The sequence below is a fragment of the Mirounga angustirostris genome, unplaced genomic scaffold, assembly GCF_029215605.1.
Source record: "Mirounga angustirostris isolate CCGP_5_RB_7025 unplaced genomic scaffold, mMirAng1.0.hap1 SCAF_2, whole genome shotgun sequence".
Lineage (NCBI taxonomy): Eukaryota > Metazoa > Chordata > Mammalia > Carnivora > Phocidae > Mirounga > Mirounga angustirostris.
In genome coordinates this window covers 20,180,876-20,252,589 of record NW_026991710.1, presented here as the reverse complement: position 1 = coordinate 20,252,589, position 71,714 = coordinate 20,180,876, and the positions used below count along the sequence as shown (strand labels likewise).

The 71,714-nt window shown below is 46.2% G+C and overlaps 1 protein-coding gene across 2 annotated transcripts; it reads left to right on the top strand.

The window, feature by feature from the left end:
• The first annotated feature begins 37,495 nt into the window (after positions 1-37,495).
• LGI2 (leucine rich repeat LGI family member 2) lies at positions 37,496-67,576 on the top strand. 2 transcript variants are annotated; one of them, XM_045881383.3, is made up of 8 exons: positions 37,496-37,727; positions 39,673-39,744; positions 41,999-42,070; positions 44,059-44,130; positions 49,345-49,416; positions 50,104-50,273; positions 56,508-56,672; positions 65,470-67,576. In XM_045881383.3, the coding sequence occupies exons 1-8, from the start codon at positions 37,522-37,524 to the stop codon at positions 66,285-66,287; spliced, it is 1,647 nt and encodes a 548-aa protein (XP_045737339.1). In that variant the 5' UTR covers positions 37,496-37,521; the 3' UTR covers positions 66,288-67,576. The 2 variants fall into 2 exon arrangements, with proteins under 2 accessions (XP_045737339.1, XP_045737340.1); XM_045881384.3 differs by lacking the exon at positions 37,496-37,727 and adding an exon at positions 38,047-38,134.
• The last annotated feature ends 4,138 nt before the right edge of the window (positions 67,577-71,714 follow it).

Genomic DNA, 71,714 nt, shown 5'->3' with positions numbered 1-71,714 from the left:
TCTGGAGATGTTTTGGATTACTTACGAACTCCTGTTCTCCCTCCACCTAACCCCCTGAAGGGTCTTTTCAAAGAAAAGCACTTTATGTGTAATTATGTAAATAATATGCTTTATGTAAATAAAGCAAGAATAAAACTCATACCTGGGACAATGTCTGGGAGTGGTTCTCGCCTCTTGTGTTGACCAAGTTCAGGGTCACTCCATCCGTAGGCTACTTCCGGAAGCATGTTCCTAGCCTCCATCCCTCTGTTCCCCAGCTGCCTTGACTTTCCCACCAGTCCCAGTGGCCTGGCCCTGGCCTGCCTCAGGCCTAAGCCTATCTGAATTGGGTTTGTTTAGAAGATTAAGGACCAAACCTAGTTTAACGCAGACTGGCACCAACTCGTTAACTGCTCTGCACTCCTAAGCTTCAAACCAGCCTGAACAAATTCCTGTAAGCCATGGTTAAAGGGCCACCCCCCCCCAAAAATATTTCTGTCACACTTCTTGGCAGGTGCACTAGGAAAAAATCTGGATTTGATTATTTATATTCATGTTCGGTTTTGCTTAATAGGATTTAGAATGTTCTAGGGGAAAGGAATGCTTTAAGAGAGTAGCAGGTGACTGGCCAAGGGAGGGGCCATGTTAAGGGACAAAGAGAGACAGCTCCGTCGTTGCCTTTGCCAGAATCTGAGGGATCTCAATGGAGCAGGCAACAAACCGCAAGTTAAAAAATTGCTACACCAAATAAAAAGCTTCTGCACAGCAAAGGAAACCATCCACAAAATGAAAAGTAACCTACTGAATGGCAGAAAATATTTGCAAATCATATCTGATAAGAAGCTATTATCCAACATCTATAAAGAACTCATACAACTCAGTAGCAAAATACCAAACAATACGATTCAAAAAATGGGCAGAAGATTGAATATTTTTTATTTTTTAAAAAGATTTTATTTATTTATTTGAGAGAGAGAGAGAAAGTGAGGAGGAGCAGAGGGAGAGGGACAAGTAGACTCTGTGCTGACCGCAGAGCCTGATGCGGGGCTCCATCTCATGACCCTGAGATCATGATATCTGAGCCGAAATCAAGAGTTGGACACTTAACCAACTGAGCCAGCCAGGCATCTCCTGAATAGTTATTTTTTTAAAGAAAACATACAGATGGCCAAGAGGCACAGGAAAAGATGCCTGACAATGCTCATCATCAGGGAAATGCAAATCAAACCATAATGAGATATCCCCTCAGACCTTTTAGAACGACTCTTATCAAAAAACCCAGATATAGCAAGTGTTGGCAAGGATGTGGAGAATAGGGAACCTCGTACACTGTTGGTGGGAATGTAAATTGGTGCAGCCACTCTGGAAGAAGGTATGCAGGGTCCTCAAAAAAATACCCTATAACCCAGTAATTCCACTTCTGGGTATTTATCCAAAGAAAATGAAAACACTAACTTAAAAAGATATATATATATATACCTCCATGTTCATTGAAGCATTATTTACAATAGCCAAGATATGGAAACAACCTACATGTCCATCGATGGATGAATGGATCAAGAAATTGTGGTATATATATATATACCAAGAATGACATCTTGCCATTTGTGACAATATGGACGGACCTTGAGTGCATTATGCTAAGTGCAATGAGTCATACAGAAAGGCAAATATTGTGTGATCTCTCTTATGTGTGGAATTAAAAAACAAAAAGCCAAGCTCAGAGATATAGAGAACGGATTGGTGGTTACCAGAGGTGGGGAGTGAGGGTAGGAGAAATGGGTGAACTGTTATCTTTTTTAGTTTAAAAAATTTGAATAATTTCTAGAAAATAAATTCTCTAACAAGGACTGTGGATACACAAGAAAAAAAAAAAGGAAGTTTTGTGGGAAATTGGCAGTCTATCCTCACACCAGGAAGTAACCGTAATCAGAAGTGTTGAGAATAATATGTATCATCATGTCATAAGCACTGAAACCTTGTGTCAGGTGCCGCACTGTTTCCCAGGCACCCTCTCTCATCACCCCAGTGTATAGCTGAGAAGACTAAGGACCAGAGAGGTTATGCAAGGTGCCTAAGACCACACAGGAGGGGCTGAGATGGGACGTAAGCTGAGTCTGTCCTCAGCACCCTGCTTGTAACAGCTCTCCAGAAAAGCGGCTGGGAAGAAGCCAAAACAGTCAGCGGTTCTCAGCCTGGATGCACATGAAAATCAGCTAGGGAGCTTTTAAAACAGCACTGGTGCCCAGGCTCCACCCTGGACAGGCTGACTTAACTGAATTGAGCTTCAGCCTGGGTATCAGTATGTTTTACAGCTCCCCAGGTGACTCTGATGTGCACCAGGGCTGGAAACACTGGCTGGATGGTGTGGACCTGGGGTTAAGTCCTGAGGTGACCTATACCGAGGTAAGACCCAGAGACAGGACAGCCAGCGAGCATGGTGGGAGGTATTTAGGGGTGTGGAGGGGGTGCTGGGAAAAGTGACTGGGATCATTACTACTCTATTCCCCATTCTTTGTATTGCTAAGTGACTCTGCATTCAAGATAGACTTTGAGAGCTTTAAACACCATGTTTCCTAGAGAAAGCACCAAAAGAGAGAATCAGACCAAACTTCATGTCCTCAGAAGTTTAGGGCCAGAATCAACCTGACTGCCATCCGACCCAAACTCCACTACCCAGCCCTCACTCTGTCCAGGAGCCAGGGTAACCCAGACCTTGGAGTTAATCCAGACCTGATTTTTAAACAAATTATTTTTTAAAAAAATTATGCTAAAATCTACATAACATAAAATTTACCATTTTAACTATTAGTAAGCATACAGGTCGGTAGCATTAAGTATATCAACATGGCTGTGAAGCCACCACGACCCTCTATTTATAGAGATTTTTTCACCTTGCAAACTGAAACTCTGTACCTGTTACACAATAACTGCCCATTCCTCCCTGCCCCCAGCCCCTGATGACCACCATTCTAGGTTTTCTATGACACTGACTACAACCCAAACCTAGTTTTATGATACATTAATTATAGCTATATCAGCTCAGATTCAAAAACTGTCACTCTGTTTGCATGAGCAATGAATTGCATGGCAGCCATGTCAGTAACTTCTATAACATCCCTTATTATATAGGTATTCACGGTGTGGCAGGAATTGTTCTAGATCCTTATACTGACAGACCACCTTGTCGAGCCTCTGTGGCAGTTAGATGGGGCCATATGACTGGGTCTGGCCAATAGAAAAGGGGCAGAAGTGATGCATATCATTTCCAGGCCCAATGCTGAAACCTGCTGCACATCTACAACACTCTCTTTCCCTCCCACAGCAGCCTCACATTTAAGGTGGCCATGTCAAAAGATGGGGGGAGCCTGAATCCTTGAATCCCTGCTTGGAGCAGAGCTACCAAGAATTGGTGCTTAACCTCCATCAGACTGGCCTAGGAGCAAGAAATCAAATGGAGCTCTTGGGCATATTTTGTTACTGCAGCAGAGCCTAGCTTAGCCTGACTAATACACAGTGGTTAAGTCACTTACAAAGAGATCTTCTAGCTAGCAGTCACCGCAGTCAGGGTTCAGCTCTAGCTCTTTCTGATACCAAATTTTGTGCTCTTCAGCATTATACTCTACTGCTGTCACGTTATCCTATATTGCTCCCAAACTATTTATTTGAGGTTAAAGGCATGATCTTAAAAAAAAAAAAAAAAGATAATGCTTACCACAAAAGAAGCTAGGCATTTTAATGTTTCTCCACACCCAACCAGCTTTTTCTACACCATGCCGCCCCTCAAAAGAAAAATAAAACAAACTTCTGCTGAGCTCCATCTATCCAGTTGATAAAAATCCTAGCAGCCTCTGGTACTCACATAAGGCAGACATTTAAACCTATTCTTCTTTAAGAGATTTCTCTAGCAATTTATTTTCTGTCACTGCCTGCGTTTCTGCCTATGAAGGATGATATTTTGTTCACCTTTGGTGCCTTTACCCCATTGTACTCTGTAGTAAATGTCCCCAAACAATGCTTTTGCACTATCCATTAGGTAGGGCTGTCTTGACTGGCTATCACCCAGCAAGTCTGCCTTTTCCTGTCTTTGGTTGAAACATGATGTCATTTCTTCTTAACATATCACCCACCACTAGCTCCTGTTGAGTGCAAGTGTGTATATTAAAAAAAAAAAAAGTTTCAACAGAGTGTTTCTTCTCTATCTCATATCCATACAACACACATCACCACACACACACAGCTAGTCCAGTGCTTGATAACCCTTTTAAAATTTTGAAGAGGAAGGTATAGAAAAATCAGCAAGAGATAGCACATAAATCTGGGAACTTAGAAAAGCAAAGTTGGATATAGAGCAGCAAAGTGTGAAGAAGAGAAATGCCAGGAAGCTTTTCACATTATGGACTTAGGACAGCAAGGGGAGTACTTTTTATCCACTGTTGAAATAGAGTAGAGTGGCCAGATTTAGCAAATAAAATACATACATTTACTGTAGGCTTTTTAGATGTTTAGTGCTGTGGTGTGTACATTCCACAACTTACTCACTGTGTGGCTTTGGGCAAGGTGTTCATCTCTCTGGGCCTCATTTTCCCCATCTGTAAAATGGAGCTAGTAACATCTACCTTTCTTTTTCTTTTTTTTTAAAAAATATTTTATTTATTTATTTGAGAAAGAGAAATGAGAGAGAGCACATGAGAGGGGGGAGGGTCAGAGGGAGAAGCAGACTCCCTGCCAAGCAGCGAGCCCAATGCGGGACTCGATCCCGGGACTCCAGGATCATGACCTGAGCCAAAGGCAGTCACTTAACCAACTGAGCCACCCAGGAGCCCCAACATCTACCTTTCTGGATTGTCAGAGGCATTAGCCAATTGTATGTAGAGTATGTGCCCTTCCTTCATTCAAATCACTATTCCTGTGAGTGAAGTACTGCTCCTCAGCAAATTCTGTCCTCATGAAAGCATGGAACAGCCCAAGGCACCAGGAGCCTTCCTCAGGAAATGAAGCAGGAGGTCGGGAAGGGCCAGGGAAAAATGGAACCAAGGGAGATGCAGAGGATCCAGAAGAAACCTTCCCTTTCCTTGAACTTTGCCTTGAGTGGGAGAAGCTGGGCTTCTGTTTTAGTGGTAGGTCCCTACCGAGAAGGTACCTTCTGGTTCCCTCCACACCACCCTCTCCTCTCTGATTTGTTGATGTCTGCATTTTTTCCCCTAGAGGTCCCAACCTCTCAAATCCATTAGTTTCTTCATATGTTAGTTGGGCACCTACCACATATATTCCAGTAGCAGGTGGCAGGAGGTGGTGAGTGATATGCAGGATTTCAATAAGACCAGAGTCTTAGCTCTAGCTAAGAAAAGGAAAAGCTCTGATGGTAAAATTTTAGGAACTGAGAGAGGCACTTCTGAAAGGAGCAGGAGTTTTCCAGGGACTCTTGAAATTACGTTATATAATTCTTTTATTCAACTGGCATTTTTTGACCACCTATAATGTCCTGGTCCATGTACTAGGGATTGAAGAGAAAGACTGAAAAGACCCAGTTCTAGGCTTAGAGTTTCTTGTGGCCCGCTAAGCAAAGTGTTAAAAACAATACAATGTGGGAAATTATATAAGTGTAAGAACAGGGTGCCATGGGAACACAGAGAAGGGTCAGCCAATTCAGACTTGTTGGGATCAGGGAAGAAAGACTTCCTGGAGGAGGTGACATTTGACTTGGGTCTTGAAGGAGGGGTGGGTATTCAGGAGGGGGAAGAGACCAAAGAGAAAGACATTTCAGGCAGAAAATACAGCACATGCAAAAGTATGGATCCACTCTGTAAGACCCACTTGAAAATAATAAAACAACACCAAAACTAGTGGTAGCCAACATTTCCAGAATGTTTACTATAAGGTAAAGCACTTTGCATGTATGATCTCATTTAATCCTCAGAATAGCCGCCTTTGGAGATAGGTGTTACTCATTTTCCCATTTTGCAAATGAGGAAACTGAGTCATAGGGAGTTTAAGTAATTTGTCCAAATTTACATAGCCAGTTAGGACCTGAGCTTAAAACTGAACCTAGCATTTCCAATTCCCAAAGCAAAACTCTTAAAGCCTCTTCCACGCTTCCTCTGAATCTTAATTTGGAGTGTTGAAGCCAAGAGCCCAGCATTCCTTAGTCATCTGGTGACATATTTGTTGCTTTCTCTTCTCTTTCATGTGGGAATCTGGCCCAGTTTGAGATCCAGCAGCTTGGTGTGTATCAGGGTGCCTAAACTTCCTTCCTGCCCTCCCCTTGCCCAGAATTCCAGCCATCTATCTCCACAAGCACTGAATCAGAGGAAGTTTCTAGGAAAAATGAAATTAACGGCCATAGTCACCCCTGGGTCTTGAATGAGATTGCAGCCATATTTGACTTGTCATGGTCTCCCCCTGCACTTAGCACTTAGCCGGGCTCCCCAAGCACTTAGCCATCCCAACTGATTCTTCAGCTGCTGGAGATGAGAGCCCGTTAGGAGTCAACTGCAGTCTGTTAATTTGCCTTCCACTGTGGGTTGATTTTTTCACTTGTTAACTTTCCTTATCTCATTTCTGTAACTCCTCCATTTAGAAATAAATAATATTGTCAAGCTAAGAAAAAGAAAAAGAAAAAATGTGTTGGTCCTGTTGCTTTTGAATTCATTCCCTCTCCTCTGCTCTGTATCTGAGGGAGCTGCCCTTGCAGGCTGTTCTCCTCAGGTTCCAATGCAATTGACTTCAGCTCTCTTTGGCCAGTGGGAGGCAGTGGTGGGAGCTGGGAGGGAGGAAAGAAGGCAGAAGCCAGGATATTTCTTACTCTATGCCCCCAGTGATCCTAGCAGTAGCTATCTCTTCTTCATGACCTCGTTCTCCAGGGATCTACCAAGGTCCTATAGGGGAACCCTGGCTTTGGTAACACCACTTTTTCCCTTTGTTTCTCCCACCTAGGGGTGCCTCATCATCCCCTGTTTTGCTTCTCAGTTTTCTCATCAACTGGGCAAACAATTCCCTGTATTAAATTCCTTCTGTTTCAAATACTTAGAGTGGTTTCTGTTTACCTGGCTGGAGCTGACTGACACAGAAAGGGAAGCCAATTTGCTAAGCAATGACATCTGGGACCCAGGTCAATCTGTACACTATTAGCAATCCAATCCAGTATGATTTGGTTCCATTCAACTCAACTCAATTTAAGTCAATTCAAATCAACAAATGTTTATTGAGCACCTACTTTGAGAAAGGCATTGTACTTACTAGGTAATTGGGATACAAAATAAAGAAATAATAATCATTAAAAAAACCCTGCCCTCAAGGAGTTGATGGTCTAATGTAATAAATAGGCAAGAGAACTAAGAGTTAAGGTATTCTATGTAATGAATTGCAATAAAGTGCTTTATTAGGTGACCCCTGGGGAGAGGAACTTCATTAGATGAGGGTTGAGAGAAGCTTCCCAAGGAAGCCCTACTCAGATAGAAAGATATGGAATAAAGGCTACCAGGCAAGGAGAACACCCCATAATATAGGTGAGTAGATGGTCAATGAGGAGGTTTGAGAAATCTAATTTCCAGAAAACAACATGACAGTAAAAATCCAGCCTCTAAAATCCATCTAGACAAATGGATGAATAGAGCAGAAGATTTATCCCAGAAATAAACCCTAGGATAAGATTTTTATTTGATAAACATAATAAGAGAGTAAATAAAAAATAGCTAAAAATAATGGTATTGGGACCATTATTTAATTATCAGAGAGAAAATGTAGATTTCACCTCATACTTTTGACCAGAAGTACTGATTGGAGAATTAACCTCTCCCTTCAAGAAGCCAGAAAATCTAGAAGACACTGTAAGTTAAAGGTAATAGGATTTTGGGATAGAAATGGACTTTCTAAAGCATGAAACATATGACGAAAAGAAAGACATCATTGCACAATTTAAATATCCTATGCAGTATTAAAATTAATCTGAAATGAACTAGAATTGAAAGTTTGCAAAAAGAAATATGACAAAGGATTTGTATTCTTAATATATAAAGACCTTTTACAAACAGATATGAGAAGGCAAACAGTCCAGTGGAGAATATGAGCTAATAATATAAATGTGCAACTCATATAAAATATATGGAAAAATTTCAATACATTAGTAATCAAAGATAACAAAATAAAACAGTAAGATTTTTTTCCCAATCACATTGGCAAACTGTGTTTTGTTTTCTAAATAAAAATGCTGCTGAATGTGGTGATAAGAGGGTGAATTATTACATTTCTGAAAAACAATTTTGTGGCATGTATCAAGGGTCTTAAAGATGCTTGTGATTTTTGTTCACATTTCAAAATCTCTCCAAAGAAAATAAGCAGAGATGCCACCATCTTGGAATTACTGACAGTGAAAAATTGAAAATAACCTCTCTTAGGCAGCTTTTTTGTGTAACACAATCACAACATCTCATGCCATGCACAATTATGATACCATGCAATAAAAGATCTTAATCACAACGTTAAGTGCAAAGAAAAGCAAGAAACCAGACAAGAAAGGGACCAATCTTCCTGGAGGTGTCAGGGAAGTCCTAAAGAGAAGGTGATATTTAAATTGGGTCCTGAAGGACAAATAGGAGTTTCCAGGTAGAGCAGAGAAAGGTCCAGGCAGAACAATGTGTAAATGTAGGGTAGCCTGAAGGAGTACATTTAAGGAACAGAAAGGAGTCTGATGGGGCAAGAGCTTAGATGTGCTCCTTGGGGTAGGAAGGAAGAGTGAAAGGGGAAAAGTCTGTTGGAGTCAGAAGGGTTTAGGTGCCATCCTGAGAATCACTGGACATCAGTTTGGATTTGCAAGCAGAATTGTGGAAGCATTCATTCTGTTTCAGGAAGTTCACAAGGAGAGAGATCAGCCAAGACTTGCTGAGGTTTGGCCTAAGGCAAAGGTGGGAGAAGGATTAGAGAGGATAAAGGAGTGGGGCCGCCAAGGCCAGGATAGCCAAAGATGTAATTCCTGGATTTGCAATTTTTTGAGACAAATGAGAACAAATAATTGGAATACCCTTGACACTTGCACTCAAGAATGTGAGAGGTACTGAAGAGGAAGGCAGTAAAAATAGATATTGGGGAAGTAATGGACTCAAACAATAGAAATTCCAGAAGAATACCTTCACACCTGGGGTCAGGCTTATCCAATGAAAACAAAACCTCTCGTTCTCCCTGGAATGCATCTGGGTAGCTCAGTCTGCTCCTGAGACCCTGAGTTTCCGTACCGACCTCATTCTAGGCCTTTCTCTCTCTGTATCCGCCATAGTGACAGTGGGGAAAATGAAAGTTCATGCAATACCACTTTTGAATCTGCTGCAGATGAGAGAGTGCAGTTGGTGGCCAAACTCAAAATATGGATTTTCTGTGAAGGTCTACAGTAGTCCCTCCCTGAAACAGATGGATAATTTTGGACACCGGAAATTGGTTGTGCAAGGCACATACATGCCCCACTCTACCCTAAGCACCCTGCCTCCATTTTTGCCTTCCTGTAATGAGCGACCATTTGCAAAGCGGATCTGAATGCCCATGAAAACAGTTCCATATATTACCGTGACATTCTTTATATAATCAGAAAAAAGGAGAGGGTTGAGGGTTGGCTTGTAGGGCGACGAGCTGTGTCCGGTAATAAGGCCTTTGGTTTATGGGTTAATTTTTCCATCAGCTGAAGAGGCTGCCTTCTCGGGCATGTTGGAGAGAGGAGAATTTATTACCCAAGGCACTGCTGTCATTGGGAATGCAGGTAAATAACCGCATTGCAAATGTGGTGTGAAGGGGACACGCTTCTGCTCCAAGTTGGCAGGCAGAGGTGTGTTAAGGAGAGCTCAAGGCCTAGGAGACAGAGGGGGGAAAAGACCACTCAGCCTATGTATTTGGACTTTTGCCACTTGGGGACCCTGTCACAGTCCCCTGGGGAGTCCAGATACACAGCCCTGGTTAAGTCCAGGACAGAGAGCTGATTGCACATTTTGGAGACTGTTTCCAAACAGCACTGTCATTATTACTGAGGGCTTTAAATAAGCGGTAGCCTGGTGACAAAGGGATTTAAAATGCCAGGAGTGTGATTGTTTAGTAAAAGCTGGCAATTAACCTTCATGACCCCTATTATCCACTGGTTTTCTCAGAATTAGGTGCCAAGCCCAGATGAAGTTTCGAACCCTACATTATAGGCTTACAGTCTATAGTGACAATTAACATTCTGGGCCCAAGTCCCCCAGGGGGCAAAGCTTGAAAAATGTCTTTTTCTAACTTCTGTTCCACTGTCCTCCCCTAAATACCCAACTTTGGGGGACCTCTCATTATAACTTCATCTTGTGGGCACCCCATAATTTTTTAGGGTAAAGCCAAACTCTTGCAAAGATACGGAGCCTCACACAAGGTTCAAATTTACTTCTCTCTCACATAACACTTCAGTTGAGGAAGATGGTCCAGCTGGGTGGACAGCTCTGGTCTGTTGAGACCTGGTGTTTGGGACCCACATTGCTTCTCTGTTGAGACCTAGTCTTCGGGACCTAATCATCCCTTTAGATCAGGAGTCAGTAAACATTTTCTGTAAAGGGCCAGACCATAAATATTTCCAGCTTGCGGTCCAAATATCCTCTGTTGTGACTTGTCAACAGGCTATATGCACACAAAGGACCTGGTTGAGTGCCAACAAAACTTTGTTTACAGAAACAGGGGGTAGGTGGGATTTGGCCTGTAGGCCATATATAGTTTTGCTCACTCTGAGCTAGACCAGTGGTGTCCAGTGGGAATACAATGGGAGCCACATGCATAATTTTTAATTTAGTAGCAACATTTAAAAAAGTACAATGAAGCAGGTGAAATTAATTTTAATATTACATGGTATTTAACTCATGCCTGAAAGTTTATCATTTCAACATATGATCAAAATAAATAAGTATTGGGCGCCTGGGTGGCTCAGATGGTTAAGCGTCTGCCTTCGGCTCAGGTCATGATCCCAGGGTCCTGGGATCGAGCCCCGCATCGGGCTCCCTGCTCCTTGGGAGCCTACTTCTCCCTCTGCCTCTCTCTCTCTCTCTGTCTCTCATGAATAAATACATAAAATCTTTTAAAAAAAATAAATAAGTATTGACAAGATATTTTACATTCTTTTTTTGGTATCAAGTCTTCGATATCCAGTGTATCTTACATACTTACAGAGATCTCAGTTTGGAGGAACCACATTTCAAGTGCTTGGCAGCCCATGTGGCTAGTGGCTCTCATATTGGTGAAGCCCGAGAGGTTGCTCTCATCTGCCTGGTTAAAGCTGGCTCATTGGCACCACTTTTGCATTCCAGCTCATGGGAAGAGGCAAGGGGAGCACACACCCGGTTGTAGAATCAAACTCCAAATTGCATGTCACTTTCTTTGACCTGATATTGGTAAGAATCCAGTCACATGGACATGTTGTGCTCAAGAAGAGTGTGGGAAATGTAGTCTGTAGCTGGGTGACCATGTAGCCAGCTAACTCTTGGCAGGGGCCATTCTATCACTAAGAGGAAGAAGGGGGGAAAGATATTGGTAGATAGCAAGTTTTGCCATACTATCTAAGTTGTATTTAATTGTTCAACAGTCTTCTCTCTGATTCTGAAATCATACTCTGCTCTAGGTTGGTCCTGAAAGTCAATCTGTTGGGATGGGAGGGAGAGGGGGTTCCTGTTTGAGATCCCCACTCATCCCTCTGTTTTTCTTCTGAACACTTCTCCAACTCCTGCACCAACACTCCACCCATATTTTTCCACCTGCTGTCATAACAAACTACCACAAAGGGACGGTGGCTTAACCGAAGGTGATTCTCTCACAGCTTTTGAAGCCAGAAATCTAAAGTCAAGGTGCTGGCAGGGCCACCATCCCTCCAAAGTCCTAGTGGGGAGGGAAGAATCCTTCCTTGCCCCTTCTAGCTTCTGGCTGACCTCCTGGCCTTCCTTGGCTTATAGACCCGTCTCTCCGATCTCTGCCTCCATCTTGACATCACCTTCTCCTGTGTATCTCTCTGTCTCTCTCCTTTTCTTGTAACGATGCCAGTCATTGGATTTAGGGTCCACCCCAAATCCAGGATGCTTTTTAAAATATGCCTGCAAAGACCCTACTTCCAAATAAAGTTGCATTCTGACATTATAGGGGGACATGAATTTCGAGGACACTATTCAAGCCACTACACTACCTTGCTAGAACTCTGAATTATGCCAGAAGTTTTCCAAGCACTTTCCTCCACCATGGCCCGAAATTTCTGCTGCTCAAAGCCCCTTGCATGTACAAAGTTCAGTGCTGGAGAAAAGCCTGGGGAGCATTTTGAGGACCTCGCAAATGGCAGGAGGATCCAGCAAAGACTGAAGAGGATGTGCAGAGTAGAAGGCCTCTCAGCACTGGAGGTGGCAGAAGGAAGTGGGACAGGGAAGGCAGAAGCAAAACTACCTCTTTGCATGCCTCCACTAGGATAAGTGTACCCATCATGCCTCAGGGGTGGGAAAAACATAAAACCCAGCATCCTGAGATAAAATAACAACAACAAAACAAAACAAAAGAACAGGCTCACCCTGCCTAGTTCTAGTATTCAAAATAAATGAATCCTTGAGCATTTCCTGGCTGTTGCTGATTACCCACCAAAACACTCTCTCCCTGACTTATGCAATGCTGATTTCCACAGATGTGAAGATGGTAGTCCTGTCTGAAAACTGCTCTCATTCCGCCATGAATAGATGAATGCAAAGTTGGTAACCTTGGTAGTTTTGCAGGTTTTTTCTTTTAAATACCTGTTGTGTTTTTTTATTTTCCGGCTTTCTCACAAAATTCTTTCTTGCTGTTGCCTCGAGTCTTCCATCCTCAGGTTCTGAGCTGTCGAGTGGTGAAAATGGTGATGCTGACCAGGATGAGCCCTTCCTCTCGCTCTGCAAGTCCTGTTGATTTTGTCTCTTGTCTCTTCATTTTGTCTACTCTGCACCTCCACTCCACCATCCTTTTTCAAGTATCACCTGGACTATTGCAACAATTCTAACTGGCCAACCTGAAGCTTCTTGCCTCCCTATAATCCTATCTATCTATCTATCTATCTATCTATCTATCTATCTATACACATACATACCAATATATAATCCAATATATATACCAATATATATACATAGCAAATTTATGTACACCAAGACTGTTCTAAAAAGTTTTATATACACCAGTATTAATTAATGTAATCCTCTCATTAATGTCCTCATATTTCACACAAGCAAACAGAGAGATTAAGTAACACAGCTAATAAGTGGTGAAGTCAGGACTTGAACACAAGGAGTTGGGCTCCAGAGGCCACGCTCATACCTACTGCTCTGGACAATGGCCTAGTGGCCTTTGAAACCCTCCACAATGCACCTGCCACCCCACCAGCCTCCCCATTCCCTGCACTCCAGTTACACTGGCCTGCTTCCACTTCCTGTACCCCTTCTGCTCTCACCCCAGGGCCTTTGCACACACTCTGCCCTCTACTGAGCATGCTCTTCCTTCCCCTTTCAGCAGAGGTAACTCCTCCTCACTTCCTGGACCTCGGTTCAGGAATGCCATGCATGGTTTCCTCCAGTAGATCAAATCCCCGCAGAGAGGCTCCCAGAGCACTGAGAACCTCCTCTGCACAGCATATATCCCATTTGTGCCCCATCTTCCCACTCCTCCAACCCACACAGAAACTCCGTGAGGACAGAATTCTGTTCTCTGCTGTCCCTCCAGGGCCCGGCACAGGCTCTGGCTCACAATATTTGCAGAATAAGAAAATGGATGAGGAGGATGCTGATGAATCACTGATGCCTGATATTAGGTTTAAAAAAAGTCCTTGCTGCCACAGCTTACAAAAAAACGAACAAGAGACACAAAGGACTGAAAGTATGGTTTTGTTGTACAGTGTGGTGCTGATTATGGTTCTTGGCCATTGGCCCTGATGTGGACAGCAGAGAGCAAGCGGGTGGTCGTGGAGGGAGCCTGGGTCTTGGGTCCAGAGAGATCGTGATTTGAAACCCTTCCTCGGGGCTGATGTTCTGCCACATTTCTGTGGATTTCAAATGCTCTTTTTTTCCTTCAAATTTTAATGTGTTTGAAAGCGCAATTGATCTTACAACTGAGCTGTACACTCAATGAAGTGTATTTTTTGTTGGTCCCCGTGAAGCAGTTATGAAATCAATGGGGAGTCCCACAGTCAATGGCATTTTAGAATTGCGGTAATTCCATTTGTGGCCTTGGGTAAAGTCTTTGCTTTTCTGAGACCTAATTTCCTTATCTATAAAAGGGCAGAGTTGTCGTAAATATTGGAGTTGTATATAATGACCTCTGCACAGTGACTCGTGGCTTTAATTCATCAATAGAAAGTCTATTATGAGTTTCATAAAATATGTGTCAGATGAGTGTTTTGCAAGAATAATCCATATCCTGGTATGGTCGGTGACACATATCCTGGTCGGTGACACACTTGGCTACTCACAGTTTTAAAAAGGAAAGAAGATTTTAGGGGCTCTTTCTTCTTTACATTTTAATTAATGCTGCACAAAACCTTTTTCTAGTATCTTTATGTTGTGAGACGAGACTTCACCAGTAACTGCCATGGGGAGAGAGGCGCTTTTGGACTGGTCACTAGGGTGCACTTGTTCCTTTGCTTTCTGAAGACTCCACGAATAGTCTCCATAGGACTTTGCTTCACCCTTACATTAAAAATTATATGGAATTTGACTCATCTACAAAGCACATCTCTCTCTCTCTCTCTCTTAAACTCAGGGCAATTACTTGTTCTATTTCTACAACTAATGCTCTTTTCCAGTTTATTCTTAGTGGGCATTAGTCAGTGCCTCTATATTCTTGGAAAGGATTCTATTTGCTATGAACCAGGAACTGGAGTATCATCTCAGTTAGTCATCTGAAGCCTTCATTTCTGTCACTGTTTGTGGTTCATCGACTTGAACCAGGACACGGACAATGACATAAATGAAGCCTTCAGATGATCCCATGAAAAATTATGCCTTTATGAAGGACCTCCCTGTACCCTTAAAAATAATCACAAGACCAATAGCTGTCTTAACCATATTTAACTTGGCAGACAAATGAGTACTAAGAGTAAGTGAGAAAACATACATCGGATTAAAAACAGAAAAGCAACTGCTGAGTGAGGGCAGAGAAGGAGTATAAAGTGGACTGAGCACATTTTTCAAGAAGAGAGACTTAAATCCCTTTCCTGCCGATTGGCGGAGTCAGCCATGGCGAAAGACAGACTTCAAAGTGTACCTTTTCCATGGACCAGCTTTTGCGATGTTGGCAAATCATTTTTCGTCTCTATTTATGTTGCTATGATAAGGTTTTCCATTATTTGTCATTCCATTATTCCGCAACTCTTTTAAGAGTTGATTTAATTTTTGGAAACCGCAAAAAACATTGAGAGCTAAGTTGGGAGAATAAAGATGATGGTAAAGCAGAGCAATGAGTGTGTGTGTGCATGCATACACACGCACACATGTGTATATGTGTGTACGAGATCTTCCAAACTGACCATGAAGCAATGAAACGGGTCGTAGTGGGTTAAACGGTGCCCCCTCCCCCACAGAAAAGGTCCATGTCTACGTCCTACTCTGAGGACTCTGCGAGTGCGAGTTCATTTAGGGAAAGGGTCTTTGCAGAGGTAATCAAGGATCTCAAGATGAGATCATCTTTTATTATTTGGGTGGGCCTTCAATCTAATGACAAGTAGCTTCTAAGAAAGAGACAGGGGGGAGACAAGAGACAGCCCAGAGAACACCATGTGAAGACAGAGGCCAAGGAAGCAGCCATGAGTCCAGGAACACGGAGCCAACAGAGCTGAGCAGACAATGAAGGGTTCTCTGAGAGCCTTCGGAGAGAGTACAGGCCTGCCGACACCTTGACTGCAGGTTTCTGGTCTACAGAACTAAGAGAATAAATTTATTTTGTTTTCAGCCGCCATGTTTGTGGTAATTTGTTATAGCAGCTCCAGAAAGTTAATACGCTGGCTTATTTTTTGGCTTGAAAATGTGGTTTTGAGACAATTCTCAAAGAGAAAGGAATTTCAGAACTAATCTGAGTAGTGATATTATCATTAGAATAAGTGTCTATTTTCCTCTAAAGTCTACTTAAAATAATTTCTCCCCATCTGTATCCGTCGTGGTCCAACTAGGGAGATTGAAACCACTGTGGGTATTTATAGAGAGTGAATTTAATGCAGGAATTTGCTACTCCACTGATGAGAGAAGCCAAAAGGAGACAGAGAGGCAACCAAGAGATTCTCAGCAGCGGGAAGCCCCAGCTGCCCCTAGGGAGGAGGTGGTGGTCGGAGTTCAGGGTCACCAACAAGAAGCTGGAACCATGGTGGGCTTATGGAGTGGGAGATGCTACCTGAGGTGGAGAGGGAGGGGAGAAAGGCCTCGGCTTCTCCCTTCTTGTCCCCTTCCATCCTCCTCAGTCCCTGCCATTGCTGAGCTCAGCCAGCAGTTCCCTCACAAGGAAACCTAAGAAACCGCCTCCAGGGGACAGAAGAGGGGAAAGCACAAGGAATGGACTGAGAACGTGGCTGCCCAGGACCTGGAGCCTGTCATGGGGACACATTGCAGGAAAAATGCTCTAGAAGGTCAGACGGCCATTCTACTTATTTCCCAGAAGATTTGGAATCATTCCAAATCTTTTATTTTATTCCTTCCTCTGTGGCAGACAGTATAACGGTCGCCCAAAGATGCCCACATGCTAATTTCTGGAAACTGTGAATATATTACCTTATTTGACAAATGTGACTTTCTAGACATGGTTAAGTTATCCTGGATTATCCGGGGTACTTATAGGGGGCCTTCAAAGCGGGAGGGAGGAGGGTCAGAGATTCGGAAGGAGATGTGATGATGAAGGCAGAGGCTTTGCCAATGGAGGGAGTGGCCACGAGCCATGGAATGCAGGCAGCCTCCAGAAGCTGGAAAAGGCAGGGGAAGGATCCTCCCCTGGAGCTTCCAGCAGGGAATGGCGCCCCGCCAGCACCTCGACCTTAGCCCAGTGGGACTGATTTTACATTTCTGACCTCCAACTTTGTAACATACTCAATTTATGTTGTTGCAAGCCACTAAGTTTGTGGTCATTTCTTACCGAAGCAATAAAAAACTTAGTAGGTTTTTACCTTCTATTGCAAATAGCAAAATAAAACATCCAACATTATTATATCTCCAGCTGACACGATGTGCAAATAGCACAAATGGGAGACTGTGCTCTTTCCTTCCCACTCATTTCTCAATGTACCTCTCTGCCATGGAAGCTCTGGGAAAGTCGAAGGCCAAGCAAATAATGGCAATGGACTTCGTTCGATCTTGAGAGTTACAAGCCACACTGTTTGCAGTGAATGATGTTACAGCTATCTTGTGTTAAGAGTTTGATTTGCATCTACAAATGGTATGCAGTCGAATCCTTCTAGTCAACAGGCAATCCCATTGCATTCTGACAGATGCCCCTTTTCGACCCTTTGGCATAATCGCTTTACTTTGGTGGGTGGTTAACATTACTTTGGCGGTATTTATTAAAGCTATAAAATGTCTCATGCTATTACTGGAGTGTCTTCATTAAAGGAAATGGGCTTGATTCAGATAGATTAAGTAGGAAAGCATATTTAATAAAATAATAGCTCATGTGTTTGCAGGGGCTTTTAAATCTAATTAATGGCAGGGCTCATGGCATTGACATTCCTTTCTTGTTTCTCCATGCAAGGCGGGGGGGGGGGGGGGAAGAAGAGAAAGACAAAGGCCAAAAATAAGGAGACAGATTCTTTTGAAAATAAGGGATAATGCTACAACCCAGCAATTGCACTACTAGGTATTTACCCAAAAGAAGTGATCCGAAGGGACACCTGCACCTCAATGTTTATAGCAGCAATGTCCACAATAGCCAAACCATGGAAAGAGCCTAGATGTCCATCGACGGAGGAATGGATAAAGAAGATGTGGTTCAATATACAACAGAATATTACTCAGCCATCAAAAAATGAAATCTTACCATTTGCAATGACGTGGATGGAACTAGAGGGTGTTATGCTAAGCGAAATAAGTAAATCGGAGAAAGCCAATTATATGATTTCACTCCTATGTGGAACTTAAGAAACAAAAGAGAACATAGGGGAAGGGAGGGAAAAATAAAATAAGTCGAAATCAGAGAGGGAGACAAACTGTAAGAGACTCTTAACTATAGGAAACAAACTGAGGGTTGCTGGAGGGGAGGGGTGTGGGAGGATGGGGTAACTGGGTGACGGGCGTTAAGAGGGCATGGGATGTGATAAGCTGGGTGTTATATGCAACTGATGAATCACTGACCTCTACCTCTGAAACCAGTAATACACTATATGTTAATTAATTGAATTTAAATAAAATAAAATTAAATTTAAAAAAGAAAAGAAGGGATAACAGACTAATAATAACAGTAGCAACAGCAATAATAATATATGACTTAACTCTCTAGAATCTACGCTATGAGGAGGATTGTACATAACCTTTTTGTTTGGTTCTCATGACCTCATGAAAGAAGTATGATTAGCCACATTTTGCAGCTGAAGCAGCTGAGTCTCGGTAGATCAAGTTCATCCAGGTGGTAAGCATGTGAACTGGAACTCTGGAATCAAATTTTTTCAGCACTATATTCGGGTTTGGGGTTTTTTGTTTGTTTGTTTGTTTGTTTGTTTGTTTGTTTGTTTTGCTTTTCAGCTTGGCTTTCTCTCATTTGGAAAGGGGAGAACAACTTCACTCAACAAAAATTTATCCATGGCATGCATTTGTTAAATATTTATCACATTCATGTATGAATAAATGAATGAAAATTTCCACCCAGCTACTGCACACCTCCAGGCAAGTTACCTGCTAATTCTACGCCTGAGCAATGTGATGTAAAGAGGCAGAACTGCCTCTGGTTTGGAAAAGAGTGAATGACTTGAGTTCATTCATTTGTTCATTCATTCATTTCCTCATTGAACAGACATCGCGGAGGATTTACCATAAGCCAGGTACTGTGCGGGCCAACAGGAGTTAGGGGTTAGAAAGACACAGTTCCGGGGCACCTGGGTGGCTCAGTCAGTTGAGCATCCGACTCTTGATGTGGGCTCAGGTCGTGATCTCAGAGTCGTGACAGACAGCCCCACACCGGTCTCCGCGCTACGCAGAGAGTCCGCTTGAGAGTCTTTCCCCTTCCCTCTGCCCCACCCCTGCTCGGATGCGCACGCGCTCTTCATAGAGCCAGGAACCTCCGCCCACCCCGATGAGTGGGACAACGCCATGGACTCACAAAGCCTAGACCTGAATGGGGCCTCGGAGAGCATCTTCAAGTGAAAGAGCATTCAGCTGACCAGCTGGGCTGTAGTTAAGGGTCAGAGAGGCCTGGGTTCGATCCTGGATCTGCTGCTTACTAGTTAGACCTCACTAGCTGTCCTTGTTCACTTGGGGAGATTAGTACATACCCTAGAGGTTGAAATGAAGTTCAGAAATGACCTAAGATGCTTAGACATAAGATGACATAAAGTGCTGGCTTAGGATCTGTCCATAGGAAGCACTCAGTCAAGGTTGTAATGAATGTCACTCTCTCTACCGCGCTTTTGATTCACATGGACAGCCTCCTGCCTTTAGTGAATGTTTCTGTTTGTGCATCATTTCTACTCGTCTATATTGCAAGTGCTTTCAAGTTTGGTGAGACAAGGTGTGCATATAAAATGTTGGGACTGCATATTTTTCAAAACTCTTTAAAGTACAGGTTCTAATAAATAAATAAAGTGCAGCTTCCAGATCGCAAACCTCCTGGTACCATGACTTGCTGGAGCTCCCCGTCACATCTTCCAGAGACCCTTCTCCAGGCTTCTGTGCGCAGTCTATTCTCTACATGCCAGATCTTGTCCTTCCCCTGCTTTCCAGAGGCTTCCCATTGCACTTAAAATGAACATGAGCCTCCTACCATGGCCTGGGAGGCCCCTGCTGGCTTCTCTGCCCATTTCCACGTTGATCCACCTGAGCTAGCCAACTCAACCTTCTCCCTGCTCCTCGAATACAGGAAGACCTTTTGCCTTCTCTCCCTTCCACATACATAGTAGGATCTTCCCAAACTCCCTCAACCCGCCCTGCCTTATTAAATGCCACCTCCTCAAAGACAGTGCTCTGTTCCTACTTTTCAAGCCTTTGCCCACTTGCATTCCCTTCATGATACCGACCACCAGGCACTGACTTGTTTATCCTCTGTCTCCCACACTTGGAGAAGTTCTGAGAACACTGCTGCATTCACTTTTGCATTCCCACGGCCTAGAACAGAACCTGTCCCATAGCAGGTGTTCCATAAATGTCTACTAAATAAATGAGCAAATCCTTCACAACAGTGTGGGGTTTTTTTTTTCCCGATTCAAGGAAACCCACTTCCATACTTCAATAACAAATTATGAATATCTAATTTTTTATTGTGCATGCTTGAATTATAACTGTTTAACAACAACACCAAAAAAAGCATCAGATGCTTCCTGTTCTCCCGTCCCATAGACCTGTGGGCTGCACTGGACAGAGTAGCCAGAAGACAGGTGTTTATGCCCCACACCCCCAAAACACCAGCGAGGAAAACCTCCTTAAGCCCCGTGATTGCCTGTGAGAAGCCCAGACAGACCAAACGAAGAAGAATGCCAGTGCCGAGGAAATTAAATCTGCAACCAGAAAAGGCAGGCTCTATAACTCTGCAAAGAGAGGGCAGTACGTGTAACATACACCACACACAAGGATGTGGTTTAGAGGTCTTCAGATCTGCCCGTGTTTCTTGGGCACTTGGAGAAAGTGACTTGAAAGTAAAGTAGCCTGGGTAGCAAGTCTTAACACTGATGGTTTGTTTTGGAAACAGATGCATTGGAACTTCGATCCAGAGGCTGATATGGAAGGATGGCATGAGGCGATGCAGATCTCAGTGTACAAACTGGTTCTTGGGTGACGGAAACATCTTATTTTTATGTCTAAAGCACAGATACACAGACAGATTTCACAGGGAGGGGAGGCAGTTAGGAAGAAAAATGTCTAAACGTTACCCAGATGTAATTCACCTAACAACCCCTGTGAGGTTGGGACTGTTTGACCACTTTGTAGATGGGGAAACTGATTCTCACATAGAGTAAGGGGAGCACTCAAGCTCTCCCAACTGTGAGTGGGGAGCAGGGACTGCAAGTTCCAAAGCACCATATTGTTCCAGAAAAACGCATTTCTCATGAAACCCCTAGAAGGTGCTTAGGGTCACGCAGTCCTCTTGGAATACTCTGTTAACAGAGCAGTAAATAAAATTTGGGAGCTGGATATCCTTCCAACTTCCCACCAGGAAGCTTTCTGATATCTCAAGGGTTCCAGAGCTCCTGCTTTGGGGACCTGTTTGTCAACACATCTGAGACCTCCCAATTATGTTGTTAGTGTTCCGTGTCTCCTTATGAGAACACGAGGTGGTGGGGCCTGGAGGAATTACACAGACATAACAAAGCACGAGGGGAGATCTAAAGGAAAACAAGAAATGCAAAGTGTAAAACCATCAGGCTCTCTCAATGTAGATCTCTGGGCCTATAAAGAGAGTGAAACCAAGCTCTGTCCCCTGTGGGCTGCGTGACCTGGGCAAGTTACTTAACCTCTCTGAGCCTCGGTTTCCCCATCCGGGAGAAGGGTGTGAGGACTAATGAGATATTCTATGAGAATGGACCTCCCAGGCTCTGCTAGGGAAGAGGCTCGTGTCTCCATGCCTGGCTTGCTGTACTCTAAGATGAACAGTTTCCTTTTTCTGGGAGTCCTTCCATTTCATTCTGATGTTTGGTATGTCCAAAATGATTCATCAAGTGGGCAGGAGCTCACTGAGTCCTAGTGTAACTTTTCAAATGGATCCATTTTCTGTGAGCATCATAAGGAGCCATCAGCAACCACAGAACTACTAGTTGGGCAAAGAGCAAATCAGGTGAATGGAAAAATTATGTAAAACCTCACATTATTTTTCAATACTCTTGAATACTTTAAGAGCCCCTATTTATATGCAATTGATATAATAATTCCTAATTACTTTTCCTCACTCATTAGAGACATCTCTTGAGAGTCTTTACTCAGCCTCCCTATTTTAAGGCTAGTTCTTTTCATTCCATGTACATGAATGTAGTTAATTTCCATTTTTCTGATGCACAGGAAGTAACCCCCACCCCCCACGTTACACTTCCCACTTTGGTGTCATTATTCTGCAGCCGGATTTGCCATTTTGTTGCCTTTCTTTCTTTGGTTGGTATGGGTCCCGCACTTAGGAGGCAGTGGGGACCGTTAGAAATGCCACCTGCCTTGGAGTCAGAAAGAAATGGGTGAATCCTAGCGCTGTCGCTTCCTGGCTGGGTGAACTTGGGAATGCTGTTCAAGCTCTCAAAGTCTGTCTCCTTATCTGTGGTATGAACATGGTGACTCCTGACGTGTAAATTCATGAGATCTTGTTGGCCGTGATAGTTAACATTCTTCATAGCAGGTGGCAGAAAACTCAACTCAAATTGGCAAAAACAAAATAATATAATTTATTGGCTCATGGAGCAATGAAAAAAAAATCCAGAAGTATGCAATGGCAGTAAGGGGAAACCCTCAGGTCCGCAGTGGAATAGAAAGGAGGCGGTGACCACTGATCACATCTGCCTTCAAGACTGAAGACCCACTGTGTGCCTGCACTCTGCAAATACCCAAGGAAAATGATTCTCTTGGTACTTAATTCAGTTATTGCAAAACTTTTAAGTGTGCTTTGTAAAATTTGGATACGGAATCTGGAAATTTCCACTGGAAATTTTATGAACTCTAAATACAGATAAAATATTGCTGATGAAAATGTAGTGCTATGAGGATAAACTATTTGAAGTATAAAATACACCAGTATATATATATATATATATATATATATATATATAAGTGTAAAGTTCATCACTGAATTCCAAAGGCTGAGAATGGAGAAAAATGAAAATATCTCAATAATTTTTATTTTGATTACATGATGCAACGATAATATTTTAAACATCTTGATGTTATGGATTGAACTGTGTCCCCCAAAATTCTTACATCGAAGTCCTAGTCCTCAGTACTCAGAATGTAACTTTATTGGGAAATCGAGTCACTGCAAATGTAATTGTTACAACGAGGTCATACCGAAGTAGGGTGACCTTGTCGGGTGTCCTTACCAAAGGAACAGCATGTGAAGAGAAAGAGATACATACAAAGGGAAGACAATGTGAAGACCCAAGAAGAATATCATCTGCAGGTCAAGGAATGCCAAAGATTGACAGCGAACCACCAGAAGCTAGGAGAGTAGCATGGACCAGACCCTTCCTTCCTATCCCAGAAGGAACTAACCCTGTGGATGCCATGATTTCAGACTTCTCCCCTCCACAACTATGAGAAAAAACATTTCTGTTGTCTAAGCAACCCAGTTTGTGGTGCTTGGTTATAGCAGCCTTGAGGAACTAATACAGTCAAGTTGAATAAAATACATCATTAAGGTTAATTTCACCAGTTTTGTTCTTACTTTTTAAATATGTAGTTAATAAGAAGTTAAAATTACACACGTAGCTTGCATTATCTTTCTACTGAACAGCACTTCTCTGGGGGAAAAGCGCAGGTATTAAAAACACAAAGACAGGGCCACTGGACCTACTTAAGGGAGCTCAGGAAAAGCTTCCCTGAAGAAGTGGTGTTTATTAGACTGAGGTCTGGACAATCTTTGGGGCTTCATTAAGTGAGGGACTGGTGAGTGGGGTGCGGTAGGGCAAAGGGCTCCAAGGAGAGGGAATGGTTGGCGCAAACACTCAGGCAGATAAAAGCACGGCTCTGCCCTGAGCCCTCCCCAGTAACGACATGGCCCCAATTGCCAAAACACTCCTTTGGTGCATTCAGCTCCCATGGGGTAAATTCCTCCCTGCAATCCCACCCCGGGCTGCTGAGAGGTGCCAGAGTGCAACACCATGGACATGGAATAGTAAAGAAGAATCAAAAGAGAGTCAACAGTTGATGGGGAACATCGGTGCAAATGAAAGTATGAGTAAATAATTCTAATAAACACAGATGAAAATAAACAATTCAGGCACACGTGGAAGAAGAGATGAGCCTGTTATCAAGTTTAATGATTTCAAGTTACTAAAATATTTCCCATCATCACTCAAACACAACAACTCCAGCGTACCCCCATGAGTCAGTGGTGGCTGTGACTTCCAGGTGTCTTTTCCATGACAGCCAATGGGACCTGTTGTATTGGGTAATTGGAGATAACAATCCCAACCACCCCACAAGGATTTTACTGACTAGAAGCTAAGCAAGACCCACCAGATCTAATCTCCATGCCCAGAAGAGGAACCCATCCTCCACCCAAACAGAGGATGTGACCCCAACACTCCGAGCTGAGAATGTGGATGAGCTAGGAACTTTACTCGAGAAGGTAACAATGAAAGGAAGGGGAGAGAGAAGAAGAGTCATGTATTGATTTCCAAGGTCAGTCTTGTGCCTTTAAATATATCTGATTTCTTGTAGAAAGAATTTCCTCTATACTTTGAAAAATGAAAATGTAGATGGTTAGCACTAGAAGAACATCTTTGAGTCAATCTGATCCCCCTTTCATGCTCTGTTGAAAGGTTGAACTACTGAAAGTTCCTATAGCATCATTCATTCATTCAAATAACTATTTATGGAGCCCAGAGAGGTTCAGTGATTAAGGTCACAGAGCCAGATGGTGACACAGTCTATCCTTTTTGGCTGGAGCATCACTCCCCATGATGATAGCACAACAACTTTCACACTGTGTGACAGGAGCCTCCTCATCTTAGACCAGAGATCCAAGAAACTCCAGGAGTCTAGAGCATTTTTCGTCCCCCCTGACTTCTCTTTGAGGTTTTTCCTCTTCATTAGGGCCCATTCCAGGTGCTCCAATCCTAAAGCTGTGCAGGACACTTCCTCAGTCACACAACGGGGATGCTGGCATGGACATTGGTCCTTCCTTCCTTCTTTCATGTATTCATCCAACAAATATTTGAGAATCTATGATGTGTCAGAGACCATATGAGGCACTGGGACCAAGACAGTAAACCAAACACAGTCGTCTCTGCCCTTGGGCCCCAGAAACATACCGTCTCAATGCCATCAGTGCATCGCTCAATCTTCAGTACTTACTATTTAGTGCCCGGAGCTTTTCTAGGCCTTCTGGAGACAGCAGAGAACAAGACAGGCAAGGTCTCTGCCCGCGTGGAGGTGACATTCTAATGAGAAAAACATTAAACAAATAAACCAGCCAATGAATCTGTACTATGGTGAGTAGTGGGAAGTGCTTATGAAGGAAAAGCTGCATGAACTGATGGAGGGTCATGGAGATGCCATTTTAGATGCGTGGAGGTGGGGGAGGCTTGGCGAAGACAGGATATGGGAGAGAAGATGAGAATGAAGTGTGGGGTGAGCCTCTGTTGAATGAAGATGAGTGATGGGCTATTATTCCTCCCACGGGCAGACGTGACAATGAAGGAGTCCTGTGTTGTCTCAGTCCCTGGCCTGCCTGAGTGGGGGAGGGTCTTCTTAGAGAGGAGGAGGTCTTCCCAGCGTCCCTCCGCCTGCCCCCCCGCTGATGAAGTTGTGTGTGATGTTGCCCAGTGTCCTCTTTGGCTGGAGACAGAGCAGCCTGGGAACTGCGGAGAGCCAGCCGGAAGAGTCAAAGTCAGAGTAACAGAAGGGAGACTGACCGCCACTCGAGATCACATTCCTCCTGCCTCTTGGAAGCCCTTCATCCGTTTAGGAGAGGGGAGCATCATTTCCCAGAGCTGCTTGATCAGAACCTAATTATCCCTGGAGCCATGAGTTTGAGCAGTGGGGTTCCTGTCACCTGGCATTGGGAAATGGGTCAGTAGCCAGGACAGAATGTGCTGCCTGCCATGTGGGCAGCCTCACCAAGCACGCACCTCAGGGCCACAACCCCAGTACACAGACACTTTCCCAACTGGACACACCTTATTAAAAAGGGAATCATGGACACTTGATCTCCTAGGCTGGAGAATGGCCATCTGGACCTACTACTTACTCTCCCCTCCACCAAACCCAGGGGGCAGCTCTTAGCCTGTGACCTTCTCAGTCTCAGCCCTGGACGCTGCCTCCTCTAACTTGCTTTTGTCTGTCCAGTGCTGGACAGTTTACACTGCTCCTACCTTCCTGCTCGATCTTCCCAAAAGCCCACAGCTTCATAAAGTCAACAGTTCTGGGGGCTGGGGGGCTGGAGCTTCCATACAGAGACATGAGACCCAGAGGCCTTCTGCTGATTTCCAATGCCCAGCAATTGGTTCAGGGCAGAGCCAAGCCCCAGACTATACCTTCTGCTCAAAGTCACCTCCATCCTCTCTTTAGTTTGCCTTTTGCTGTCTCCTTCACTGGATTTGGTCTCTGTTACAGCTCCTTAAGAGGTGACTACAGTTCTATCCTCAGCCAGTTCTTGCTCAAGCAAGGCCTCCCTGTTCCATGGAGACTTTGGTACATTTGACTTGAACCTCTAGCCTGTGAAAGGCCAGGCTCTGCCCATGATTGCCGCAAGTTCCCAGGGCTTGGGTTGCCAAGGTCCCTCTGCCTTGGGTCTCTGCTCTGAGCACAGAGTCTTTGTGTCACCCAGTGTGGGTGACATGAAAGCTTCTTCTGTTGGCTTTCACCAAAAAAAAAAAAAAAAAAATCACTCCTCCTGAAGCTTGTGTGTTTTGGGTTGTTACTCCAAAGATCAGGGAGTTGTGAGGAAGGGCTCCTAGCTAGCAGGAATTTCCTCATCTCTCAGTCTCCATCTTTCCTTCTCTCCCCTTATTTCTCTGGCCCACTTTAACTCCCAGCAAAACATATTCTGCTCCTCTCCTCCCACAAGGCATTTAACCAACTTTTGGAGTCTCATGCTCATACTATTTTTCCAAGCAGACCCATTGTTCTCCATAGCAAACCCCCAGGTGTCCACCTCCTTACACAGCAGTGATCTCTTCCCCATCTCTTCCAGACCCCTCCCTGACCCCACTGTCTTCTCTGCATTTCGAAGCAAATTTCCACCTGGCCCCTGGGCATGTCCACCCGGATGTTCCAGTGCTAGACCCTCTGTTCTTCTCCCCCAGACCCTCCTCCTTCTTCCTCCTCATTCTGTAGGGTGCCTTCCATGGCCAGCAGTGTCTCAAGTTCAGCCACGCTAGGGACAGCGTAGGAGTGGGGATGGGCTTTCAAGTCAGATGACCCCCTCTGAATCCTGAATCCACCACTGCCTCTGCAACTTTAGGCAAATTACTTAAGCTCTCTGAGCCTCAGACTCTCCCCCTGTATGTTGGGGATCCTAATACCTCCTTGGTGGAGATGCATCGAGTCTTAAGTTAGACTAATTTATATAAAGTGCCTGGTACAAACAGGCATTAGAAAAGTGCTAGCCGTTATTCTTGCTGTTGTTATGTATCAATGACTTTGCTCATTCTATTCCCTCCAGGCAGGACATCCCTCTCTTTTTATCTGTCTGTTCAGATCCTACCCATTCGTCATGGCCCAGCTCCGGCAATCGCAGCCTCGGGAAGCTGGTCCTGGGAAGCCTTTCGAGTTAGGAGAAATCATTCCCTCTTCTGTGCATTTATGGCTCTCTGTGCTACTAAATCCTGTTCAGCGGTGAATGTATAAGAAGAAATCACTGCTCATAGTCTCTTGGGTCCAGAAAGACACGAAGATCTTTGATAGCAATTTTTCTGGAATTCCTCAGTTTTTGTTAACTGATCAAGCCCAAATGTCATTCCTTTCAATAGCAATTGTAATATGATTTCTTTCATTCCTCCCATTATTTATCTGTTGCTTAAGTGTCAGTTCTTTTTTTAAAAGATTTTATTTATTTATTTATTTATTTGAGAGAGAGAGAGAGCTGGGGGGAGGGCCGGAGGCGGAGGGAGAGGGACAAGCAGACTTGGTGCTGAGCGTAGAGCCCAACACGGGGCTCAATCTCATGACTCCTGAGATCATGAGATTGAGCAGAAATCAAGAGTTGGCCACTTAACTGACTGAGCCACCCAGGCACCCCTACTTAGGGGCTCTTGAGGGCAGGGCTTCAGTATCAGCAAACTTTATAGCCTTAGTCCTTCACCCAGGCTTTGCCATATTCAAGTGGCTCAATAGATAGATGTTGAAAGTGCCCCATAGATGCTTATGGAATCAACCGATGATGTATAAAAGAATGGAATCTAATAAGCGGCAGGTATCAGCTCCTGCTAGGCAGTAAATTTACTGGACCTACTGGAAGGTACCTACCAACTAGGAAGCAACCACTGCTAATATTCTCTTGCATCCAGAAAGGCCTAGAGATCTTCTGTAACAGCTTTGTACCGCATCCCCCTTAGTTCATGTCAACCGTCGAGCCTAAATGTCTCTTTTACTATTTTTAGCAGATCTCCAGAATCACAGCTCAGGTCTCTCCTTGTGAAAGGCCAGGAGTGTGCTTAGCTGCCGGTCTCCAGCTGTCAGGTCCTTTGGGATCCTCCTTGGCTTGCAAGCCAGGTCACTCTTCTCTCTGGAAACTCCTGGATTTGACTGAGCAGGGCGGTGATACAACGGCTGGCCATTTCTGCCTCTGGGAACTGCTGTCAAAGGCTGGCTCTGTTTCGGAGCCCCCTACCAAGGCTGGCTGACATCTGTGGGGTCTGCATCACAGTCTAATGGTTCTCCTACCCCAGCCTGTTTCCCATCTTTTCTTTTACAGGCATTACCCCCCTCAAGCCCCCCCCGCAAAAAGCCTTTGCATTTTCTTTCTATTCCAGCTCAGCTTCTGCTTTGCAAAGATTCCAAATAGCACGCCACTGCAGACCAGTGTCCCAAGAGAGCTTGGAAGGAGCCAGAAGGGAGAGTGACCTCATTTTCCAGGAGCCATGAACATTGACTGCACGTGAGGAAATACAGAATCCTGAGCTGAGCCGACAGCACCAATTTCAGCCTTCAGAAGCCTTGTCCAGTGGCCTGCCCATATACCAGGAAGGACAGTAAGAGTCCTTTGGTTTTTATGGGGAGATCCAGCTGTAATTACATTGTCCAGAATATTACAGTAAAATCGATCAGAAAGCACGCCTGTTTGGGGGAAAATTTTCTGATTTCCCAAATGAGTCCAAAAACAAGACATTATTGATGACTCCTATTATTCCTCTCAGAGGAGATATAGATAAAAATAAATAGTGCTGCCTTGGAGTGTCCACCCCCTGGGGAACCTGCAGGATGGGAAAGGGCGTGGGGGCTGCCTGGGGGCACTTTATCCAGCTGGCCGTGTTGTGGTCTGGAGGCTCCATGATTTGCCCTGCTCTCCAAGGGTGACCATGTCTGTTCCTCCCTCTGCTCTTGTCACCCTTCAGCAACTCTCTCATGGCTCCTGGGGATTCTGGCCACAGGCCAGGCCTCCTTGGCAACAAGGGGACTTTTGTAGGGGGTCTTCTTTCTGCCTGTCGCTCTTTTGCCCTCAGCTAGTGCTTCCGGGGATATTTGGAGAGGTTCATCTTATAGGTCACGTAAATCATCTAGAAATCATCTAGACCCGCCTCTTGAAGGCTTGAAGAATGGTCCTATTCAACATGCAACAACAGTCCATCATGAGAGAAAAGCTTTCATCGAAGGACACTTAGGTGGTTTCCATATCTTGGCTATGGTGAATAATATTACAGGGGACATGGGTGTGCAGGTATCTCTTTGAGATTCCAATTTCATTTCCTTTAGCTAAGCATTCACTAGTGGGATGGCTGGATCGTATGGTAGTTCTGTTTTTAAGTGTTTGAGGAACATCCATACTGTTTTCCATAAGAGCTGTACCAATTTATATTCCCACCAACAGTGGAAAAGGGGAGAAAAAAAGATGCCTTCCAATAACCTGGGCAGGATAGAGGAAAGAATGCCACTGTTTCTGCTTTCTAGACTCTTGTGGAAAGCATTGATACATTTATTTCCAACTCATCCCTGACCCTGGCCCTGATGCCCCCCAGCAGGATTGTGAAGGAGTAGGACAGTTCTGTCCAGTGCAGTCTTTGACACATGGACATTGGCTGCCTGATCTTGGGGAGGCCATTTACCTTGCCCAGGCCTTGGTTTCTCCATCTGAAAACGTCTTCTGTTGCAGGGTTATCGGGAAGCTGCAGCTGAGATAATGGGGGTGAAAAGGCCTTGTTAACTTTGAAACAACCGCCCGAACGTCAGACCTCATATGACACCTTTCAGAGCTACTTCAGTTCTCCTGCCAGGGAGGGTAAATATCCCAACAGGGACGCTTGAGATAGAAACCCTCCCTGGACTTTGTTTTTGGGCAAGCCTTTGTCTGACATGAGCCAAATGGCCTGCTGAGGACAAACTCGGGATTTACAACTGCCCTCCTCCTGAAATAACCACTCTTGAGTGTCAGCATTTGGGCCAGTAGACACACCCCTTTTCCCTTCCTTAAGTGATGGATCACCCACTCTCCTACTGAATTAGCAGTCTTCAGGAGCAGTCTTCAAACAGCCACATTTTGATGTGGGCTGGGGTCAGTTGAGCAGAGAGGAAATCAAGGCTCCTCGAAGGTGACCTGACAAGGTCTCTTTGGTGGTAAATGGTGAAGCTGGGATTCAAACCAAGCCCTCCAACAACACATTCCGTGATGCCTCCCACTGCCTCAGCACTTCTTAGCACCAGATTCTGAAGAGTGCGGGAAAGGGCGGCAGGGGGAGGGCTCTGAAGGCAAGTTCTGGACACTTTTCTTCAGGACAACTCTTCCTGGAAGACATGGGTGGGGTGAAGAGGAGGCCCATAGCTAGGCCTGGAGGTAGCAGAAGTCTTAGTCTATTTTCTGATTTCAGGGACCCTGTCTGAAATTTCCCCCTTGGTGTTTAGCTTATGCCTGAGAGCTATGCTCAATCACAAAGGTCCCTGGGATTGAAAGTCCAACGAATAAACAGCCACTGGGATTAAATGTGGACGCATTTCAGATACTTCCTTCAGAACACATTTTGATGTGGGCTGGGGTCAGTTGAGCAGAGAGGCGTGAGACCACAGAATAACTCAGATGCTATAGAATGGAAAAATGATAAGCCCCAAATATCTTTAATTTAGTCTTGATTAAAATTAAGTTGAGATGAGAGGCCACAGGCTTCCATAGCAGGAATCTGGAAAAGATATATATCCTCTGAGAGTACAAAGCATTGAATTAACCATTGCTTATGGATAACAGAAGAGCTTAGAGGATATTTACAGACCCATTATTAAACATTTTAGTTAAATCTGTACTCATTTGGTAACATGTCCTTTTAAAGTAGAATTTCTAAGTCTGTTTGTTAAGAAGAACAAAGAGACTTCCCATAAAATTATCATATTGACATATACATTTGAGATTGTGGAAGACTGTTACACAGAAAACTGTCCTTGTCTTAAGGGATAGACTCCATTTATAGACCCACTGTCTGTGACTCACAGATGTACTTCTAATCAACTGAACCCAACTTAAAGATGGGCACACGTTCTTGGAACTAGAAATGGAGCTTATAAGTCTGGCTTGTAAATATAAATAAAGAGATGTATTAGTCAGCAGTCTCCAGAGAAACAGAACCAATAAGATACATATGAGAAGATTTATTATAGAAATTGGCTGATGCAGTTTTGGAGGCTGAGAAGTCCCATGATCTGCTGTCTGCAAGCCGGAGACCCAGGAAAACTGTTATTCAGCTTTGTCTGAAGGGAGTGGGGGATGGGCAGTGGGTGAGGGATGCGGGCACACTGGTGTAAGTCCTGTTTTAGTCCACAAGCCTGAGAAATAGGAGAGCCAATGCCCGAATCCGCCCTTCCTCTACCTTTTCGTTTTATTCAGGCCCTCAGTGGATTGGATGAAGCCCACCCGCACTGGTGAGGGTGATCTTTATTCATTCAACCAATTCACATGCTTATCTCTTCCTGAAACACCTCTGGGTAGACATACCCAGAAATATTTTACCAGTTATCTGGGCATCTTATGGCCCAGTCAAGTTAGCACATAAAGTTAGCCTTACAAGTGACTCTTATAAAATAGAGCGACTTGTAAAATAAAGTTACTTGAACTGGTCAACTTTTTAAAAAAAAAAAGTGCAACATTTCAGAAGAAGTAGAAGAAAACAGATGATGAAGATGAGAGCATATAGTAATGAGGGAGAAAACACAGAGTAGAGAGAATCAACACAAGCATAACTTGATTCCTGGAGAAAACTAATAAAATAGACAAAACTTCGGCAGTATTGATTAAAAAGAAAAATGAACCCGAACAATGCAAAAATTAAAAATTTTCCTTGAAAAGGGAAAGAAAAAGGACATCACAAAGTTGGGGAATGAGGGCAAAGAGCATTGAGGGACACAGCTGTCGACATGGAGTTTTACCTGCTTCCTAGTTTCATCTTAGTGTGGCTGCATGTGGCCTGATGTCTGAACAGACTAGTTAAGATTCATTTGGTTGCAACAGAGCAAAACCGATACCTTGACTAATGAAGAAAATAAGGGAATTTATGGTCCCACATCACTGCAAAGTTGAATGGGATGGGTTGATCAGATGCCCAAACAATGCCATTGAGATCTCTTCCCCCACGTGGATGTCTTTCTCAGGATATGCAGGTTCTCAGGCTTGGGACCACAACTCCTAGGCCAGTGGGAAAGCGAGACTGCTTCTTGACATTTCAAGCAAAAGCCCTGACAAGGGATTTTGTTAGCCCTGATTGCTCCAGCTGGATGATGTGTTCTACCCTAAGCCAGTCACTGAGACTGGGAGAACGGAATGTTCTGGAAAGCTCTAGTCTTCACATGAACAACAGGAGATGGAAGTATTGATCAAGTAAGTCACATGGATTGAATGTTGAGAAGGAGTCATTCCCTCCAAAGCAAAGTCGTGACCTACTGTCATGAGAAGGAGCAGCGGATGCTGGGTGAGAAATATTTCACACTGGTGTAGGGGCAGAGGCGGCAAGGGTCACCAGAAACCATGGGCAGGGTCCTGAGGACCTTTCTGCTGATTCAGGAACCCGTATGAGATATCCATAGGCAGCCCTTCGAGAACACAACTGAATTCAAGAGGCCAATCGGGGCAAATTTGGAAGGAATTCCAGACTTGCAACACCCACTGAGTTTATCAAGAGAGGAAATGGCGGAAGGCAGAAATGGCATCCACATTTGACCAGCAGCCAACCCCAAGAGTGGCATATTGGGGTGAGGTGGTCAAAGAGGGATTGGCACACTCTTTGATTAAAAAAAAAATGAATGAGACTTTTAAAAATGTTTACTCCAGGGAATCCAATTTGTAGCCATTCAAACCAAGTGCTTTTGAGGTTTGGATGAATAATTTTTCTTCCGTTGTTACAGCAAGACTCCAGGCCAGAAGTGTTTGACATTAGGGAAGGCTTTCCAAAGCTTACGGTTCTGGGGAGAAGACCAGCTGGGGGTGGGGGTGGAGTTTGGTCGGAAATAGGGAAGGGGGATTAGAAGCATGATGAGGTCTCTGAGATTCTTACAAGATCTACAGTTGGGCTTAGGATTTGAAGATTATTTTTGGTCTAAAAATAGATCCCCAAACTGCAATATTCTTAGATTCACACTCTTCTGTAAGATTTCTGGTGCTCCTTGCTGATCGCACCTGAGAGAGATTTTTCTCTTGAACGTCTGTATGTCCAAAATGTCATTCATTCACTCATTCATTCCTTCAACCAACCAACAAGACATTGAGGGCTTACCGGGGTAGAATCAATGTTTCATCCAGGGTATGAAGATTTCCCATACACCCCCCACCCCCATCATTTCCTTGCTATCCCCACCGGTCAGTTAGCTGCCAACTCAGCTGCACATGGGTGTCTCCTGGACATTTCAGAGTCAACATCTCCAATACTAAACTGCTGATATCATTCTCCCAGCCAAACTCGCTCTTCCTGGCTTTCTCATCTCAAGAAATGGTGCCTCCATCCCCCACTGGCTCCCACTAAACCCTGGGAGGCATTCTTGACATTTCTTTGCCTTCACGCCTAAGTCCAACCCAGCACCTAGGGGGCTCTCAATCAATATTGACAGAAGGAACTGACAGGTGGTTGAATGAGAAGGGGAATGAATGAACAGTGCTTTAAGCAGCCTACCCCTGCCGTTCCAGCCCCTGTAGGAACGCCTGCTCGTGTCCTGGAGACACAGCTGGAGTAAGCGTACATCTGAACGAGGATTTTTACATTTTGAAAAACTCTTGCTATTTCCTGGAAACAGATTGTGTCTCTCTGATTGTCTATTAAGTTTTTTTTTTAACTGCTGAAGATCCTGGAACCAAACCAAAGTAATCTGCATGTCCATTTTTATATCTTAATTTATAGACTGCACCTTATAATTCACAAGCTTTCACTTGGTGTCTCTAACAGAGCCGAAACAAATTTCAACCCGGCCAGTTCGGCTATCCTATCCGAGTCTTCCTTCTGAGTTCTTCCCCTCAGGAACTTTCTAGTTTTTCAGGTTAGGGAGAGTAAGGACAATAATAATGGTGATACGTCACATTCACTTAGGGTGGGGGGAAAGAGAGAGGAAGGTCTGATTACCCCCCCATTTTACAGATGAAAAGATAGAGGCTGGAAATGGGACCGATAGGACCAAAGGCTTGCTTATGAAGAGTGAAGCCGGGCCTAGAATCTGAATTTCTGGAATTCCTCATGCCAAGGGTCTTTCCAGGACACCAGGCGAGGGTCTCTCCACCTCGGTACCAGTAATATTTTGGTCTGGATCATTCTTTGCTGTGCATTGTGCATGCTGTTTAATAGTATCTCTGGCCTCGACGCATCAGCTGCCGGTAGCAGCCACCCCACTGTGACAACCCAAAATGTCTCCAGACATGGCCAAGTGTCACAGCTGATTGAAAACCACGGTGCTAGACTGTGTGCTTGTCCTTGATTCAAGTGGAGGCACAAAAGTCAGGAAAATTCATTTCCTTTTAGAGCCCCTCTTGGCCTCCATCTCTCTCCTCCAATTCCAGGGTTTTGCTGGGAATTGCCCTGCCCGCAAGATCACATAGACCCCTGGACAAATACCCAGTCCCTTCTGTGTGGCATTGGGTACTGCATTCTTGGTCACAATTAACTCCCGGGGTGGGGGGGGGATACAACCAGGTGAGGAAATCAAGGCTTAGAGAGGTTATCATTTGCCCACAGCTATAGCCGGTGCATGGCAGGCTGGGATACTAACCCAAACCTGTCTAGTTCTGGGGACCGAGGGTTTGCCTTCTCTACCCGCCCCACACCCTCCACTCCACTCCACAGGGCTGAGAACCAAAATTTCTTCTTCTGGGGCAGCAGGAAGGCACCATGCTAGAAAAGCCTCACCCCTCCTCTCTATAAAGCAATAGCCCATCCCTCCGAAGGCTGGTGCCTTTCAGACGTGCAGGACACACATCCGTGTTGGATGGTGGGTGCACGTGCCTGCCACCCTCCCGAGAGTCTGTGTCCTCAGCCCCCAGCACCGGGCCCTGCTGGGTAAAGCCTCTGTGCAAGGCCTGCCAACACAGCAGAGAGCGCCTGACTCAGCAGCCAGCTCCGGAGTAGGATCCTCCTGGCTGGGTCCTGTGTAACCTTGGGCAAGAGAAGAATAGCTCTGAGCTCAATTTTCCCATCTATTAAATGGGAAGACCCCCTTCTCGGAGCAGATGTGGCAATTAGATGGGTGATGAATGTAAACTGATGGACAGGGATGCTGGCTGATATCATTCTCCCAGCCAAACTGGGAGTGCCCTGCAGTGAATGTCCAACTCCGTCGGTGAAGTTGCCTATAACAAACCCGCTCTCAGCTCCCGAACTTCTTCTGGTCAGCCCGTAACCCCCATGCACCATGTGGAATGACTTCTTTAGGGCTGTCCGCCCAGCTAGACGTCAAGCTCCCCGAGGATCCCTATGGCCTGTCCCCTTGTCCCCTCCCACAGTGGCCAGCCCAGTTTGTGCTCAAAATGTTTGTGAGGGATAGATGACTGATGATTCCAATAGTAGTAACCTTTTCCAGCAGATACTGCCTTTTCTGGGTATCTCTCTCTCTCTTTTTTTTGAAGAGTTTATTTATTTATTTTATTTTATTTTAGAGAGCGGGGAGGGGTACAGGGTGAGGGAGAGAGAAAATATTAAGTGGGCTCCATGCTCATCACTGAGCTGGACGCAGGGCTGATCTCAGGACCCTGAGATCAGGACCTGAGTCAAAACCAAGAGTCCCACGCTCAACCCAGTGAGCCAGCCAGGCGCCCCTCCGGGTATTTCTTAACAGACAAAATGATTTTCCTTGGTTAGTAGCCCGGATGGTGCCCTTGATTCCCTACCCTGAGCCGTTTGGGCTCTTTGCCATTATTTTGGTTCTGTTCTGGCCATTTTCTCTGCTTTCCCCAGTTCACACCACCTTGTGGTAAGATTCAAGCTCAGTGTCTCAAACGTGCTGAGTGGAAGAGGGGCTCCGTAGGGTCCCAGCCCGCATTCTGCTCTGATCCCCATCTCTGCCCAGCCACTTACTCCTCCACCTCCAGCCAGCTACTGTGCCTCGGTTTCCTCATCAGTGAATTGGGGAGATGAACGGGACCTGCCTCCAAAAGTTAGCAGAAGACGAAATGTACGGCGCCTCGGACGTGTGGGGCCCGCAGTTTCCGCGGATGTCTGTCCTTTCACTGCGGTGGGGCACTGCCCCTGAGCCTGCTGAGCCAGGGAAAACTTTCGGAGGCTCTGTAGCTCCGTAGCAAGACCGTAGGCCGCCGCAGAGCAGCGGGCAGGGGCGAGCACGGCTGCAGCCCCTTTTCGGTCCTGCGTTCCTTCAGCAGGGAAAGGTGGCTGGCTTCAGTCGCCTCCCCGTCCCGGGGGGGGGGGGGGGGCTGCGGGAACGCGCGCCAGACCCCGCCGAAATCAATGGCCAAATTCACTTCATTTCCTTTCTTGAAAATTAATAAAGGCTGCTCAAAATTCTGTACTCTTCAAAGCACCCAGCAATCAAGGCAGTTCCCCCGGTTCCTACTTTTTTTTTTTTTTTTTTTTGGGCCTCACACTTTGTCCCAGATGAAAGGAGCCCAGTGCCTCCCCCAAATCCTTTGGAGCCCTAGGAGGGACTGCGGGGATCTGAGCCCCCCGCCGCTCAGCCGGGCCCCCGGGGACGGGGGGCGTCTCCGTCCAGGGCCGCCCCTCCCCCCAAGGTCACCCAACTTTTCCCCGGGGCCCCGCGGCTCCCGGGAGGGTCGGGAGGGCCCGGGCGGGGCGCGCGGCGGGGGGGGGGGGGGGGCGGGCACCCGGCCCGCATTAGCCATTGGCCAGAGCGGGCGGCGGGCGCGAGTGCTGATGTCAGGCGGGCGCGAGTGCGGCGGGCGCAGCGGCGGCGGCCGCCCAGCAGCCCGGGCTCGGGGCGGGGGGGGGGGGGGCGCGAGTGGGGGGGGCGGGCAGCATGCTGCTCGGCTGCGGCTCGGCCTCCCACACCCGCGGCGCCCTCGTCCTAGCCAGCAGCGGCCGCGGCGGAGCAGCGAGCGGCGCCCGCGTCTGCGGCGGCGGCGGGCGCCCGGGCGGGGAGCGGGCGGCGGGGACCCGGCATGGCGCTGCGGCGGGGCGGCGGCGGCGGCGGCGGGGCGCTGGGGCGGCTGCTGCTGTTGCTCAGCGCCGCGTGCCTGATCCCGCCGGGCGCGCAGGTGAGGCGGCTGGCGCGCTGCCCCGCCACTTGCAGCTGTACCAAGGAGTCCATCATCTGCGTGGGCTCCTCCTGGGTGCCCAGGATCGTGCCCGGCGACATCAGCTCCCTGTGAGTGAGTGGGACCCCTCCGGTGCCCGCCCCGCCCCGCGCCCGCCGCCGCCGCCGCCGCCGGGGAGTTGCCTCTGGCGCTGGGACCGCGCGACCCTGACCCCACTTCCCAGCCTCTTTTTGGCGTTTGGTTGGGGGCCCGCTGTGGGACGTGGGTGGAGTCTGGGGCCCTGGGGACGGTGGAGGGAACCCGAGCCCCAGAGCCTGGGAACCCAGACAAGTCCCCGTGGCAGTGTTGCTTAAAGTGTGGCCTGCGGGCCACCTGCCTCAGACCCACCTGGCCGGGGGTGGGGGGTGGGGGGGGTGGGGGGGGTGAGGGAGCTCGTGCCAATGCAGATTCCCGGGCCCGCGTTGAATGAAGCAGGGTCTCAGGAGTGGAGCCTTGGAGTCTGCATTTGGCGTCCCAGGTGATTCTGGCGGTGCATTAAAGTTTAAGAGGAGGGGTGTGAGGGGAGAGGTGGTCGGGTAGGGGCATGAATGTGCAGCCGAGCGTGACTGGAGTGAGCGTCAACAGGGGAGGGATGAGGCCTCACCGGCCCACCTCGCGTCTGGGCGGTGGTTTACACCGTGGCCTCCTCCCGACCCTTCCACACTGCAGGTTGGGAAGAACTCGAGTAAAGGCATGCAGCCTCTGGAAGTGGGGGGCCACCTCCTGAGGCCTGGAAGAGGGGAGCACAGGGCTTGGCAGAGCTTTGGGGCATGTGGGGCACCCAGGCCAGTGGCCAAGTGCTGGAAGGCAGCCTGACTTCTTGCCCGGAGTTCACAAGCTTCTTGCCCCTCTCCCCACCACACATTATGCTGGCTGCTTTTTCAGCACTGGAGGAATTGACAGGAAGGGTTCCACCTTATTTCTTCACCTGCTGACAGACGCTTTCAACCCGCCCTGACACAGCCACTCTCCCCACAACCGGCTCTCCTAATGGCAGTGGAAGGGGCTACCGGGCCATATCTTTACTGCTGGGAAATGTTTCTGGCTGAAAGCACTTCCTCCTTCCAGGCCAGGGTGCTGGGGTGATGCCCACTCAGTCACAGAGGCAGGGAATCCCAGGGGCAAAGTTGCTCAGGTCCCTTGTACGACACTGCCCTGCTTCGCACCCCTGGCAAGGTCCAGGGGTGAAGGGGTTCCCATTGGCATTACAGAAACTCAGGATGACCTGGCTGGCAGGAACGGGGGGTCTTTTTGATTACTGATGTTGCTAGGTCGTGTGACATGGAGGATCCCAGAAACTGGAATTCCCCTTGTTAAATCCTTTAGAACAGCAGCTGCTTAATTGATCTGCCTGTTAACTGAAATAATTTTGAACTAATGTGTGGCGGTCCTGCTGTGGCCAGAAAGGATAGGGGACCTGGTGGCAAAAATAGTCAAGCAGCTTGCCCCTGTATTGACCATTATATCTGGCGGATGGCATTGCCTCCCACCGAACATTCAAGTTCAGGTGTCTCTTGAGTTTTCCCCCAAAGCTTTCACAGTGCATTTAATCAGAAGTGCTCTGAGTGTCTTTCAGAGATGTGCTCCCAAGGGGAATGCTTAATCCTACCCCGGAGTTTCCCCTGCAGACATTAATGCTGTGTCCACACAAACAGAATCACCGGCAGAGGTGAAGCAACTATCCATTTTCAGCCAGGGCCTCCTGTAGTTAAGAAAAGGAAGTGAGGAGATTGATTTAAACTTGCTGAGATAATGTCTGTGGAAGGAGCTAGGCTGATGGTAAAGGTTTCTACTATTCAGACTAGTTTTCATATTGATCCAGCTCATTGGGAAATGGCTTGACTCTTCTCATTTCTACCCCTGAGAAGCCCCTGGTTGACTATTTTAAGCCTTTATCCTGCGTGGAGGAAACACAGGTGGAGGATAAGACTGGTTGCCCAGCCTGCAATCACTTCTAGAAAAATAAAACAAAACCCCAAAATCCTAGGCCTTGTTTTGCTTCTCTTTTGCCTGTAGGAGCCTGGTAAATGGAACATTTTCGGAAATCAAGGACCGAATGTTTTCCCATCTGCCTTCCCTGCAGCTGCTGTGAGTATGGGAAGTTCTCTCTGAAAATGGGGATCCTGAAGGTGCAGTCCTGGGAGGAGCCATCTCTGCCTCTTTGGTGTCAGTCCTTCCTTAAATACCCCAATAAACTCTCGGTGTTAACTGTCCTGTGGTGTCCCCACCTATCTGAGTCTCAGGCTCTTTGCTCAGTGTCCCCTCCTTCTTTCGACACACGTTTTCCTCAAGGACTTTATCATAGATCCCAACATCTGTATTTGGCAACTGAGGGACGTGATTACACTGAATGATGGCCTGAATTTCACATAAATGAAGTGTTTCCCAGACACCTAACTTTAAAAGAAAACCTACATTGTGGGGCGCCTGGGTGGCTCAGTCGTTAAGCGTCTGCCTTCGGCTCAGGTCATGATCCCGGGGTCCTGGGATCGAGCCCCGCATCGGGCTCCCTGCTCCACGGGAAGCCTGCTTCTCCCTCTCCCACTCCCCCTGCTTGTGTTCTCTCTCTGGCTGTGTCTCTCTGTCAAATAGATAAATAGAATCTTAAAAAGAAAACCTACATTTTAAACTCTTTATGTGTCTCTGGAAGTAGAAGTATTTTTAGTTGACTGACCATGTAAACGATTGGGCAGCATACTATACGTTTATATGGAAAATTTTATTTAATCATCCCTACAAGGAGAGTATTTTTATTCCCCCTTTGACGGACAAGAAAATTAAGGCTCAGAGAAGTTAAGTAACTTGTCCAAAATCCCAGCCACAATTTTTTTTTTTTTAAAGATTCATTTATTTACTTGAGAGAGAGAGAGTGTGAGTTGGGGGAGGGGTAGAGGGAGACAGAGAGGGAAAGAGAGAATCTCAAGCAGATTCCCCGCTAAGCATGGAGCCCCTCACAGGGCTCCACCTCAGGACCCTGAGATCATGACCTGAGCTGAAAAAAATCAAGGAAATCAAGTGTCAGATGCTCAACCACTCAACCAACTGAGCCACCCAGGCGCCCTCCCCTCCCCACGCCCACCCCCAAGCCAGAATTCTTTTTTTTTTTTTTAAGATTTTATTTATTTGACAGAGAGAGATAGCGAGAGAGGGAATACAAGCAGGGGGAGTGGGAGAGGGAGAAGCAGGCTCCCTGTGGAGCAGGGAGCCTGATGCAGGGGGCTCTATCCCAGGACCCTGGGATCATGACCTGAGCTGAAGGCAGATGCTTAACAACTGAGCCACCCAGGCGCCCCCCTCCCCACCAGAATTCTAACCCACACTCATAACTGCTCTGCATCCAGCCACTCTTGGCGAGTACTCATGTTATGCCCGGTATCCCAGTTCAGTTATTGTTTGCTGATGAAAAGAAATGTCCAAAAAGCAGTTTTCAAAAGCAAGTCGGTGATAGGCGAAGTCATGAGTACATAGCTCATTCTGTTTGTTCTGTTTCTTAAGTTTGAGATGAGATTAAAAATAAGCAATGTACTACAGAAAAATATGAGGAAATAGACTTTAGGAGGTCACTTCTCATCCTAAATAAACTTAATGTTGATATTTTTGTTCTTGAAATGTTATGGACCTACTCATAACATTGTACTTAACATTTTAAAATCTGTAATTTCTTGGAAATTTTAGTTCTATTAAAATATACTTTCCATATGCTAGAAATGCAATTTTACGTATCTCACCAAATAGACTTAAGTGGTGACTAATAGAAACCTATGTGCTGATAAAGAGTCTTCTGAAGATTTCTTAAACTTTTTTATTATTTCTCATGGGAATGTATAATAGAGAAGAAAAGATTATTTATTTATTTATTCATTTTGGTCTCAGCTGTGTGACCTTGGTCAAGTCACTTAACCTCTCTGGGCACAAATTTCCCCCTTAAAATAGAGTCGGATTAGGTTCTTTTAGATCTCTGATTCCAGGATTGCTTGTGCATGTTAAAGCATTCACTGGCTGTTTAGTTGTGCTGAGCGTTAGAATGTTTTGAGATACAGCTATCAAGTCTTATTTACTGAGACCCACCGGGGAGGAAGGGTAGACCCACCGGGGAGGAAGGGTAGACCCACCGGGGAGGAAGGGTAGAACAGTGGGGGTGACCAGAAAATCTAGCCAAAAAGAATCCACTTGCCACCGTCCATGGCATCTGTGAGTTGGGCTGTGCACCTAAGGAGCCAGTCTTAGGCTGAGAAGAGCCCATGTTTGCCATGGATCAGAACATAGCGAAAGAAACCGAAAGAGTTTCGCTATGTTACTCAAGGTGTCCATCTCTGCACTGAAATCCATCCTCTACTTTCAGATTGCTGAATTCTAACTCATTTACCATCATCCGGGATGATGCTTTTGCTGGACTTTTCCATCTTGAATACCTGTAAGTTCTGTGCTTTGTCTCTTTTCTGAGCATTTGGCATGTCCATAGAATCGCTATCTTGCTTTCCAAGCAGGAACAGCATCTCTCAGAGAGCTTAGGGGTGGAGAAAATGGAGAAAACCCCATTCTCTTTTCAGCACTGACCTTTTATAGTTTACTTGTGCATAAACATGCTGGGACAGGAGGAGGTTGGAGACAGAGTGGGTGAAAGCAAACAAAGAAGGAAAGATATTCATTCATTCTCTGCTGACATTTAATTTGGCATGTAGTAAGCACAACTGGAGATTGCGTTGGATATTTTTACCTCTCATAACTAGGCATGGATTTGCTGATGAGCCAGAAATAAAGCTGAAGGATTCTGAGTGTTACTTATTTTTAAGTAAAGGCTCCCTATATGGGGATACACCTTCATGTTTTTAATTTGGCTCTCCTAGATCCCGTTTGCAGTATCTCCTGTGGGCTGCTGCTGAGAGTCTAATTTTATTTTTTTCTTCTCTAAAAGAAGAGGGCTTTTTTTTCTTTTCAGGTGTGCAGTTTTCTTCCCGTAACAATGAGCTTTGCCCGTGTTCTGATTTCGTTTCCTGATTTCTTTTCTGATTTGCCCCTCCCTGCCCCCTTCATGTCGGTTTCCCCCTTAAAAGCTTTCATCCTTGTCTTTTGTAACTTTGTAATAATATTAATCCTGCTATCAGATGGGATTTCCTTACTTAGCATTCAGAGGGATTTTTAAAGCCTCGTCTCTGCTTTCTTATCTGAGGTTAACAGGTAGATGTTTGAATTCTAAACACATCCTGGGTCTAAAAAAAACTCTGCTGATTTTATGTCCTTAGGAAAGAGGTCTCTGAAGGAATTCTTCCTCCAGAGTACACATAATATGTATACTTTCCTAACGGCCCTGATAGTATACGTAATATGGAAAGCGGGGTATGACGGAAGCTAAGCCTAACCAGGTTCTATCAAAGCACCCGAACAGCTGATGGCGGTAGTGAATGTAAAGCTATCGGTTTTCTCTTGTGAGCAGTTCATCTTACTGCCAAGGTTATTGAGGGGAAGTTCGCTTATCAGTCTATACTGAATTCTATTACTGAATAGACCCCTGATTTTAAAAAAAACACATCAAAAAGATGTCAGTACAAGAATCAAGAGCTATTTCACTAACGAATGGCATCGTGTTGCAAAGCCTCTCCCTTGGACTATCTCATCAAAGACCCTCTTACATTTGATGTCATGGGATGCCATAAACTAAAATTTAGTTCCCTGTGGTCCTAGGGAATAGTTGGAGTGCATTCGCTTCATGTATTTCCCATAAAGACTTTAAAGCGTGGTCAGAGTTATTACTGCAAGGTCCTGTGTGCAAGCCCTAAGCCATTTTAGCACAGAGCAAGAGGTTTGGCCCATGCTCAACTTCATTATATTTCCTATTTTCTAGTGGCTTAGAGATCTTGAGAGAATCCTGCCTTGTTACCCATTTGTTCAGAGATTAGACTGTGTAGGACATGCTGAAGTCAAGTTTGCCAGAAGCCAAGCTTAATGGAATTCTCCCTCGGCAAACTTGAAGGCAGAGATGTAAAACAATGAGTTCCCCTCAAGAGACAACGATATTAATGAAAGTATTAATAGCCAGGCACTGTGAAATATAAGAAGGTTGGAGTGGGGAAGATGTCTGGAAGCATTCCAGTCTTGCAGAGATTTAAGAATTTCTTGCTTTTGTATAGGGCTTTCTTTTTTTTTTCTTTTCCCCTCAAGATGTTTTTACCCACGTTGCCAGCTCTGAATGTGAAGCCTTCCATGCTGCTTTTGGAAGGAGCGCAGAACATACATTTGTGTGCACGCATTCTTGCACACAAACCCAGCTCCCGTGCAGCCTACCTAACCCTCAGAGATGAATGTTTTAAATCCATGCATGTTTTCAGATTTTGTTTTGAATATCATTTTTTAGAGATACTAAGTCGAGAAAATTCCGTTGAATGCTACTGCTTTTCTCTTTAGGTTCATTGAAGGGAACAAAATAGAAACCATTTCAAGAAATGCATTTCGTGGTCTCCGTGACCTGACTCACCTGTAAGTCCTATGAAAAATGTTGCGGGTCCTTCAAGGGGTGGCATAAAATCCACTTCCTGGTGCCTTGCGCTTTCTTGGCTGCACTGTACATATTGTTAACATTCTCTCAAGGAAACTAATTTCCAGGTTGCCCCAAAGGTTTCTGTGCTATTGATCGGACACCAGCCTAGTGTCATTACCCATGCACTTGGCTTTATGATCTTTTCCATCATCCTGATGGGCTGTTGTGGACCATGTGACTGTACGTGCCGTGAGGAGCCCGCTGAGCCGTGAGGGGTGGGCGGGGGGTTATGGAGGAGGCGGGAAGGAAACTTCCATCCACCCACACCTGCTGTGTGCCGGGCACATACCTGCGTGCTTCGTGAGCCCTCTCTTCTTTATCTTTCACGATATTTAGTGAGTCTCCATTTTACAGATTTGGGAACTGAGACTTCCCTGACTCATTGAAGAATGTTGAGTGCAGGATCAAAATTAGGAAGAAGTGGAATAGAGACATTTTTGTGGTTGCTCTAATTTGAATGCAAATAGCTTTTTCTTTTATGTTGGATTAATCTGCAGCTTAAGCTAAGCTCTCTGGCTTCTTTAATAGCTTTCTGGAGGAAAAAAAAAATTAAATTGATTTGAATTGGCATATCAGAATGAAGCAAGTACACACACTTGGCAAACTTAGGAAGCCGGAAAACATTGTGGCGGTATTTATGAAAATGTAAAAATAGTCATTGTCTTCTTGGTAGGAGCAATTTATTAGCCAGGGCCAGGTCCCATGTGCATGATAGATATTTTGTGATTGAGTAAGATAACATGTCTCATCTTGGTGATAAAAGGAAAATTGGGAGAATAGGAGGATGTTGAGTGGGGGTTTTGGGCAGGGGTGATAGAACGTTCAGCAGGTTCAGCCTTGAACTGATACACATCTACGGAGATAATCATTTACATCAAGTCCTGATACAGCCAAAGGTGTCTGTCCACAGGCTCAGGGAGCACTTGGTTCTGGAAGCCTACCAAGCAGAAGCCCTGCCTGAGTTAAATAAAGCTCCTAGAATAAGAAGATGAGGGAGGAGCGTGGGAGGGAGGTCCAAACATCTGGATCGGCACCATCGATACCAGAGAGTGTCAGCCTCTTGTTGCCATTATCGCTCCAGGTTTTCCTTCCTTTCTGGAAAAGTCTTGTTTTGTTGTTGTTTTCTTTTGTTTTTTTCAGATTGAACCCAGATACCAAATCCCCATCTTCCTGTAAAGGTTGAGATAATGGATTTGGAGTCATGTAGACTTGGGTTCAAATCTCAAAGCCATCATTTATTAACATTGCTTAGCCTTTCTGAGCCAGAGTTTCCTTATCCTGAAGGTGTGGGTGATTACACTGACCCCATAGGATTGTTGCACATGGTGGGTTAATGCTTGCTTGCAAAGCATCCAGCCCATTACCCTTGGTAAACGCTCAAGGGCTCAAGGTATGGTTGGCGTTGCTACCGTGATCATCATCAACAGCAATATCATTGCCTCCGTCCACTCATGAAGAAGTCTCCATTTTCTCTATGGACTGCCGAGGACCCTTGGCAGTGCGAGCGGCCAGACAGGGTCTGCTAAGAAGACAGCTGTGGGTGTCTGGAGAGGAACAGCTGTGGCCAGACAGATCTGGTTCCCAGAAGTCAGGAATGAGGGGCTTTGTTTTTGAGCAAAAGTTCTGGGCAGATCATGAACCTAAGCAAAGCCCATGTGACTGACTGAGTTAGCCCAGATGTCAATTTTCATTGGACCAACTGGCTGTGGGTCTTTGGTCTGAGCACAGGTGTGACCACGCAGGTATTGTGCATGCATGTTTGCATATCTTTGCACAGGTTTGCTCAGGGATGCATGGACTTCTATACATGGGTAGGTATGTGTATATAGTGTGTGTGTACATAACTGTGTGTGCATGCTTGTTATTCGTGCACACAACCACATGTGTATATAATGCATGCATATGTGTTAAAAGGCACCTCCTATTCTGTGTGACATGTGAAAGCAAGAGTCCTTTGGGTACTTCTTTTTTTTTTTAGAGAGAGAGAGAACATGCAGTGGCGGGGGAGGAATAGAGGGAGAGGGAGAGAGGAGTCAAGCAGGCTCCACGCCCAGCGCAGAACTCGACCCAGGGCTCGATCTCATGACCCTGAGATCATGACCTGAGCTGAAATCAAGAGTCAGATGCTTAACCAACTGAGCCACCGAGGCACCCCAGGTCCAGAGTACTCGCCCGATGCAGTAATTTGCCATTCTATAGTCAAGCGTATAGAACCCGCCTCTCCCCACTTCTCCATCCTCATTTCCTGAAATGTCTACAGAGCACTGATCTCTCCGTGGACCCCCGTGCACACCTGACTCATCTTATAACTGGGCTTTTCCTCACATCCTTCCCTTGACCGGAATGTTGTTTCTTCTACCTTCCACCTCCTATAATCTGCTTTTCCTTCCAAGTCCAGATTAAGTTCTGTCTCCGCTCCTGGAGCCATTCTTGATCTCCCCTCTGCCCTTCCCAGAGCCCTTACTCTGGTTCCACACACCCAACACTTGACCGTGGCAGTGGCCATACTGGTTGGTACTGTTTCATGATGTCAGTTTTATCCCCCCGCCCCCTCACTGCATTGAAGGGTCCCTGAGGGCAGGGCCCAGGGGGATGGTTCATTAGCTCTGCTCTTCCCCCAGGCATCTAGGACTGAAAGCCAGCACATCATTCTTTCTGATTACCTGGTTGATCAATCAGTTCCTTACTGAGTTGGATTTTCCTTACATACTCTGCTTCTGGGCAAATCAAGTGACTTTCAAAATTGACTCCTTAGGTTGGAGATGTAGGTAGTAATTAAAGCATTTAATGCATTGTTTAAAGAATGAACCAGTCCTCCCCACTTCATCCCAGTTTCTGTAAACTTCTAAGCAAAGGGACCAAGAAGTCACTATCTGGACTTTGCTTATTTAAGGATCTGGTTTTTATCTTTTATGACTTTTTCCAACACCTACAGGCTCACATTCTTGTTCTCAAGAAGCATAGATCAGGTTTCAAAGCATCGAAGAAGCAGTCCCAATCTGTAACTAAAATCTAGGACATTTGTTTTCCAGCAGTCCTATAAAGCCCAAGGGACAGGTTGCCGTTAAGTAGTTTTAGAATGAAGTAAGTGCCATAAATTTGTAGACAAAATGAAGTGGAAAGTGAGATGTTATGCACTTAGCGTGAGTGGAGTGGATAGTCCATCTAAATAATTTGGCTTTCTGAAATCTAAATTGAACGCTTGGAAAGGTTGCTAAACATACTGCTTTTTTTTAGCTTTGACCATTCCATCTATTCTTGTCACTTCAGTACCATACGTTTCAATTAACTAAAAATGTTTAGCTAAATAATTAACCCTTAATTAGCTAAAAAAGTTGTTTGGACTTTCTAGAAAAAATGACCCTCAACCAACAAAAAAGCAAAACAAACATTTTTTTTTTAAATTTCGGAAAGCTACTTCTGGGCATGTTCTGTCTGATTCCATAGTCAGCCTATTGTCCAACATCTTTAAAAATGTACCAATAAATCATTTAGGAAAGAAAGATAAAATAATAGATGAAATTATATTTTAATCCATTTGTGGTTACCTAGGTGGGAAGGCACATAATTCTGAAATGATTAGGTCTCCCCATAGTCTCTTGGTATCTTGCAGCAAGTATGTTTGGGCTAAAATGGGCTCAAAGTTTTCTCTGTGAGCTGATGCTAAGGAGGGAGGAATGCCCATTTCTTTAATTCCCCTTTCTGCAGTGGATCACTATGAGGCTACGGAAGGCTAATTTCATGCATATATTTTAAAGAGGTTGGTGCTGACTCGCCTGCGTGTTTATGATTTATGCGTCTTGCTGTTTGTATTCCCCCATACAAAAGAAAACAAAAGTAGACATCAGTTTCTTGGCTCTAACTCCCGTTAGAGCAGGATGCCCAGGGGGGAAGCACAGACTTGATGAGCATCTTTCAACACCCAGCATCTTTCTACGTCAGCCGCCCAGCACCACGGACATTCATCTTCAGCAGGATGATGACAGGGCACTGCATGATCCTGAATCATCAGAAAAAGAGTTGACGATATTCATTCTTCCTGGAGAGGGAGAGCAGACTAGGACATTTTGGAAAGATCTTCAACACTGAGAGCAAAAATGCAAAATGGTTTCTGGTCAACCTTCGTTAGTGAGAAGATGCAATTGATCACAATCAGTTGTTCTCTAAACATTATAGTTCTTTGCAATTTTTATATTATCATGGGGCTAGAGCTGAGCATCTTTATGTATGTGAAAGAGTATTTACTGAATCCTTTCTTAGAGTCACAAGTCATAGAATTCACTTAGATGGGCTGTGAGGGAACTTCTTGGAAAGACTATACACCTTTTCTTTTATCTTTCTCACTTAAGTGCTTCCTTCATTCACTCAACAAAGACTTAGTGAGTTCCTGTTAGGTGCCAGGCACTGTTTAGATGCTGGGGATACAGATGTGGACTAACCCAAAATCTCTGTCCCCATGTTGCTTATGTATAGGGAGAATACACAGCCAATAAATGAAGAGGTAATTAAAGTAGGTAGTATGCCAAGGGACAGTCGTGCAGTGAGGATCAACAGAACAGGGAAGGGAGATGGTAGAGGTCAGGGAAGGGGTGATCGTTGAGGACAGACCTAAAGGAGAGTGAGCTGTGTGCTGGAATGAGCTGTGTGGGTAGCTGGAGGAAGACCGTTCAGGCAGACGAATCACAAGTTCGGAGGCCTCGGGGTGGGAGCGTGCCTTGCCCGTTTGAGCAGTAGCAAGGGGCCCAGTGTGGGCGTTCTGAGTAGTCAGAGATTCAGTCCATCGGTAAGTGGGAATGGGGGTAACTTGACAATGGAGAGTCTTGTACGCCATCAAAGGGATTTGGCTTTTATTCCGAGAAACATAAGATGCCATCCAAACTTTAAGAAATGTATATAAATAGAGAGCTTAATAAATGCTTCTTTAAAAAACAAAGCAAAAACACTTACATTGTACTCCAGCATCTGTAATGCTGTCTTTGTACAACAAATCTCATTTCTTTGTCTCAGTATCCATGCGCAAAGCCAGGAATTGAACCAGGTTGTGCTGAAGAGGGTTAGAGCTCTGTTTTAAATCATTAGCTTTGTTTCCGGGACTTTGGAGTGACAGGGCATGAGGATAATAACCACATTAAAATATGACTTTCTTGTTCTAGTTCTTTGGCCAATAACCACATAAAAGCACTCCCAAGGGATGTCTTCAGTGATTTAGACTCTCTGATTGAACTGTAAGTAAGGAAAATTAAGTTTATGTGTGCTTGTCATTGTGCCCCAGTTAATCATGTCTTTAAGCCCCCTCTCCCCATCACTGCATTTCTTTTATGCTGTAGTTAGGAATCGGTGACAAGAGTGCATGGTGGGAAACAGCATACATACAGTTTATATTGTATTAGTTAGATCTTGCCATGTTGGAATACACTTAGTAGCATTAGGCCAATGGTAAGGTAGGCTAGCTGGTGTGAGGTTTCCTTTCTCAAGGTAGCGGATCCCTCTGTTTTATCTTCTAGTGTTTGTCACGTCTCACTGGACATTTATCAACAAGATCTTAAAGTTTCGATCGTGTTTGCAAAAGCGATCTTCTTAGAATGTCCTGATTTTGTTTGTGAGAACGTGCATCTTGGGGGGGTGGTGTTCTAATGTCAACCCTGTCCCCCCTTCCCCATCTCCAGCATGGCGTGGTGACAGTTTCAGAAGAGTTTGGAGACATGGTGATAGGTTAGCTCTGTGAGCTCTCTGCAGGCTCTAGTTAAAATCATGATAAGTACAAGAAATAGGATGTATTAAATACAAATTTTTTAAATTTCATGTAAGTATACGAGGATGTTAAATCCTGCTGGATTTCCATATGACTGCTGAAACATTTCAGGCCTGTCTGTTTCTCTGTCGATGTGTTTGTGTTTCATTTTGTTTCTTAGCGATTTAAGGGGCAATAAATTCGAATGTGACTGCAAAGCCAAGTGGTTGTATTTGTGGCTGAAGATGACCAATTCCACTGTCTCCGATGTCCTCTGTATCGGTCCACCAGAATACCAGGAAAAGAAGCTAAATGATGTACCCAGCTTCGACTACGAGTGTACCACTACAGGTATTCAGAACCTCTATCACTGAAGACTGTTACGGAGGATAATCGCTTTGTTTTTCTTTTAGGTCATCCACAGGGAATGGAGAAAAGCGGGTGTAAAGGTGTTCTGTCCAGATTATTTTAGGCAACGTTTAAGCGTTCTAAAAGAAATGAATTGATGCGGTCAGGAAAGTATCTCAGCAGTTTGGAAGGATTTTTGTTAACTGCCCTTTGCCTTAATTTTGATTCTTTACACAATTCCTATCTCTCTGACTTTTTTTTTTTTTTTAAAGGGCCAAAGTATAAACTGATGAGTTGGGCATAAGCCCATTTACAGGTCAGGTTTCATGGAAGGTCAGTGCAGAGAGGCCCGCATTCCTGCTCTCGGGATGATCCGCTCTGGTCACTCCTCTCCTGATTGAATAATGTGACGTTTACTGAACATTCAGCTAATAAATACCAGCCTTTAACATCCGTAAATTCCTTTTGTAGTTCTATGTACAAAGAGATAACTTGGTGAATTATAACCAATGGCAAAATAGAAACATAAGGGAACAAGTAACTATCTAAAAAAACCAAAAAAACAAAAAAACTCCTATTGAGGAAAAATGTACAGAAACCTTGATTTTGCATTTTTCCACGGCCTGCCTCAAGGTTTCCATTTATACATTTTACAGATTATAAGACAAAATTAAAATACTAACTGCTTCCCCTGTCGCGTCTCGTGGGGAGCAGGGGCGTGTCTCCGTGTGAGAGGCCTCAGTGGAGTTCCTCCAGCTTCTAAGGACAGCTTTTAAAGGAAAGCAGATCAATCCCCAGTACGAAACCTGCTTACGAAACTCAAAAATAACCGTTTCGGCTGAGAGCTGATACCTACAAAGCCTCAAGGCATGTCAGGGGGAATAGCAGGCATGAGAACTCAGAAAACAGTGACAGAAACTCAAAAGGAAAACAAACAAAACAAAACAAAACAAAACAGAACAAAAAACCCTCCAAGAACCAACTGTGAGATTTAGGCCCGTCCTGCTGCCTTCCAAACAAATAAACAAATAGGAACCCACAAAGTAAAAACTATTTCTAGGTATCTTCATAAGTAAGGGACTTGGCAAGTTCTCTCTCTGCTGGGAGAAAAGCCACAGATTCGTGGCTGCCCATGTCTTCCAGTTTGAAAAGGGCCTTACTCAGCTGTGTAACTGGCAGGTACCCTTTGGCCGGCAGAGACCACGAGCAGGTTATTTATTATATCACGGAGCAGTGCAGTAAATCAGAGCTCAGAGTCAATCACATCTGCACCAAAAGGTGGCATTCAAGGCCATTTGGTGTGAAATGCCAAACCACAGCTCCCCGGGGCTCCTTTCTGTCTCCGCTCCAGTTTTTCTGGAGAGTTCTCTATTTAAACCTCAGGTGAAGTGAGCCGCTTTTTCATTGTTCTCTTCACACCTGGCCAGAGTGGCTGAAAATTTTGCCAGTCTCTGGGAGACATGACATGGGCTATCCAGGGCCTGTGAACAGGGAATAATTTATATGAGAAAACAGGATTTCTGATTTTTGCAACCTGGGGATGGTTATGAAAATGATCTGGGCTCTCAGAATTGTCACAAGGGTAAAAGGGGCTTGGAACCAAGGTAGCCAGCTCTGGAAACCTGTCCTAAACCCAGAACCCATGGGGCAGCATGAGCCCCCTAACATTTTAGGGCATCCTCCCTCTCTTACATATATTTGTCTTTGTTAGAAACCTTCCTACTAAAATTTAGACAGTCAGCACTACTCCCTGGTAACAGGCAGGTGATGATTCTATCTTTGCTACTGTTTTCTCCCTTTAAGACCCACGAACAAATTAGCTTTCGCTCATGGTTTCCTCCATCAAGAATAAATGGCGTACCCAAGCGGGGCCCACCCCCAGATACAGTCCCTGCCTTGTAAGAACGAAGTCAATAAATTCTGAGTTTTTTTGGTGCCTGTCTTCCACTCATATCAAGCCTCATCCTTTGGTGCTTTATTAAAGACTGGGAGGGAAACGCGTGAGGATGGAAGGCAGATAGAAAGCCCCATCTAAGAGCCCGGGGACTAGTGAGGACGGCATCCTCACTGCATTTTTGGGAAGAAGTACATTCTCTGAGGGCATTATTTTTCTCTTAGCTCGGATTTTCAGGAAAGGCATAAATTCTTCAGGTAGGGGAAGGAGAGGAAGATCCTATTCTTCCCAGAGAGAGGAAGATTTCTCTTGCCATTGTGTTGTGGTGCCCGGGTATAATTCACACGGCAGAACCACTGCCGGACTGTTTCGGCTTCTGGCTTAATCACAGTCCTTCCATAACCCTCCGCTTTCAAGTCTATTTTTAACCACCTCAGAAATCCCTGTTACCTACTCATGATTCCCCGTGTTAGGTGGGTAATTCGCTAAATTCCTAAGAGGGAGTGCATTTTGCATCCTAATTGTCCTGTTAGCAGGGGTTTAGTAGCTATCGCCGGGCTGATGAAATGCAAAGAGAAATAATGCATTAATGTGCAGTTTCTTTCCCAATAGGATCGGCGTCATGTATAATTTATTTTCTGCAAGGGCTATAAATAGCTATAAATAGCTGTGTAAAAATCTGTTGATTCCAGTGGGAGAAGGCCTAAATTGTAAGTGTCCCACTGACATCATGAACTTAATCCAACGTGAATGGAAGTGGCAGCGCTTTGTGGAGAGCGTGCCGTTAATACTTTAACACTAGTAAATTGATGTCATATCAATATGTGTATTGTTGGAGATCTTTGCACGACGAATGTGCTTTTGCCGGTCGTGAAAGATGAATTAAAATGGGGACGGGAGAGGATCCTTAAATTCCTCCAGCCCCTCCCCACCCCCAACCCAATACATAGTGATCAGTCATTTTCTTTTCTTCCCTTCTTCCTTTCTCTTCTTCCTCCTCCTCCTCCTTTTTGGGGGTGGGGGTGGGGGACGGGGAGAAGGACTCTCCTATTAAGAATTAGATTTATAATTCAGATGATTTAACAGTCTGTGTTGTGCCAGATAGTCAGCATATAGAAAATATTATGAAACCAATGTTTTGGGAAAACAAATGAAAATAGAACCGTTAAAAGCTAGATTTGTAAAATGCTGTCTAATTTTGGCAGCTCTCTTTCTTTCTAGGGGTTTTTTAAATAAAAAACTGAAGCTTGTTGGTCTGCCCTTTAAACAGCCTGCATTTTTCAGTGAATGCTCATGTTTCTGAGACGTCGGCGTGCAGGCGGGAGACGTGGGTTAGAGGCAAGGCAGGACTGTTGGGAACCTTCGGGGTTTGCGTTAGCAGAAGGCAGCCCGAGAGGCAGAAAGGGTCTGTGGCTGTCTCAGAATTAAAAGACCGCAGCTGTATTCTCGGAGTCCTTTTCTGTCTCCAGAAAAGGAAGTAGACGATGACTGCTACCATTTCCCCTTTTCTGTGTATCCACAGGTTGAGTTTTGTCCATTTTTACTCTTTGATGTACTCTAGTATCTGGGGGGTTTGACAAGGGACAGGGCTGGGAGCCATCGTGATCCTTCCTGAGTGTTCACGCAGCAACTCAACACGGTCATTGTTCTACAGCCTACAAAGCTATGGTATCAAACTCCCCATACACAGGACTCTAATGCTAACGCTTACACTCTCTTACATAGTCGCTGCGGCAACCTCATGAAATAGGTGTCACTTTTATTTCACTGATGCGGACCCTGAGGCTCAAGTTTCTTGCCCAAGGTCACAGAGCTGCAAATACAAGCGGGAACCCGAAGCCTCGCCTGTCTTAGCTAAAGCCTCAGCTCTTGCGGATGCTCTGCTCCCGGCTCTGGGGGTGAGGGGATCCCTCACAGTAGTGGTACTGTCACTTGTCCCCGCTCTCCCTCGGCTACTTCTTGCTGTCGGGTGCAGAGGCGGCCTCCTCTTTGCTTCTCCCTCTTGTCCCTGCACCTGCGTGCGTCGCTCATTCACCCCCAGCCTCCTCCCCACACGGTCTGCAGAGTGGACCACGGGGTGGGCGAGGCCAGCCCTCCCACACTCCTCTGCCAGCAAACATTTATTAGGCACCTACTGTGCACTCAGAATGGGGATAGGGACACCTCCAAAAGTGAGCATATATTGAGCCCTCACTGTGTACTACGCACAACTCTACATGAGTAAGAATTAAGATATCCAGTGAGGACACTAAACCAGACAGAGGTGAAATAACCTCCCCGAGGTCACTCAGCCAGACATCAGTCACAGCTCTGCCATGTCATCTTAGATGCCGTTAGGATGGACACTTCCTCAAGAGACAGCCCAGGGATGGCTGGGACGGAGGAGGCAGGCTGTCCTTTCTCAGACCTCAGTTCCATATTTATGAAGTCCCTACCACGTGCCAGGCCCCGAGATGGGCACTTCCACCAACATTACCAATGCGTCCCTGCCATCAAGCTTGGCAGGTGAGAATCATCGCCCCCATCTGGCACCGAAGTAAACTGAGGCCTTGCCAGGGAAAGTGCACAGCCCCGGGCCTCAAGTGCAGGGGCTGGTTTCAGGGGGTCTGAATCCAGGCACAGGGCTCTTCCCTGTGCCACATGCCATCCTGGTTCCCTCAGCCCTGCTCCCTTCTCCCGCCGCTCATGATACCTGCTCTTCTCATCCCCGCTCTACCCTTTCCACCTCAACCCTTGCTCAGCGTCTCTCAGTCTCTCCCTTCCTTTCCTGCCTCTGCCCCATCAGCATTATCCTGCCTTTGCTCACCACTGAGTGGCTCACCCCTGTACTGTCTTTCTCACTTGACCTCTTTTATGAGGCTTCCTCCGAATCAGAGTTATTTCTTGAGTGGCCACCATGGGCTTACGCCGTGGGAGGCTCTCAGGAGGGTGGGACCCAGGCCTGACCTCAGGAATCCCTTGGTTCAGGAGGCACAAGACCCTGGCTGTGCGGACGCACGCCCTCTCTGAGCTTCATCTTATGGCTCTGTGAAAGGGCTCAAGGCTCTAAGATCTTTCCCATTTCTCCAAAGCTGACTCTGAAGTTGCCATGCTGGAGATTTGTGAAGAATGAGATTGAAAGAGCCATGCCTAATGATGAACCCAGTGAGAGAGGAGAGAGTCCTATGCATTGGATCTGGGACGGCTTTGCAGGAGAGATGGGGCCGGAGTTGGCACGGCTAAGGGCTGGGTGGGCAGGGGATGGGCAGAGCCAGGGTTTTCTCAGAAGAACGACTTCCCTCAGCCAGACGTCCACCATCATTTGACCCTGGGTGTGCTTAGCCTGCCAAGAAGCAGTGCACATGGAAGCATCGCTAGCCCAAGAAATAACTTACCTTCAACTTTCTTAGTGTTTTGTTCATTTGTTTGTTTTAATTTTTCTTCATTGCTTCCCTAGCTCCCACACACTACCCCTCCTTGCATCCCAGGGCACGCTCACCCGGTTCCTTGGTAAAATGGTACCTCCTTTCCAAGAGAACACAGTGAGTCAGCGGGAGCTGAGGGGGCCATACCCTGAGGAGTGTTGACTTAGCACTAAGTGTAGGAGTAGAACACGTGTTCAGATAGGATGGTTCCACGTGGCTTGAAGAGCCAACAGAACTGTCATTGTTCGCAGACCGCGGGACACTGTCCAGATCACAGGCATAGCCGTCCCTCACCCCCGAGTCCAACAACCAGTAAACATCCTTCGGTTCACTTCCCTGCTCTACAGCCTTCATAAATCTCTGGGTCTGTATCAGAGGGCTTGGCTTGGTTCCCCAAAGTGCAGCGTGCCCTGTGGGGAGTTTACCTTTGGTTTTGAACCTGGAGTTGGGGAGCGTGGGAGTGTAACCGCGGCCAAAACAATCACCTTGGCAGGTAAGCTTGAGAAGCACCCAGCAAGCAAAGGAAGTCAGGTTTTTTGCTTCTGGGGCCATCCTGAGAGGGCTAGAAACTGCATTTCCCAAACCCCTGCGACCACTGCAGCCCTCTTCCCAGAGTGATTTGCATGATCGTTGAGGCAGTGTTGTTCCATGGCATCTTTGTGCTGGTGTTTTTGAGAGCCAGGTCTCCCCAAATTTGTTTTAAACTTTGCAATCCAGCAGCCAAGCTGTGAGCTATTCATCATCCTGTCCAAGGCAGAACCCTTCTGGAACCTTCCAGAGTAAAACATGCTGTGATATGTATGTTGCTTCTCTCCGGTCCCCCCTCCTCCCTGCTCATCTTTGGAACCGATGCTACAGAGGGTAGAAGGGAAATGGTGGGCAATAATTCCCACAAGGGATCTCATGGAGACTTTTTTTTCTTTAAATACCCATTCCCAGATTTTGTTGTTCATCAGACTTTGCCCTACCAGTCGGTTTCGGTGGATACATTCAACTCCAAGAATGACGTGTACGTGGCCATCGCTCAGCCGAGCATGGAGAACTGCATGGTGCTGGAGTGGGACCACATCGAAATGAATTTCCGGAGCTATGACAACATTACAGGTGTGTTGTGACTTTGATCAGATGTATTGACGGCCTCAAGCTGGTGAGAGAAGCAGCATTCTGGCATCCCAAGGAGGGGAGACGTGGCTCTCTGACTTGGCTAGAGTCGGGGAGCACGCCCACCTCTTCTCTCTGATTGCTTCTCGACTTGGTCAGTTATTGGTGAGAACAGAAACTGGGGGTGGTGATCTTATTTATCGTTTGTGATCCTTTGAAAGGGGAGAGAGGTTGGGTTTCGTATAGTGGGAGGCATTTTCCAGTAGTGCTGAGAAGTCACCTGAGAATCCCTTAATCCTGAGCACTTTGGGCAGCCTACGACCGTAACAGCTTTTTAGTAGCTAAATGATACCTTTGACTTCTGTTATGCTGATTGTTAACTAATATGCTAACACATGCTCATGCACACATGCTCGTGGATCACATGCATGCACAGACACACATCCATCCACGCACGCACACACAGACGCACATCCATCCAGGCACGCACACAGACACACGTCCATCCACGCACACACACAGACCGCATCCACCCACGCACACACACACAGGCGCACATCCATCCAGGCACGCACACACAGACCGCATCCATCCACGCACACACACAGACACACACCCATGCACGCACACACAGACACACATCCATCCATGCACGCACACAGACACACATCCATCCACGCACACACACACAGACGCACATCCATCCACGCACGCACACCCAGGCTCACGTCCATCCACGCACACACACACAGACCGCATCCATCCACGCACGCACACACAGACGCACATCCAACCACGCACGCACACACAGACACACGTCCATCCACGCACACACACAGACCGCATCCATCCACGCACGCACACACAGACGCACATCCATCCACGCACGCACACACAGACACACGCCCATCCACGCACACACACAGACTGCATCCATCCACGCATGCACACACAGACCGCATCCATCCACGCACGCACACACAGACGCACGTCCATCCACGCACGCACACACAGACACACGTCCATCCACGCACACACACAGAGACCGCATCCATCCACGCACGCACACACAGACGCACATCCATCCACGCACGCACACACAGACACACATCCATCCACGCACGCACACACAGACACACGTCCATCCACGCACACACACAGACCGCATCCATCCACGCACACACACACAGGCGCACATCCATCCAGGCACGCACACACAGACCGCATCCATCCACGCACACACACAGACACACATCCATGCACGCACACACAGACACACATCCATCCATGCACGCACACAGACACACATCCATCCACGCATGCACACACAGACGCACATCCATCCACGCACGCACACACAGACCACATCTATCCACGCACACACACAGACACAATCCATCCCTTCACGTACACACAGACACACATCCATGCATGCACACACAGACCACATCAATCCATGCACGCACACACAGGCACGCTCTATGGCTTGTTCCTGCTGCCCTCTTGCCAGGTCCTGGTGATCATTGCTTCCTTTAAATAAGTGCAAACAAAATAAGAATAACTGGCTCTCTAAATTCATGCCTTTGGGTCGAGGCCTAGTTAATGCTTCTTTCAACAATGTCAGGAGCCCAGTGTCTCAGTGCTACTAAAAATGGGCCGTCTACTTGCTTTTTATTTTTAATTTATTTTTTTACTTGCTTTTTAAATAAGTAAGTAAAGTCAATAACCTTTTAAAGACTTCTCATTTATCAAGTGCAATCTGATCATAATATTGACTTTATAGACAGCACCAACGGTAGCCTGTGACCCCACAAGAGGATTTCCTTTAGTGGTTCCCGATTTGGGGTCAGAGCAGTATTTTGCTGTTGCAGCGTATCAGGTAGACATTCTGGATCAGGAGGCTCCTAGGAAGCTCGCAGGTGCAAAGTCGTTTTGCAGCAGGTGCAGGGGTAGAGGGAGGCAGGGAGAGCGTAGTTCCACCCCTCCCAGAGCAGAGATGGTAATAAGCCTGATCTTGGCAGCACTGGGAGGTCTTTGAGGTGCACAGGTGCCCCAGAACCTCCGAAGATGCCATGTCAGATGCGCCTCCGCGGTGCGGCCACCTGGCCTCCTAGTGCTGAGCTCCCACCCCCGAGAGCAGCCCCACCCCCGCCAAGCGCGCACTCAGCACAGAGCACCGCAGGTGAACCTGGCGAGAAAGCCCAGGCCTTTGGACCCTAAACCCGGTCCATATTAAAGGAAACAAGGAAGGGGAGACCCGCTTTCCATGTGCTCTTTGCTTCCCTCTTTTTCCAGATTTGGGAAACGGGTGAGGGATGAATGGGCTGGCCCCCTGGCCTCCCCTCCTCCCACCCCATGCTAGGAGATGGAAGCAGAGTGAAGCTTTGCTTTGTGCAGGGCGGGGAGGGGAGTCCCCACCAGGGCTGGTTGCCAAAGCTGCTTGCAGGCCTGTGAGGTGCCAGGAGCCGGTTTGTCTCGTTGGAAACTCACCACAGCCCCGAGGTCTTAGCATGGGTTGCCTGCCTGCAGGTAGACGACAGAAGCCCTGTTCAAGAAAAAGGGGGCATAGAGATGATAAAGAGCTCGGCTTGTGAAAACTGATGGACGTGGATTGTACTCCGGACTCTGCCAGGCGCTGAGATATAATATGAACTGTGGCCTCTGGGGCTCGGTTTCCTCATCTGTAGAATGGGCAGTGCATGTACTTTATATGGATGCTGTGAGGAGTCAGTGAGTGCCAGGCACCGAGTGAGCAGTTCTAACGAATGTCAGCTTCCTTCTCACACCTTCACAGATGGAGAGATCAAGGCTCAGGCGTGTTGAATCACTTTGGGGGCAGAGCCCAGGGCCTGTCACTGCTGCATCTCACCCCTTTCCTCTCCTAGGTGGACCTCGGTAGGAAGGGACAGTACCGCCCTCTGCTTGCCCTTCTGACAATCTGCAGCTGGTCGCATCCCTACGTGCATCAAGTCATTCATTCATTCATTCATTCATTCATTCATTCATTCATTCACAAGGATTTCTTGAGCCCTTAATCCGAGCTAGGCACAGTCTAGGTGCTGGGGTCACAGCCATGCACAGGCCAGATGAAAACCTCCATCCTCAATGGGTTTGTATTATAATGGGAGCAAGAGATAATAAAAAAGACAATTATAATACAGCTAACACATCAGATAGCAACACACTAAGAAGGGACAAGAAGAGGGGGATGGGAGTTTTGAAGAGCCAGCCATGGGAGTGTTGACATTTTAGATTGTGTCTGGTAAAGGCCTCGTGAGGAAGGTTGTTTGGAGAAGCCAAGTGGGACATGGGGGGTTGATCCATGGGGACAGTGTGAGGAGGAAGCAGTGCAGACAGAGGCAACAGCAAGTGCAAAGGTCCTGCAGCGGGTGGCTATCTTTCCTGTTTGGCTCCTCCAGGGGGCCATTTTGGCCTGAACAAAATGCTCCAGAGGGAAAGCTGCGGGGACAAAGTCAGAGAGGTAAGGAGGGCTGAGCACGGGGGCCTTGCAGGTCCTGGGAAGGACTTGGGTTTTTAATCTAGAGCTCGGCAGAACCACAATGAGCTTTGCACCGAGGTCGGCAGGGCTGCCCAGGACGAGGCAGCGGTCTGGCGCAGGGTGCTGGGCTGTGAGCAGCTTGTGTTGGGGACAGGGGACAAAGGCGGAAGCAGAGCGACTAGCTGAGAAACTGATGCGGGAATCCTCACAAGCGCATGGCCCAGGCCTGGCGTAGGCCGCAGTGGTGGTGTGTAGGAAGCCGGCCGTGAGGGCGCACTGGGTGTGGCCAGGGCCCGAGCGAAGGCTGGGCCTTGCTAGTTTCTGGGGACTTCTCAGCCCCTCGTTCTCAATCTTCTGAGCTGGGGGCAGCCCCCCCCCCGATGCCCACCTGGATCCTCTTCACAGCCAAGCCTGAGAAACAAGTTACAACAGTGGGGTAGTTCAGCCCCTGAGCCCCAGCAACATCAGGCTTGTTTCTGATAAAACTGGTTCCAGATCTTTCTAGGTGGTGACCTTGGCCAAGTTAGTTACTTTCCATGAGCCCCTTTCATCTGTAAAATGGAAGTATCGTGAATTCTCATTTCATCTGTAAAATGGGATCGTCATCGTATTGGACCCATGAGAATTTAATGGGGATCGTGTGTGTAACACTTTGCCCAGAGCCGGGCATATAGTAAATCCTCAACAAATGTCAGTTTTATCATCTGGGGATAAAAAAAGGAGCAGCCCTCCTTCTCCTCCCTCCCAGACCCTAAAATTTCTCACTTCAGGTAAACTCCGTAACTCTCATCAGCGCAGGAAAGGAGGGGCCAGCATGGAAGTCCCAAGGGAGCAGGGGAAGGGGGTGGTTCAGAAGTCACATGGATCCCTCAGCGCAGGAGAGAGTGTGGCTAGCTGGGATTGAGCTCAGTGTGGAGGAAAGCCCAAGGCACACACGTGCCAGGCAGATGCCAAATGGACAAGCAAGGGCGCAGCCCTGCAACCACTTGCCTTGAACGAGACCAGTGTAAACACGGATCCGTTCTCTGCGCATGGGCTATGTGTGTCTCATTTGTCATCTTGCTTGATCACGGAGTGATCCTAGAGTCTGCAAGGGCTGGGCAGGGGTTTCTCAATCCATTCCCGGCGAGACTGGGGCTCTGAGCCATGGAAGGGGCATGTGCATGCAGTCTTCCTTTGCCATCCTGGTGAGCATGGTGCTGAAGGGGCATCCCCAGCCATACATCCGCTTTTGGGAGGAGAGGGAATGCCACGATCAGGGTCACCCCAAGGCTTTGCACTTCCTATCTTCTCCTTTTGTTCCTCTACATCTCTTCTCAGCTCTCCTGTTTTTGGTTTATTTTGTTTGCCTTTGATTTCTCCATGCCAGGTATGTTCCAGCCTGCAGTCTCTCTTCCTATATTAAAACACACACACACACACAAACACACACACTGATCTCTACGGCTATTGACCATTCAATAGACTAAAAGTGTTTAGCTGGATGAAGGTATTCTGGAACATGTCCAAAGAAGGAATTCTTTCTGTCTTACACAGCCCCTCAGCGGAGACAGGCAGGCAGGCAGACCTGAAGGACACTCCCAGGTGGCAGGGACCTCCCTAGCTAGGCCACTCAGGAAGGGGACCCAGAGAATGCACCCACAGTTAGCGTTGGCAGGAGGGGGTTAGTAGAGCTTCCAAAGACCAGTTTGGTAGTTTAAATCCAGAAGCCTTCAAAGTGTGCACAGCGTTTACCCCAGCAATACCTACATTTAAGAACACTGCCAGATGGTTTTCAAAAAAGACTGCTCTACAAGGAAGCATGTTACTCAAAATAATGAAAAGCTAGAAATAACTGCAATGTCCAACAATAGGGGATTTGTTAAAAATCCGTACAGTGCAATACCTTATAGTATTTAAAATTCAGGTTGTAGAAGGTGCAGTAGCAGGGGAAAATGTTCACAGTGTCATGGTCAAATAAAAAAAAAAAGGTAGGTTGTAAAAAGCTCATGTATCCTATAAGCCCAAATTCATTTGTTTATTTATTTTTAAAGATTTTTGTTTCTTTTTTGGAGAGACAGAGAGCATGAGCTGGGGGGAGGGGTGGTCAGAGGGAGAGGGACAAGCAGAACAGGGAGCCCCATGCAGAGCTCGACCCCATGACCCCGGGTCCATGACCTGAGCCGAAGGCAGACGCTTAACCAACTGAGCCACCCAGGTGCCCCCCAAATTTATTTTTATTTTTATTTTTTATTTTTTTTTTAAGATTTTATTTATTTATTTGACACAGAGAGACACAGTGAGAGAGGGAACACAAGCAAGGGGAGTGGGAGAGGGAGAAGCAGGCTTCCTGCCGAGCAGGGAGCCTGATGTGGGACTCGATCCCAGGACCCCGGGATCATGACCTGAGCCGAAGGCAGACGCTTAACGACTGAGCCACCCAGGTGCCCCCCCCCCACCAAATTTATTTTTAAAAAACACATTTAACGTTTAGAGTAACGATTAAGGAAATATATCAAGACGTTAAGTGTTATTTCAACTTTGCAGTACAAGTAATTTTGATTTTCTTCTTGGTGCTTTTTGATATGTTCATAGCTGAGTGTAGACTGGAGCCAGACTACCCGGATTTAGGTCCCAGGCTCTACCACATACTAGCTGTATAAGTTACTTCACTTCTCTGTGCCTCAGTTTTACCCTTTATAAAATGGGGATGATGCTGCTGATGATAGTATTGGTCTTCTTGGGTTGTGTTAAGGATTAAATGAGTGAATACATGTAAAATGCTTAGTGTAGTTCTCGGTCATAGTACACACTATAATTGTTACCTATTATTATTATTTTTTTAAAGATTTTTAAAAGATTTTATTTATTTGACAGAGAGAGACACAGCGAGAGAGGGAACACAAGCAGGGGGGAGTGGGAGAGGGAGAAGCAGACTCCCCGCTGAGCAGGGAGCCCGACGCGGGGCTCGATCCCAGGACCCCGGGATCATGACCTGAACCGAAGGCAGAAGCCCAACTGACTGAGCCACCCAGGCGCCCCTGTTACCTATTATTTTTAAAATTTGCTTTGGGGAACATTGAAAACTTTTATACTCAGAAAAGAAAAAGGAATAATTAGTTTAAACAAAATAATTTGTTTAAAACAAAAGAAAGGAACCAAGTTCTTGCAAGAAGGCCAAAATAGTGAAAGAGAAAAGTAAGTATCACTCGAAAAACTACCCACTGGCTGCCCCCAAAGTTAATACTGAGGACAGGAATTGGATAATTATCCTTGTAATTTACAGACTAAGTTCACTTTGGTCCAATCGCCTAGAAAATCAGGGGGAAGAAATAACTTTTAATCCAGTGACCTAGATGGAGGGTCAATCCTCTTTGGGATGTGGGTGGTCCATTGCTGGCTGGCTGAGGAGGCTGAGGGGGGCAGTCTGGGGGTCCGCGTGCAGTGTGGGAGAAGACTGTAGGAGGTGGTCCAGACGGAAGACTTCCCCTTTTCCAGCAGAGTTCCGGTTCTGGGCCGCCTGAGCTAGATCATTCACGCCATTGACCATTCTTCAGGTACTTACGCGGTGCCTGCTATGGGAGATTTTAGAGGGGTGAGGTCAAGACAATCGTTTCAATTATCCAGTAATGACAGCTACTAATTGTTGACCACTTCCTGTTTGTGGGTGCTCTGTTCTAAAAACACCAACTGAGCCACCCAGGTGCCCCCAAATTTATTTTTATTTTATTTATTTTTTATTTTTTAAATTTTTTTTAAGATTTTATTTATTTGTGAGAGAGAGAATGAGAGAGTACATGAGAGGGGGGAGGGTCAGAGGGAGAAGCAGACTCCCTGCTAACAGGGAGCCCGATGTGGGACTCGATCCCGGGACTCCAGGATCATCCCTGAGCCGAAGGCAGTTGCTTAACAAACTGAGCCACCCAGGCGCCCACCCCCAAATTTATTTTTAAAAAACACATTTGAGTATGTGTGTAGAGTAACGATTAAGGAAATATATCAAGACATTAAGTATTATTTCAACTTTGCAGTACAAGTAATTTTGACAGAGGGCTTAACACTCCTCTGTTCTGTCTCTGCCTCCGTTCAGCTTCCTTTGGCTCCAGAAATCAGAAGGAGCCAAATGTCTTCATTACATTCTTTTCCTCCTGTCTCTGAGACCTGACTCCTACCTTTTTACCCTCCCTTACCCCCATGCCCCGAACAGAAGCCCATTTGTCTCATTCCACTGTCCGGAGTTGGGAAATACTTTTTTGAATAAATTGGAGACAATTCCCTTGGTGTTGGTGCCTTCCCTGAATAGTACTCTTGCCTCTAAAGATACCAGTGGCCAGGAGACCAGCCCTTAATGGAGACACATTTTGTTTTTTAAGTTTTTAAAAAAAATTTTTTTTTAAAGATTTTATTTATTTATTTGAGAGAGAGAATGAGATAGAGCGAGCATGAGAGGGGGGAGGGGCAGAGGGAGAAGCAGACTCCCTGCCGAGCAGGGAGCCCGACACGGGACTCGATCCCGGGCCTCCAGGATCATGACCTGAGCCGAAGGCAGTCGCTTAACCAACTGAGCCACCCAGGCGCCCTTAAAAATGTTTTAATTGTGGGGAAATCTGCAGAACATAAAACTTACCATCTTAACCATTTTTAAGTGTACTGTTCAGTAACGTTAAGTGCATTCACGGTGTTGTACAAACAATTTCCGCAACTCTTTTCATCTTGAAAAACTAAAACTCTATATCCAGTAAACACTAACTCCCCATCCTCCCCCAGCCCCTGGCCCCCATCATTCTATTTTCTGCCTCTCAGAATCTGACTGCTTTAGGGACCTCATGTAAGTGGAGTCAGATATTATTTATCTTTTTGTGACTACCTTTATTTCACTTACGATAATGCCCTCAACGTTCATCCATACTGTCATGTGTCCTGTGTGAGGATCTCCTTCCTTTTTAAGGCTGAGCAACGTTCCGTTGTGTGTCTACACCACATTTGGGTTATCCATTCATCCATCAGTGGACACTAGAGTTGCTTCTACCTTTTGGCTATTGTGAATAATGCTGTTATGAACATGCGTGTGCACATCTCGTAGAGACCCTGCTTTCTGTACTTTTGGGTATGGACCTGGAAGTGGAACTGCTGGATCATATGGTATTTCTATGTTCAGACTGTCGAGAAGCTGCCGTGCTGTTCCATGCATCAGCTGCCCCATTTTCTCACATTTCTTTACATCTGTCCCCATTTTCCAGCTCACGAGGGTTCCAATATCACTACGGAGGAACATTTCTCCCTGCGGTACCCTAATGCCCTCTCGTTTCTCTTGGGGCACAGGTCAGTCCATTGTGGGCTGTAAGGCCATCCTCATCGACGACCAGGTTTTCGTGGTGGTGGCCCAGCTCTTCGGCGGCTCTCACATCTACAAATACGATGAGAGCTGGACCAAGTTTGTCAAATTCCAGGACATCGAAGTCTCTCGCATCTCAAAGCCCAACGATATCGAGCTGTTTCAGATCGAGGATGAGACGTTCTTCATCATCGCAGACAGCTCTAAAGCTGGTCTGTCCACGGTGTATAAATGGAACAGCAAAGGGTTCTACTCCTACCAATCTCTGCATGAGTGGTTCAGGGACACGGATGCAGAATTTGTTGACATAGACGGGAAGTCGCATCTGATTCTGTCCAGCCGCTCCCAGGTCCCCATTATCCTCCAGTGGAATAAAAGCTCTAAGAAGTTTGTCCCCCACAGTGATATCCCCAACATGGAGGATGTACTGGCCGTGAAGAGCTTTAGGATGCAGAATGCCCTCTACCTTTCCCTCACCCGCTTCATCGGGGACTCCAGGGTCATGAGGTGGAATAGTAAGCAGTTTGTGGAGATCCAGGCTCTTCCATCCCGGGGGGCCATGACCCTGCAGCCCTTTTCTTTTAAAGATAATCACTACCTGGCCCTGGGGAGTGACTATACATTCTCCCAGATCTACCAGTGGGATAAAGAAAAGCAGCTATTCAAAAAATTCAAGGAGATTTATGTGCAGGCACCTCGTTCCTTCACAGCTGTCTCCACTGACAGGAGAGATTTCTTTTTTGCATCCAGTTTCAAAGGGAAAACAAAGATTTTTGAACATATAGTCGTTGACTTAAGTTTGTGAAGGGGTGACTGGTGAATTTAGAGACACATAGCACTAGCTTTCACAAGAGAGGCCTGAGAAGCAAACAGAAGGCCAAGTTCAGAGCTCCGCAATTAAAAACGCACTGGGGAAATAGAAGTTTTCAACATTTTAGAACTCGCATTTCAATCAGGGATTGCATTTATTGGCTAACTGCATGACATGTCCATTCTCCCATTTCAAAAGACATCTTAAAGCCTGTTATCTCTGAGAAAAGAGTAGAGTATTAACTCTTACCATCTAGGGAAGTAATGTGCTTTTTTCTTTTTCTTTTCTTTTCTTTTTTTTTTTTAATGAGGAAGGAGGAAATCGGATAAGATGGGACAGTTCTTATGATGAAATTAAAAAAAAAAAAAAAAAGACCAAACTATGGGCCCTTCTCATTCCATTTTAGCAATCTTATTGGGTAAGAATGCTTAAAGCCAAAGTCAGCTGAAAAAATTTGCTGATGATTCATTTAAAAATCTGATAACACTCAGCAATGCTATTTTGAGTCATTTCAGTTTCCTGAATGCCCCTTCATAGCAGAACGTTGGCTGTTTCATTGGCTCGGGTGGATGCTCGTGATGGGGGGTGTTCACAAAATAACGTTGGGCATTGCTTCCTTTGCCACAAAGAAAATACTCTGCTGACACACTTCCAGGCCCAGCACGGGCCATAGGCCCATGAGTGAGACAAAGGCGGTTTCCCCTCTTCCTTGTGGTTCAGAGCCGACCTTGTGGCGCCTGGAGCAATATTGCTTTTAGATGCCCTCCATGACTCGGCTGCTTCCCTGAACCCATTCTTTGAGTTTGTGGGTAACCAGCAGACAGGCCAAAGACTGAACGGTGCTTTTCATCCATCCTTTAAAGCAATAGAACAGGGCTTTCCAGCTGATGAGCGTTCGGTAGAATTTCTGAAGCAAGATTTTGTGGGATCAAAGAGGACTTTACACAAGTCTCGCTATACTTTGAAACCTAGAGGTGGCCCTTTGATTTGTGCATGTCTGTGCCCTCTGGGCAGCTTCCTGTTTCGAGTCATTGAGTACCAGCCTACCTTCCTGCCTCCCTGCCTTCCTCCCTACTCCTTCGTCGGTCCTGCTTTGTTGATGGGCTGTTGCCCCCGCTGCCAACGCGGACAGGCTGGGGCACCACATTGCAGAACCCAGGGTGCTCCTGACGCTGGTGCCCCTTCCTTTCCCGGTAGTTTAGCCGAGGAGAACCCCCTGGGGCTCACACCCTGACATGGGACCACGTACTGGCAGGGGGCTCATCCTGAATAGGCTGGGGCGGGGGGCGGGGGCGGGCTTGTGCTGATCACTGGGGACCAGCTTTGGAGCTAGACACACTGCATCCCACAGACCAGGTCTGCGCTCAGGGGGCCAGAGGGTCTATTTCAAACTGGCCTTCTCTGGTGTGGACTATTGGGAAGCCCATGGGGTCTGGTTTTGTGGAAGCTTCCCAGTGGATGCCTCATTAGCTGGTTCTCTTGAAGTGGATCTTAGGAGTGGCTCTCACGGAGCCACCCACCAGCGTCTCTGGTGGCCCCCAGACCAGCACAGTCATGTTGTACTGGAGAGTTAATGATCATTTGCCAAGTCATGAGTAGGTAGATGTTTTGCGGCAGATCTGAGCACGGTGTTGTTTCTGGTTGAAGTGGTGCAGATCAAGGCAATGAGTAGCCTCAATGCTGGCTCCATTCGGGACTGCAGACTGAGGGCTTCCAGCCTAGGACACTGGGGATTTTAAAGGACTCGGTCACCCACACAGAGTAGAGCGTTCCTGCTTGAAGCTTTCCTACTAGGCACCAGCCAGACAGGAAAAAAGTGGTTTGTTCTCATGTTTGAAGCATCAAAATCACCCTTCCACGTTCTTTTGCCTTCCTGGCTAATTTGCATTGACTGCAAATGCCCAGATCCCCGCATCATCGGCGGCTGAAAGTGGCACAGCTCTGCTATTCCTCTGGCTGTTGAGATGGGCAAGCAATTCTTTCTGGCACGTGGAACCCCTCAGACAAGCCTGGGTGGAAAAACAGGCCCTTGGCAAACAAGGTAGGGGACATTTCGGCAGCCCTAGCACCTGTGCGAGCTCGAAATGATGTTCCTGAGTCCAGCCACTTGCTGAGAAGGCAACCGGGGCATCTTTTTGCAAGGCTGCCCCTGGGGAACCGGACACCGGCTCCGCAGCTTCCCCTCTCTGAGGGGGGAGGTGGCTGGGGAAACCGTTGGCATTCACCATTGCCGAGAATGAATCTGGGAAACCGGGAAGCCCGGGGTGCGGGGCTGGGGACGGGGTGCTTGCCGAGTCCAGGGGAGACATTGGCCAGTGGAAGAAAGATCTAAGGAACTGGAGGCAAGGTGAGGGCAAGAGGGCGGGTAGTCCACGCGGCTGCAGCCAGGTTCACTTTTCCTTCTTAAGAAATTAGACAAGATCAGAGTCTGCAGCCTCCAAGAGTCTCCGCACCGAGGGAGGAGGTATTTGTTCTGGCCGGCTTGCTAAAGGAGCGTAGGTGTTCTTGGCGCGAGGTGGTGGAAGCTTTGCTTCATTAATCTCACTGCTCCATCCCAAGAATCCCTCCAGTTTTAAACAATTTCTGCAAGAAGCTTTTTCCCAGTAATAATGTAAGACAAAACAACAACAACAACAACAACAACAAAAAACCCAAAAAACCCCAACAACAACAACAGAAACCCAAGGCAGAGAGACACGTGGGACCATCCCCTGTGGAGCAAGTTCTGGGAAGGACTGCTCTTGTCCATTCCTTTCCCTTCACCCCAGGGTTGCCTTCTTGCTAGCTTGTTTCTTCTTTACAGTCTCTGTGGCTAGGGCTGAGCCCCCCCACGTAGCCAAGGGGCCATGCCACACAGCCTTAAAGCGTGGGATCAGGAACCGATCTCTCACGAAGACTAAAAACGAGCCTTTGGTGTGAACGGCAGGGTGTTCTCAGGCAACGGATAATAAGCCCACCCTGCATTTCGGCAAAGCTTTATGTTCTTTCAGTGTACATTTGTGTTCATCTCATTTGTTCATAAATAGTTCAGTTTATTGGTGGGCAGGTATTCTAATTTCAGGAGAATGAAATCGGCGTAAAAAATCTAAGTCAGTCGCCTGCTCGAGATCATCCGGTAGTGAGGCAAAAGCAGAGCTTTGTCCTGCACAGCGGGCTTTGTATTTTCTTTGTGACACTCTGCCATTGCCTTCCAAATGAAGACTTTTTCTCATAATTCAGAATATAGCAGCACCTTGAGATAAAATAAAAAATACAACAAAATATGCGTAGCCAGAAGGAAAATAGTGTTGAATAGACACCATCTCATCAGCTGGTCCCTTTAACAATTAAACTCTACGGGATCGCTATTACTCGTGAGGCCCCACTCTTGAAAGTCTTCCAGAAGTTTCAGATAATGTTCTGTTCTAAAGAGGATTTCTAGCTGACAGGGTTGCTTCTCCACACATTCCCCCCCCCCACCCCCCAATAGCGGTGGGGCGATGTTGAGGTCGAGACACATCTGGTTCTTGTCACAACGTCCACAAGATAAACAAGAGAGTTCTATCAGGGAACAACTAAAAACTCGAATGCACGAGTGATGATGAATTGCTCCGGGTCATAATCAGCCTTCAGGGAGCACGCTGAAAATGCCAGTGTTGCATTTTTCTTCCCCATGGATTGAGAGGCTGTGTATTTTTAGGAAAGAAATCAGCGTGGGATGCTGGAGGTTTGGCTGCCAGGAACACTCACGATGGAAATTTCTCTGACCCGGGGTGTAATGAAAGAGAGATGAAGGTCTGCAGGAGGGGAGTCTATTTGCATGCCACCTAAAGAAAATCTCTTTAGCCAGCTTCCTGATTCTTCCAAAAAGGTGTCAGCCCCTCTGCTCCGCAGTTTTGGAAGAGAGTTCTTTAATTAGGCAGTGGCCAAAGATTCTGTTGAGCAGGGCTCTAGAGTGGAATGCAATAATCTAGTTGTTGACGCGGTGAGTAAGGTGGTCCAGACTTAGGACAGTCTAAAGGGAATGGGCAGAAAAGCAGGGCAGATGGCTGTGGAGGAAACTCTTTTGGGAAAGTAGCAATAAACTGGAAGAAAAAAAGGTCATCATGATTTCCTTTGCCTCAGCCAGGCAAGTAGAGGGTGGACCGACTAGGCAAATTAACAGCCAATTATTAATGAAGAGAGCCCATTGTAATGCTAATTGAAATAAGAATTGTGTTGTAAAACTACTGAGATCTAAACCTAGCGAGGCGCTCTTATCCTTAACGTTATTCCATTACTTGTATCAGAATCTACCTTTTTTTCTAGTAGGAAACTATGCATTCCCTATCAATCCCTTTGACTATCAAGAATGTATAAAAACTGTGATAAAATAAGCCAATATGCCATTTGGTACCATTTTTATGTATCTTAGATGCATAACTTAGGTAAAATAAGAATAGTTTATATGTATATGAAAGCAAATTTTGCAGTATGCAAGCTACAATGGATGCATTTTAAGGCTGGATATGTATTTAGCTCTTTTTTGGTAAATACAGTTAACAAAAAACATGCCTCTTAATTCGATATATTCTGTAAGTCTATGAATAAAAAGTAGCTCATGCCTAATGTGGCTTTGATCTCTGGTCTGCTTGAATATGGGTATGTCCACTCGGAGTCACAGAGTTGAGGGACTGATGGGCTATTATGGAAGGGCGGAGTTTGCGCATTTATCTTTGTGGCTTACTCCCCGTTTAAATGGAAAATGGGCACCTCAGGGGACTTTTGCTTCTACTGGCAAACTAAAAAGTCACTAAAAAGTCACTGAGGTTCTTTACAGCTACACCTCTACCTGATCTGCAGAATCATAATCTTGACAGACTGACAAAGAACTCTAGGGATCTTTGGGCATCTGATTCTGCATGGTGAGAAGATGAGGTTCCAAGACCCCACTGATGGGGTTGAACCATGAACAAATTGAGGCCAAGACTTTTGTCTTGTTCTCTGCATGTCTGGGCTCTCACCTAGTATGCAGCAGGGGTGCAGTGCAAGTTTGCCTCATGTCTCTATGTCTTTAGACCCATTTGGTTTCATTAGACAAATGAAGGGTCAAAAACTCAAATCACATGCCTGTGTACTTACTGTGTGTCAATTACTTTGATATGCTGTGGAGCTTTTTAAGAAGTCTGAGAGCAGAGGGGCGCTTGGGTGGCTCAGTTGAGTGAGTGTCTGCCTTCGGCTCAGGTCATGATCCCAGGATCCTGGGATCGAGTCCCGCATCAGGCTCCCTGCTCAGTGGAGAGCCTGCTTCTCCCTCGTTCTCTGCCCCTTCCCCTGCTCAAGGGCTTGCGTGCGCACTCTCTCTCTCTCAAATAAACAAAATCTTTTAAAAAGTACAAAAGCAGAGTTCTTGGCCTCAAGAGACTTAAAGCTAGTTAGGAAAAGTCACACTTGCTGGAAGCT

What these genes read in the sequence shown, in the direction of transcription:
- LGI2 (XM_045881383.3), top strand. Translation starts at nt 37,522, where the DNA reads ATGGCGCTGCGGCGGGGCGGCGGCGGCGGCGGCGGGGCGCTGGGGCGG. An exon ending in CCCGGCGACATCAGCTCCCT is followed by an intron (nt 37,728 to 39,672) that starts GTGAGTGAGTGG and finishes TTTTGCCTGTAG; the next exon opens with GAGCCTGGTAAATGGAACAT. An exon ending in CTCCGTGACCTGACTCACCT is followed by an intron (nt 44,131 to 49,344) that starts GTAAGTCCTATG and finishes TTCTTGTTCTAG; the next exon opens with TTCTTTGGCCAATAACCACA.